Genomic DNA, 72,089 nt, shown 5'->3' on the forward strand with positions numbered 1-72,089 from the left:
TCCCATTTTTGCCCCTTTTGCACACGTTTTTGCCCATTTTTGCCAATCTTTGCCCCTTCTTTGAGACTTTTTCAGCCATTTTTTCTAGGGCTGCAGTAATCGATCCATCTTGTAATTGAGTACTCTATTGATTCTTCTGGCGATTAATGATGGGGGGGAATAGGAGCACCGCCGAAAGTCCACAGCCAGCTCCTTGGTCTTACCAGCGTTAATCTGTAGGTGGTTCTGCTGGCACCAGTCCACAAAGTCCTGGATGAGTCCTCTGTACGACTGGTCATCCCCATCAGTGATTAGGCCGACAATGGCAGAGTCGTCAGAGAACTTCTGCAGGTGGCAGGTGGGTGACAGGTGTGAAAAGTCAGCAGTGTAGAGGGTGAAGAGGAACAGCACCAGCACCATTCCTTGGGGGGCCCCAACACTGCAGAGGACGGTCTCTGACACACAGTCCCGGGTCCTCACATACTGTGGGCGGTTGGTGAGATAGTCCACAATCCAGCATGCGAGGTGTAGGTCCGATCCAGATAGCTCCAGCTTGTCCCTCAGGATGTCCGGCCTGATGGTGTTGAAAGCACTGCTGAGGTCCAGGAAAAGGACTTGGACAGAGCTCCCAGGCTACTCCAGGTGAGACAGAGCTCGATGGAGGAGGAAGATGATGGCGTCGTCCACTCCGATGCCAGGCTGGTATGTGAACTGCAGCGGGTCCATGGATGAGCTCACCAGGGGGCGCAGGTGGTCAAGGACCAGCCGCTCCAGGGCCTTCATGAGGTGGGATGTTAAGGCCACCGGCCTGTAGCAGCTAGGGTCCTTAGGGTGCTGGGTCTTTGGCATGGGTACCGCGTGGCACCCTTCCCAGTTTCAGGCTTAGGTTGAACAGATGCCCAATGATCCCACTCAGGTGGTCTGAGCAGGACCTGAGGAGCCTGGAACTGAGGCCGTCCGGTCCTGCAGCCTTCCTGGTATTTGTCCTCCTCAGCTGGTTCCTCACCTGGAGAGGTGTGAGGGACAAGTTGGAGCAGGGGGGCTGTGTGTCTTGGGGTGTAGATGGAGGTCTGGAAGGAACAGTGGGGGGTGGAGGTGGTGAGCTGAGTACTGTGGGGGGGGGGGGGGGGGTGAGCGGGGGACTTGGGCAGAGTGCTGGGAGATCAGAGGAGGGGGGCTGATGCAGGGCTGACACAGCTGGAGGATGACTTTTTAAGACCATCCACTGACATGGAGAACACATTTTAATGGATAAAGCTGCTTCTGTGAGCTGCTGAATCCTGACAATATGATGATGAACTTTAACTTATTTAGTCTCTGTCTCAGTCTGTGGCAATGGCGTGTTTCTATTTAATTGGTGTCAATTCATTGTCTTCTCAAATTTCTTGAGATGCTGAAACTTTAAAAAAAATATGCTCTAATCAAGATGTCAGTGCGTTTAATTTAAATCATTTATAAGTAAATGTATAACGTATGCGCACAAACTGAGCGCTGTGTCACACCAGTGAGTCATGCAGGCAGCGTGAAAACATGAAGATCTGCGTAGGTTCACTGGTGCAGGCGTAGAGCCATATCTGCCATGAAGCCACGGGTAGTGGCTGCGCAACACAGGACGCGTGCCTGTAAACATCACTGCATCAAGTCCTCTTCCCCTGTAATTTTCACGCCTCACATCATGCATGTTTGTTTGTAACAGCGAAAAACAAGTGCATTGTGCCACATAAACAGCCGTCCGTGTGAAACACAGCATACCATGCAACGCAATGTCCAGGCTTACAGCGTGGGCATATTTGGATACAGGACTGATTTAAGCGAAGCCTCGAGGCAGATAATTTACCTCAAGGAAATTTTTTAATCGAATCCCCCGAATAATTCGAGAAATCATTTCAGCCTGACTTTATCCCCATTTTTGCCAATTGATGCCACTTTTTGCCAATTTTTACATTGTTTGTTGCAACTTGTTGCCCATCTTTGCCTCCTTACCCCCTTTTAAACAATTTTTGCCCATTTTTGCAACTTCTTTTAACACTTTTTTTTTCCCATTTATGCTATTTGTTGTACTACTTTAGATCTATTCTTGCAACTTTTTATCCATTGTTGCCTCCTCAACAATTATTCTAGTCTCTTCCAGAAAGTTGCACATTATCACCTATCTATGAAGTTTGAACCTTTCTAATCATTTAGTTCAATGTGCCTGTCCACATTTTAAACATCGCTGATAAAAGATAATGTGTTTTATGAAAACAGGATTGGATTGAGAAAGGCTGTGTTGTGCTACAGCATAAAGTCATTTTTGTTGGTCCCCTGTGTAATGATTCAGTTTCAGTAGAAAGTTGTGATATCTCCTCCTTTAACGTCATTTAAAATTTCCAGTTTTCCAGTTATTCTTTTCATGTGACTTAGTCTCACTTTAATTGAAGAAAGGTATAGGCTTACGTTAGAGAGCTTCCACTGTCTCCTCTGTGTCCACGTGATTCAGATGAAGCTTTTTCTGCAGCTTTTATTTCTTCTGAGTATTTTCATGCCCCTCAGAAATAAATAAACAACACATGACGAAAATGGCCTTTGAATTGCTCATTTAATAGGCAACCACTGAACAGAGTGCACATAAACATAAACACATTCTGAAAATGACAGTTTACAGTGGATTACACATGAATCCTTGTCTTTATTATAATTTTTAAAAAATTAGTTTTAACTCCTCAGCTAAAGCCAACCCAAAGACAGCAGCGTCAAACAAAAACAACATAGGCAAGATGATTTTTAACCCGTTGTCTAAATCTGTGAGTCAGTCAACTGGTCAGAAATCAGGACTAAACTTGCAAAGCAGATGGATTGTCCAGATTCCACATCTATCATCAGACAAATCCATCTTGCAGAGCTCCAATCTGAAATGATTGGCAGACCTGACCAATCAGCATCATTTGAGGAGAACGAGGCGGGGTTTAGTTGTACTTGAAGCTGGTAGCAATTGCTGCCGCTGGCTGGTGTAGCGTGTAGCTCGGACGTAGCTCTATGTAGCCTGTGCACGTCTTCAAAAATTAACAGAGATGTAGGATGCAGCATGCACATGAGATAGAGGTAGTGTGGAGGCGGAGGAGGAATGACAGTCAACAATTACAACAAGGACTGAAAGTTTTGAAGATAAACTGACATCCAAGTCTACAATCATCCACATCTGTTGACACTGCTCAGAAACAAACATCAGTTGAAATAGATGATGTCAAATAGATTCTTTAGAGCAGTGTTAATTTTGTCAGTTAAAACTTCAAGGCTTCCAACTTCTGTTATCTGTTATATTTCCATGATTGATATCCATATAATAAACGGGCAGATCACGGTGTTTAGAGTGACGTAGAGAGAGAGGGGGGGTCGGGTGGGGGTGAGACAAGCGGCAACCTCCGGTCCTGCAAAAAATTGCTATACCGTGAATGTCCACTTGAGGCTGGCTGCAGGAACACGGGACACAAGTCCCGTCTGCACACATGTTAAACAGCCGGTTTTGACACACAAAATAAACTGATTTACAGCCTGGTTCAAAACATCAAACGTGTCTCATTAGCTAGTGTCTTATTGTGCTCCCACTGTACGGGGGGTGAATTTTTTTGTACCATGATCGTTTGGATTATATTTAGGATGAAAGCTGATTGGCGCATCTCATTTGATTTACAGATAGCTCGACAGGCAGAGGCTCTGTTTCTGTCAACCAGAATGCTAGCTAGCAGGCTGACAGGAAGTCGCGCTTAGTGGGCGAGCCATTAGGTTGATCCAAAGTTCTGTTGAGACTGCAATTTCAATATGGAAGCCTCCACGGATTGGCTTCAAGAACTGTTTGAATCTGCCTATTGTAAGCAGACGACTGACGTCACACGGGGTTTGTCCATTTCTTTCTACAGTCTATGGGGTGAGAGCGAGAAGGAAGCAGCAGGCACTTATTTGAAATATCAGTCATCCATTTAAATGACTTGAACTGATGCAAAATATGCATAAAATCAAACCTGTTAAGAAAAATAATGATGGATGACAGTTTTGGCATCAGTGTGCAAGCATGATTAGAACAACATGAGATTAATTTTCTTCTTAACATGCAAAAAATTCTGACTCAGTGTGCAAAGACCTTAAGACTGAGACTAAAATCAAAAATAGCTGTCAAACTGAACACTGCTTTAAGTCTATTAAACTGGTAAGAATAAGGGCAGTGTTACACTTCAACCAGTGACTGTGCAAACTGGTGACTTTCAGAAGTTTGTGTCTGTGTTTGTATATGTTTAGTTTTTCTTTAAATACATCTCTGATGAGAAAACTTCATTTTCAGCAGATGGTTTACATTTGAAAGTGGCCCCAGCTCAACTTTGCAAATCCATCTTTGCAAACTTCCAATCTGACCAATCATCACATTGAGGGAGAAAGAGGCTGTGGCTACAGGTGGGGTTTTGTTGTATTGGAGGTTGGCAGCAATGACTGTAGCAAATAACTAATATGTAGCTATGGTATAGCATTAGTTTGATCATAACTGGGCCTCATTACTTCATCAAAACAAGAGCAAAGAGACCCAATGGAAGGTTTTCTTTGCAGAAAAGTTTTTGCACTTCTCTTGACTGGCCTCAGCATGAGTTTTATCCATCAACAAGCTCCACTGATCATAAACTACGACTTTGTCTACCTGTGCAGCTCAGTTTACTACTGGAGCTACGCATGCCTACTATCTCATCTTGTCTTGTCACTCTGATTGACCCAAAATGAATGTGACAGACAGAACATTTCTCCAATCACCTTCTGAGAATTTTCAAGTCATGCTGTTCCCAAACCATTTATTTGGGAGGTTTCCCAGATGAATATGAAATATCTCCCATGCAATGAATATATGACACATTGAGACCGCACGACCCAAAGTAATAAAAAAAAGTAATAATAATTTTATTTTATGAAAAATATGAATTTGGACTTGGATAAAACGAAGCGTGATTCAAAAATCACTGGTTGGAATTTCTTAAACGCTCTGATTAGCAAATACCTTTGCAGAAAGTCTAACATGTTTATTTTTTTGTCCTGCCATGATGTAGACGAGAGCACAGAACACCCTGCATGTGTAGCAGCTACAGATGTAAAAAAACTAAAATGGCAAAGCGAAGGAAGAGTGATGACGCTGGTGCTGCGAGGTGGAACAAGTTCGTTGAGCTCTTGCAAAGGCATCTCATCTTTCATGATGTCGTAGCGCGAGGACAACAACAGGGAAAAAAGAGAGATAACGAGAAGATACGCTGATTTATCAGTTCTGATGATTGAGGCGAGTCTGATTCACTCTTCAGGCTGGACTCCTGCGTTTTATTTTGGATGTCTTCCTCCGTGTGAATACTCATTAATGATTAAGTTCATTTCTGAAGCTGCTTATCTTCACAGGAACACCAAACACTGCTGCTTTGTTGAGGTTTTAGCTAAAGAGAGGAGAGTTTCCTTTTACCAAACATTTCTTATGCATTTATCATAAGAGTGTTTTTAAATCAAAGAGTAATATTCAACTAATCATTAAGGGCTTCATGAGAAGATGCAGATCTGACCTTTAATACACACTGTAAGATACAAATACGAAAACGACAGCATCACAGAACAACGGCATGAACACTGAGCAAAGTTTTTTGATCACAAGCCACAGAGGTCTGGAAAGTCTGTTCCATTCTCCTGAGTTCAGTCATAAACTGCACTGACATGCTGAGTTCTTTCTGCTGAAACCACATATACATTGAATGAAATGCACCTTTAATGGCTAAATTACAGCACACCGAGGGACAAATATGCTTTCTCCATGTGAGCTCAGCAGGCATGCTTCAATGTTCTTATGTTATTTCAGGACACTTCAAAAGAGCACAAGAAAAAAATTAATTTCTTTTTACAGCAGCCATTAGAAAAAAACAAGCACATTCACCCACCAGGGTATAAAGACACCCAACAGATTAAAGGTGGCTGGCTGAAAGCAACAGGGACAACGCTGCAAACAGTGACAAGGCCACAAACAAGATTACATTCAAGTTATGTTACGTCAGTGACTGCAGGTAGCAATTAAAGTGACAGACAGTCAAACATAAACATAGAGATATGCACTTCACCAGAAACCTGGTACAAGACTGTTCTTCTTAAAAAGCTTTCACCATTGATCCACTCAGTCTTTGTCATTATGAACATTTAGATAATGCATTAACAGCCATTGTGGGCACTTAGATACCATAGGTGTTCCATTAAGCTGCATAGGTGTGGGTGCACCTTATTGAGTACAGAAAATGATATGATAGGGGATCTGATGGAGGTTGTGGTCTCTCAAGCAGACGGTTGAGAGCAGTGTGAATTTTGGCAGCTGTTTTAAATTGTAGTTTCTTTTAGTTTTAGTCACATTTTAATCATTTCTACCCTTTTTTAACCCTGCAAAGCAAATGGATACGCCTGTTTCCGTGTTTCTCACTGGCAAATCCATCTTGCAAAGCTCTCATCTGAACTGTTTGAGCCCGGTTAGAAAGTGACAGGACCAGTCAGCTGACCAGTCCCACATGCCTGGTATTGAAGGTTTTCCAGATGGATGTGTGAAACACATCCATCTGACGTGTCAGGTTAACCCTTTTTAGTTTTAGTCTAGATTTAGTTGACAAAAACTCAAAAACATTTTAGTGTAGTTTTATTCCATAAAGTCCTCACATTTTAGTCTTTACTTTTAGTCCAAGCATTTTCTTGCCTAAATCTGGTACCAAATCATGGTGTTCCATGCACCCTGCCAAACCTGGGGTCCCTGCTTTCTACAGCTGAGAGGCAGAATAGCCATAAATGTATTGTTTTATGACAGATTTACCCACAGTGGAGAAATATCATGGATTTTGAATGTCTGAGGAAACTACATTACATTTTAGTCTAGTTTGTCATCTTGATGAAAACTAAACTTAGTTTTTTTTCAGTTTTATTCATCACAGATCTTTTTTTGTTAGTCTTAGTCAAGTTTTTGTCATGGAAAAAAGACTGTCAACGAACATTTTAAGTCACAGTTTTAGTCGATGAAATTAACACTGGTTAAGAGTTTGATCTGGGTATGACACATAGGTTGATAGTCTGGGGGGCTTGGTTCGTTTTGGAACTCAAATTGGAACATCGTTGCACTTTCCTATGGCTTGGCTCGCATTCACATTGCGTTTGGTCAAAAGAGCCAAACCATAAGTCTGTGGCGCTGTTGTCCTTAAAAAGAGCAGTGAAGAAGAAAAGGACACATAGAAGAAGAACCAGAAATCCATCTCCTTCCACCTTTTTCTTTCCACATGAACAACACCAAATTTATGCTGTCTGGGGATTTTTGCTTTTGTTTGGGGGCGTTATGAGCAGACAGCGAAGCAGCGAGCTGTCAGGCATGTCATTCTGAACATGAGACGACTAATCGGTACTGAAGATAAAGGCAAGGCAACATGTGAGCAAGAGACTACAACATGTTGCTATGGCTGCACAGACGCCGAGCGAGGTACTGCCATGCATTTGAGTGTACTAAATCATACTGTAGATAAATCCGTAAATTATTGCGCTGGTCCATCGTGCTTTCACACCTCAAACGAACCGCACCAGGGTTCATGTGGAAGTGAACTGAGACCCCCATTTTTAAGTGTCTGCTTATTTCGTCCGCACCGGAGTTTGTATGAGCGTTCACACCACTCCAAATGAACCAGACTAAGGCTGATGGAACTAGTTTCGGGGTTCGAATATAAGTTGAATATTTAAAAAGTCATAAATATTGAAATGCTGTAGTTACTATACAAGCGTGTTTTTTGAAAATATTTTTGCTGTGTATAATCATTCTCAAGTCTCTCCCCTCTCTCCTTGGCCTCTACTTCATCCATATGCGGGTGTGGGAACCAAATGTTTCATCACGTGACATGATGAACAATAAAGTTTTCTTCCCAAAACACAGAGATGCAGTAATGCTGCCACTGGGGATGTTTATCACCAAGTTGGTTGCAAACACTGGTGATTTGGCAAGTGAGGTTTCGCTACATCAAGAGATGCTGACGTACGAGAGTAAAACTGCGCTGCCAACCGACAGTAACCCGTTGTCGTGATGGAAAATGTCCCGGTTCAGGTATCTTTCTCCTGTCCCAGCTGGTACACCACTACCTGTGCACCTCCATCAGGGTGGAGCCCTCATGTGAGCTAACTCGCCATTACACGCCTTGCCTCAGCCTGTATTTATGCCTTAAAGTTCTGCAAAGTAGTGCATATTGTTTTAAAAATTTGAAAATTTATCTTTCTAAGAAATAATAGATATCACAGTGGATTATGGGATATGCAGTTCAAATAAAAGCCTGAGAGCCAGGGGGATGATGCATGGGCTGCTTTTTGCTTAGGAAGCAGGGAGGTGTGTGCACATTGTCTCCAAAGACATATTAATGATAGTCTGCTTGATATCTGAATGCCCACAAAGAATGTTAATGCAAGGTCTAATTGAGCCTACATTCACAGTACAACACATATTATCCACAGTAGTGTGAGACAACTACAGCATAACAATATTACAGGCCGATCACTAGCATGCCGTTTAAGCTGTTGCACTCATTTGTGCTACAGAACATAAACACATTAAGAATGCTGAATCATATGATTGGTAAGTAGCAACTTCTTGCAGAGTTTAGCCTTTTCATGGAGCTTTTTTAGATCTCATCTTGGATCAGTAAGCAGCAGGAAAAGTGCCTTCCTTTAACACTAGAACTGCCATTGGGTGAAATTTACCAGAGGCTGTTTTTCAGCGTTAACCATCATGTTAATAAAACTTTAAGGTCTTTGACTTTTCCTAGAAGTTTGTTGTGTAGCACCTGGTGTTAATTGTTCACATAAATCCAGATTTTTAAACTATACATTTCAACCTAAAACCATCATGCGGGTAAAATGTACCCCTAAAGAAACCAGTGATATAACCTCTTTTATTTCCCCCCAGAAGAGAATCAAAAGATGTTGCCATGGAAACACCTTCCCTCTGTTGCTGCAGAAGTCAACGATCGACTTTCAACAAAGATGCCACAGGCAAAAAAGACATTGTTTACTGTGAAATGTTAACAGACATGCTCAATGCTGTGTATGTGTATGTGTGGTTCATTAGCTGTTCAATGGCTCTGGTTAATTACTTGATCTTGATCAGTGCTATTTGTGGAAATCATGGGTACATTTTACCTGCTGGCTGTTTCAGGTATAGAGATCCTTGGCAATTCTAGTGTTGAAGTATAAGTACTGAAACATCACTGACTAAAAGGGTGGTGATGGTGGTGGCTTGATACCTAGAGAAAGCCTGCACATGCACTAGAGAGAACATGCATACTCCACGTGGATCGGTCCTTATCAATGGCTGTGAGATGATCACCACTGCACCCCCATGCAGCCTTGACAGGGTGAGTACTGCAGAAATAGACCTGAGGCTGCACACCTTACATACTGTTAACGACCTTCTTGGAGAAAAAAAATAATTTTTGCATTCGATTTTAAGCGCCTGTGTCTGTATGTGAAGTTGCATGTTTTAAGTTACAGTAGCTGTCCTAAGAGATCGAGCCATGAAAACAGACTCTAAAGAGGTAGAGGATTGTGTAAATAAAGTTAAACATGTTCCCCACACTGACCAGTGAACTTCATGTCAGGTGTAAAATGCACCTTTTCAAATAAAATTCCCTTTGCTGACAGAAATGCCCGGGTCTATCAGGTTGAAACCAGAGGTTTACGTACACTGTATAAAAAGACACATAATCTTTTTTTTTTCTCACTGTAACATTAAATCAGACGAAATGTTTCCTGTTTTAGGTCAGTTAGGATTACCAACAGTATTTATTTATTTTTTTAAATAAATGCCAGAAAAATGAGAGAGATATTCATAAAGGTAATTTTTTGTGACTTTCTTTAAAGTCAGAGGTTTATGTACATTTCTGTCTCACATGAGTTTGCAGAATTTTGGCCCATTCCTCCTGACAGAACTGGTCTAACTGAGTTAGGTTTGTAGGCAGCCCTGCTCACACACGTCTCTTCAGCTCTGCCCACAAATTTTCTCTAGGATTGAGATCAGGGCTTTGTGATGTATGGAAGCCCATTTCTGCCACTTAAAAAAAGAAAAATGTGGAAGGCAATTTAAAAAAAATGTGGAAGTTAGGCAATTTAAAAAAAGGATCCTAAGTTAGATTATGAAAGAAGTAGAAATTATGAGACAAAAAGTAAAAAATATGAGATAAAAAGTCATAAATATGATACACAAATTAAAATTAATAGATGAAAAGACAAAATTATGAGATAAAAAGTCATAATTTAAAAAAGTCATAATTAAGAGGTAAAAATTAAAAATTATGAGTCATCATTATAAGATAAAAGTAATGATTACAAGATACAAAATGAAGATAATTGTATAAAAAGTCATAATTATGAGATTAAGAGTCATAACTACGAGATACAAAATAAAAAACTATTAGATCAAAAGTCATAACTATGGGATAAACAGTCATAACTACAAGATAAAAATAAAAATCATTAGATTAAAATTCAAAATTTTGAGACGAAAAGTCAAAATTATGAGATAATTCAATATTATGAGATAAAAGTCAAAATTCAGAGATAAAAATTATAATTATGAGTTAAAAGGTCAAACTAATGAGATAAAGAGTTGAACTCATGAGATAAAAGTCAAAAATGTGAGATACAAAGTAAAAACTACTAGATAAAAATTCACAATTATGATATAAAAATTCAAAATTATGAGGTAAATAGTTGAAATTATGAGATAAGAAATCAACATTCTAACACAAAAAGTTGAAAAAATGAGATAAGTCAAATTTATAAGATTAAAAGTTGAACTTATGAGATAAGTCAAACTTCTGAGATGAAAAAGTACGAAAAAAATGTCAAAAATTATACGATCAAAAGTCATAAGTATGATTTTTTTCATATTTATGTCTTTTCATCTCATAATTTTGACTTGGGATTTTTTTTTTTTTTAAGGATTGACTTACTTTCACATTTTTTCTTTCTTATTTGGCAGAAATGGGCTTCCATTGTGATGGCTATTTCAAAACATTGACCTTGTTGTCCTTAAGCCACTTTTTAACTAAGGCCCTGTTTACACGACAATGTTTTCAGGTGAAAACACAAACTTTTGTTCTGTTTTGGCTCTCCGTTTACACGAGAACAGAATTTTGGTGCCTGAAAACAGAACAATTTAGAAACGGGCTCCAGAGTTAAAGTTTTTCAAAATGCCCACATCTCTGTATAAACAGGAAAAACACTTTCTGAAAAGAGTGTGGCAGCAGTCTGAACCAGGCCGCTTGTGATTCAGGTAGTCACGGACAGCTGGATTTAGAAAAGGGGAAACATTTTTCTCGTCTGGAGGGCTATCAAAGCCAGTTCTTGTTTCGTCTGTCTCCTCCTCCATTGGCTGGATATCAGAAAGAGGGTTGTAATCACTTCCAAGAAGCAGATAACATCTGAAATTGCTATATTTTTCCTGCTGCGCTTTAAGCGGGAAGCGCTGCGCTCTCTGAGAAAATCCACGGGAAATTAAAGGCTGTAGGAGAAAAATGTATCCGTGGAAAATTAGAGTCTTAAAGGATACCTTTGTTATAACAAGACTGGTCTAGCAAAGCATTTTTGACTTTGGAGAAAATAATGAAATATGATCTAAAAAATTCTCTCTCATTATTCTGGCATTTAGCAAATAGAAATAATTTCGGTAATCTTATCTGACCTAAAACAGGAGGAGTTTAGACTCACAGACAGTGAGAAATAAAAGGTTATTTGTCTTTTAATACACTGTATGGAAACTTCTAGTTTCAACTTTATTTGAAGACACCAGAAAAACCTTCAACCTTACACTTAACAAAGTTTAGTTTTTCTACCCTGTAGGTTCAATAAAAAGTGTTTGCATGCTTGAAATTCACAGTTTATTCATGCTCTTCATTCCTTTGCAGAGCGTCAAGTCAAAGCACAGTGAAAATACTGCCCTCTGCTAACATTAGACACAGAATGGGTGCTTGCTGAACATTGTGATACACAACATGATTTCAACTGTAACCTTAGATGCAGGTTTATCAGGCTTGGGTGATAAGAGTGTTGGGGTTTGATGAAGAAAACATGTGAATGGTGCAAACATCTAGGAGAACAAGTCTAGTACTTTACATGCAGTAAGAAAGAGACAGAAATACTGTTCTACTCTGACTAAAAGTGGACTTTAAAGAAAAGATAGGTCAAATTTCTTGGATGGATTTATTCTTGCACGTATGCCCCTAAATCAAACCCAAACTTGACTAAGCATTGTGTGCCAATGCTGCACAGTTTCCACCCCAGACTTTGAGCCAGAAGTCGGTGAGCAGAGCAGCTCAACACAGAAGGTGTTTGCCTTTGGATATCACTGTTGGGTAAAGTGATGACATGCATTACATTTTTGGGGGCATATCACCATCCGTGGTAGTGGATTTGGGCATGCTCCCATAAAAAAAATAAGACACTTCTGCTGTGCATGTTTATGGAGAAAGTTAAATTACCTGATCAATTACCTGTGAAAAAGTATTTGCCCCTGCCTGATTTCTTACTTTTTTTGCACATTTGTCACACTTCAATTTTTCTGAAAATTAAACATATTCTATTATTAGACAGAAATTACCTGAGTAAATACAGAATGCAGTTTTTAAATGATGATTCAATCTACTTAGGGAAAAAGCCATCCAAACTTACCTGGCCTTATGTGAAAAAGCAGTTGACCCCTAAAACTAACAGCTGGTTGTTCTGGCCTTGGCAAAAACAACTCGAGTGTTTGTGATTACTGGCAATGAGTCTTAGGGATCATCGGGATGGTTTTGATTAAATGTGAGACGAGCCTTTGTGTTCTTTTTTTTTTTTTTGTCAGCAGTGGTTTTGGCCTTGGAACTCTCCCATGATGCCATGTTTGCCCAGTGTCTTTCTTTTAGTTGAATCATGAACTCTGACCTTAACTGAGTCAGTGAGGCCTGCAGGTCTTTGGATGTCGTTCTGGGTTCTTTTCTGACCTCCTGGATGAGTCATCAATGTGCTCAATGAGTCGTTTTGGGAGGCTTGCCTTTCCTGGGGAGGTTCACTACTGTTCCAAGTTTTCTCCATTTGTGGGTAATGTCTCTCATTGTGGCTTGCTGGAGTTCCAAAGCCTTAGAAATGTTTTTGTAACACTTTTCAGACCGATAGATGTCAGTGACTTTATCATCTGTTCTTGAATTTCTTTAGATAGAGCCGTGATGTGTGTGTGTGTGTGCATGCATGTGAAGCCTCATTCAAAAACTGTGTTTTGGTTTCTCTGGTTATCTTTGTCCAAAACTAAAATTTGATTAATGACCTGAAACATTTATGTGTGACCAAAATCCCCCCCAAAAAGAAAAAAAGGAAAAGAAATCAGGAAGGGGTAAATACTTCTTCTCTGCACTTTAACTGCAGCTTGGCTGTACTGTCCATGTAAACTCACTGACTACTTGGCCGGGGTGTGTCACGAAAATTGAGATTAAAAGGTAGCTCTTTATTATTCTTGTCAGCGCTAAATCAACCAAGCTTAAGGTTTTGTAAACAAATATTCCTATAAATGAAACTTAGTGTTTCACGTCTGTCTTTAATCTTTGGATATTGCCGTATTTGTGCTTCATCTTGTGCTTCTAGGTCAGAGATACACCTGCTGTTTCCTAAGTTTACACATTAGCATCATGGCTGCACCCTCTGTATGTCTGTCAAACTAGATAAATTCTTTAAACCTGTAAAACTGGTAGGAATAAGGCTGGTGTTACAGTTCAACCAGTGACAGTGTAAACTGGTGACTTTATGCAGTTTGTGACTGTGTTCATGTGCAGGGCCAAGCGTGATTCAACCTGGGGCTGTAAGGGTTTAGGAGCAGAGTCATCCTCTAAACACGTGTTTGTCTGGATCTTTCCACCCCTAAAACGCCCAGAGACCGCCAGCGTTTTTTCTGGCCTTTGGAACATCTACGGCACAACCAGATGCATACCCATTACCTAATACCCATTACAGAATGATGCTGGTTTTTAATGCAGTGCCACCTAAGGGGTCAGAGGTCACCAGCATTTAATTTTGGTTATCTGATTTCAAGGACTGTAGATGATCCACCTTTAAAGGTAGGTTGTGCATAAACTATTGGACTGTTAGCTAACGTGGCCTTTCAACAAGTGGCGAACCTCCCGCCATCAATGACTGCGTTTACATGGACTTGAGTATCCCGTTTTCTGTCAGGTTTTTTGAGTATCCCGTTTTCTGTCAGGTTTTTTGAGTATCCCGTTTTCTGTCAGGTTTTTTGAGTATCCCGTTTTCTGTCAGGTTTTTTGAGTATCCCATTTTCTGTCGGGTTTTTTGAGTATCCCGTTTTCTCTTTGTTCATGTATACACCTGCAGAAACCGGGATATTACAGTATCCCGTTTTTGCTACCTGGAGAACTCCAAAAGAAAACGGGATACTGTGCCATGTATACGCAGTATCCCATTTTCTGGCTGCTGTAGACTTACGTGCGCAGGCGCAACTTTGATAGAACTTAATTTAACTTCAGATACTGTAAATACTGCGTCTGCCTGGGCTCAGGATCAGCTGATCTCTGCCCGGAGAGAGTGACAGTTGAGCGGCTGTGTCTGCAGAAGATCAGTCTGTGATCTGACGGCAGTCAAAATGCTCTCATATTTAGATAAAACGTGAACTGAACAGTTTAAATTTTCAGCCATGAATGAAACGTGAGCATAATTTACTGAGAATGACCACTTACGCCATGAGTTAGAGCTCTGTGAGCTGAAGATGGAAGGAGGGCACTTGGTAAGCGACCTGCACAGCCCGTCACCTCCCAGTCCTGACATTTAGAAACGATGACTTTTCCGGTGTGTTTTTCAAAATAAAAGCGTAGCCTCTTTAAGACCCACTTTGAGCTGCCCCCGTTTTCACAGACTTTTATTCTGAAGTTGTTTCTGGGAAAGTTATTTACTGAAGTCAGTCGACTGCAAGATGCTTCGCTGTTTCTTGGCGTCTCTGCCAAACTTTCGTCATGTTTAATAATAATAATAATAACAATATTAATCGCCTAATAAGTGATAAAAATTTTAAATATGAAGTTATAATAAGCTTATTCATTTGAGATCTCCCTTTCGCTCCTTACCATCCTCTGTCTCTTTTTTTTTTCTGCAGATGCTTTATAAGCAAGTGTTCTATAAACGAGATTAGTTTTGTTTTCTCCCGTTGTTGGAACGAGGTGGGTACCATTTTTGCTGCGTAATGCTGGCATTTAACTGTTTTAAACCCAAAATAACAGTGATCTCATTTTTCTCAAATTTCTAACTTTCTGGTGTTGTAAAATAACATCAACTACCTGCGCAGCTATTATTCAGTGGTCAGAAACCAGGATACTACTTTCTCTCATGTATACAGGGATAAGAATAACCGGGTTTCTCTGTGCACTTGTAAACAGTATCCCGAATATGATAAAAACCGGGATATGACTCATAACCGGGATACTCAGGTCCATGTAGACGCAGTCATTGATTGTGAACAACTGAGCCATTCAGAAGTGCTCCTTCTATTTAACCTAATTTCCTGAACATTCCAAAACTTTCCCAGTCTTCTCTTGCTCCTGTCCTAACATTTTTGGTATCACATTCAGAATATGTGTACATTTGAAATGGAAAAGTAAAGGTGATCAGTTAGAACTTTAATTATCGTGCATTTGTGCTGTATTTAAAGAATCAGGGTTAAACAAAGTTTACAAATAAGAGTTTCTTTTCTATTTATATTTTACACAATGTCTGAACTTTTTTGAACTGGGCTTTTATAGCTTCATCCTTACCCAGCTGAAGTTTTATATAATTAAAGTCATTCAGTCAACTTTCAACTCCTGACCCTCAAGCTCCTTAAAAATATTTATCTTCTTTTATATTAAATCATGTTCTTTCATGTGAGAAATGTACACTTGTTGATGTTACATATTTCTGTCACACTCACTTAGGGTGTGTTCACACCAGAGCTGTTTGGTCCGCCTTAAACGAACTCTGGTCTGTTTTCCTGGATAGTCCGGTTCGTTGGCAGTGGTGTGAAAGCTCACACGAACTCTGGTGCAGACGTCCGTGCTTGTGTATTTGTCTCGTGTAAAGACCAACATGTTGGACAGCTCACCATCTTGCTGGCCGCTCCTTATGCCCCAATATGCAAGAGCAGAAACCCCAAGACAGCGTAAATTCTGTGGTTTTTTTCATTGTTTATGTGGAAAAAAGACCAGTGGAAGGAGTTGGATTTTCCCGCTTTGTCTTCTTCTACACCAGCTTTTCTTCATGGTTGCCATTTCTTTATGATGACAGCGCCCTAGCAGGCAGATGTTGTAGGTGCTTAGACGGTTTGGTCCGTTTAACAAAGAGCAGTATGAATGCAAACCAAACCAAAGGAAAGTCCAACATTGTTGCAATTTCTGTTCCAAAACGGACCCTGGACTATCAGGTGTGAAAACGACCTTAGTCCCACTGGGCTTGGTGATGTTTTTGCACTTCTCCCTGCTGACCTCAGGATGAGTTTCACCCAAAAACAAGCTCCACCATTTGAACGCTACGACTGCCCCCTTCTGTTGAGCTAACGTTACTTTCTGGAGCTCCACTTGCCTACTACCAGCTCTGATTGGCTGTAATTAATGTGATGGACAGAGCGTTTGTCCAATCTGAGAATTTTAGAAAAGTGATGCCCTTCCTGAATGTTTTGAGGTTTCAAAGATGGATGTGAACTACACCCATGCCGTGGATATAATAAAGCTTCTGTCTGGCAGCCCCAGCTGCTCCTGAGAAGTAGTTAGAGTTGTCAATGACTGTTGCAGAGTCTTGACAGAACAATGATATGTCATCATTGTGTTGTAGTCATCAGGTGTTTTTCTGGCCTAAGGTTATAATTCGTGGTTTATTTTGTGTCTTTTCAGGGGTTTTTGACAAAAAGATTGTGCATGAATTACATCTTCAATGCTGTAGAGGTAGTTTTTTTCTTTATTTTTTCTAAAGGCACGGATTGCACTGACTGTTGGTTGTCTGGTCTGAAAAAAGATCTTTCTTTTTTTTTTTTTTTTAGGATTATGTGTTCAGGCTTTTTGCCATTATTGGGACAGGACAGCTGAAGAGAGATGGGAAATACAGTGAGAAAGAGAGGGGTAAGACAAGCGCCAAACTGTACCAAGAATGGGAATCAATCCCACGACCAGTGCGTTAAGGACTACAGCCTTTATGGTAGCCTGCTCCACCAACTTTACTCCTATCACACGATCTTTAGTGACAGGAGTAGTTCATTTTCTTGTTAATACATTCCCTTTCTTGTGCATTATAAAGCGAACAGTCTGACCTGTCTGATATGTTGAATTCAAAATCAAACTCTGTATAGGACTCCATATTTGCTTAATTTGCAAAGATGACCATGTGGTTAAACCGCATGGAGAACTACAGATGGTGAGCAACAAGTGATTTCTGCATAGAGAAACACCACCAGAAGTCCACATTTGTGCAGTTTTCAACTACGTCAAGCGTTTAGATTTCGAGCATTCATAATAAAAATATCCTAAGCTGCTTTTGTGTCTTGAAAGTAGTGAAATATTCAGAGAAAAGTTTAAAAAGCTCACAGAGAAAGGGCGGGAATTGAAAAAGCCTTCGTCTAAAGTCTGGACGAGCAGTGTCACACAACACTCATTTTTGCTCCGTTTCGAAAAACTGCCCCGTTTTGGTTCGGTACGGTTGAGTCATGGTTTAGCTCATTAAACTCTTATCCATGTTTCCTCTGCTGATGTCTGGCCAGTCTCGCTCTTTTAAGAGATCCTGTTCATTTGACTTAGCTCAATAGAGCTGCTTGTTTGGCTCCCAAAATGTCTTTCCACTTTTTAACAGTCTGACTTTTTAAATGTGGATTTAAAAAACAACAACAAAAAAAAAAAAAAAACGGAGGAAAGAAAACTGGCACTCAAAGGGGAGCTAGCTACCGTGGCTCAGGCTAAAGAGCTTGTTTGTGAACGGTGCATCTTTACTTTGGCCCTTCCCCCACAAGGTTTATTAGGTTGATAGTATATCAAAGTTTCAATTTAAAGCATGTTTGTGAAAAAATGAGAATTTTTATATGTTGAAGGGGCTCAGCTAGCCTCTTAGCTCAGAGCAAGATTCCTCAAGGATCTTGTCATGCTTCTTCTGGCTAGATGGCACTAGGAGGTCTGCAGGACTGAATAGTTTGTGAATTTGATGGTCTTCATGCCAGGTAAATCGCCTAAACTGTGGAAAAAATCTCTTTTTTAAAAAGTGTAGGAATCATACTCAATTTATAACGATTTTTTGATGATAATTGCAGCATACAGGTCCATTTAGAGCTTTAAAGGACCTGTAAAGTGAAAATGAATCCGTATTTAGATTTGTTAGATGACAGGTCACTGTGTTATGAACCCCTAAATCAAAATTCAGTCAAATAAAACATCTCTAAGTTTATGAAATTAAGCTTCACAGTTATAAAAATGAGGCATTTAAATCTGCTCCAGAATGGTGTGGGCGTATCTGTTGAATAAGCTGAAGCCACGCCCACTCTGGTTTAAAAAAAAAATGTTACAGTCTGAATGTTGACCTTATGATCAGAGTGCAGCTGCCTGGCTCTGTGCCTGAGAAGAGACAAAATCTGTTTTCTGGCTCAGATCTCTGTTCTGATGCTTTAAATGACTCATAGACCACTGTGGCTGATAGATTTGGCAGCTGAGAGGAGGTTAAGGAGAGGAGGGCAGACTTTTTTTCCAAGTGGGGAGGGCCAACTGAACCTGGGGGCGGGGTTAACTCCCCACATGATGTCGTGAGGGGAAATCTGAGAACAGCTTGTTTTAGCACACATTTTATGAGGGCGGGGTGTTAATGGATTTTTCTGGTACATGAGCGGATTGTGGACAGGCCAGAGGTACATATTTTTGTTAGGAAAACCTGAAAAGTGATTTTTGCATAATGTCCCCTTTAATTTAAGGTCTAAACTGCAATATTATTCATTAAAATAACTTTAAATGGTTGGACATTTTCAAAAATTTGGATTGCAATTTCTCTGAATGAGTTGGAGCCAGGTCCTGATGCCCAACCATGTAAGCATTACCTACGCTGAGAGCTAGCGCTGCTAATGCTAACGGTGCAGCCAACGAGCCACACACACCCTGGCTCACCCTGTGCACAAGGAGACGGTAAATAGAGAACATCCCAGCAGCAGGTTTCCTACGCTCACAAAGTCTGCTGTTGAAAAGATAGTATAAAAATATTTATTTTTGGACATTATGAATCGGGTCAGAATCCTAAAAATACAAACGACTCTGGTGCAAATTGTTTTTTTTTTGTTTTTTTTTCTCCATCCTGCACCTCTAGTAATATTTGGCCATTTTTTAAATACCATTTAAATGTTGTACTAGTTTTGGGCTTTCTTTGTGGCCCATGTGGAGTTCCTAAATATACTGATCTCTTCAGTAGTAGGGGTGTGTGCAATGTTATGTTGATATAGAGCAAGGGGGTATTGTGCAAAATACAATGTTCTAAGATTACTAGCTGCACCTCCAGTGCTTTCCTTGTGTTAGTAACATAAGTGCCTACTTTAAGGTTGAGGTTTTGCATGGATCTAGGTAAAAACATCTCATTAAAAATACCCACACTATTTTCAAATTAGATCATCAATTAGTGTCCTCTCCTTTGACCTTATTATGGCTTATTTGGCTCATTTCTGGGTCACACTGTGATCCCTCAGTTTTCCCATGCCTGATAAACCCCTCTTGAACCCACCCTGTCCGACTCTTCTCCATTACTGATTCTTTTATGGATTTCTATCATTTCAAAACCTTGATCTGAAACACTTCTTTCTGAATGAACCACCACACACCCCACCCTGCCACTCTTATTCCCTCCTCCACTGTCACTCAAATTGTGGTCATTGTGGACTCGATTTCTCCCCCCTAGGGCAAGATGGTTGTGATTGCCACCGCCGTCTCTAAAGTCATTGGCTCTGCAAGGTGCTTGCCCAGACTGGGTACTCTTGCCCCACCCAGCCATTCTTCTCCACAGCCGGCTCTGCAGGAAGGTACAGAAAGGTCGAGACTTGCATACAGCCTGGAAGCCTCTCTTAAAGTTCTCGTTGTAGTAGCCGTAGATGATAGGGTTGACGCTGGAGTTGGCGAAAGCCAGCCAGTGAGCAAAAGGAAAAATGTAGCCGGTCACAAGGTCCAGCTGGTCCCTGGTCAAACGGGCGTAGTCTGCCATCATCATGAGGGTCCAGAGTGGTAACCAAGAGAGCATGAAGAGCAAAGTCACCAAAACGAGCATCTTTATCACCCTGATCTTCTTCTTGGATATCAACTGCTGCCCTCCTCTTCTACCTCCTACCTGGTCAGGTGCGTTGGCCAGCTGTGGCTCTCTGTTTGCAACCACAGAGGAGTACAGTTTGACCCCGATGCTTCCGTACATCAGAGTGATGGCGGTGAGGGGCACCATGTAGATGACAGCAAACAGAACCGCAGTGTAGGCTTTTCTCATCTGAGGTTTGGAGAAGTCTTCGTAGCAGGTGTACAGAGGGAGCGTGTTGTTCAAGTCATCATTGTAAATCATGTAATGGGAAGGAACTTTCTCCACAGTTAGCGCCACAGCAGCAGGACACATGACCACCATCGCCAGCACCCAGATCAACGTGATGGTGGCCTTGGCGACGAGTACAGTCGGCTTAGGTTGTAGCGGGAACACGATGCAGCGAAACCTGGAACAGATTACATGAAGAAGAGCATTGAAGCAACAAGAACAGGGATTTTATTTGACATCTCATACAACCCATATAGATGGGTTGTAAGATGTAAGATCAGCTACAGGTGAAGAAATGTGAAATAATCCTGATGTAAGATCAGCTACAGGTGAAGAAATGTGAAATTATCCTGATGTAAGTTCAGCTACAGGTGAAGAAATGTGAAATAATCCTGATGTAAGATCAGCTACAGGTGAAGAAATGTGAAATAATCCTGATGTAAGATCAGCTACAGGTGAAGAAATGTGAAATAATCCTGATGTAAGATCAGCTACAGGTGAAGAAATGTGAAATAATCCTGATGTAAGATCAGCTACAGGTGAAGAAATGTGAAATAATCCTGATGTAAGTTCAGCTACAGGTAAAGAGGCTCTCGAAAGCAGAACTGGGTTTATCAAGAGAGCATAGGAGCATTTGGACCTTGGAGTTAAAAGGAAATAATTTAAGCTAATTAAATCTATTTTTACATACTGGCTAGAGGAAAAGCACAATGAAAAGTCCATAAACTTTGTTCACCATGTTCTACAAAGCCTTGGTTATTTTTGTACCTTGAAAAGAACCAGAAAAAGTTGCATCCAAAAGTCTTGAACTAAGATTGCTGTTTAATATAAAACTAAAAAATGCCGATGATCTGTATTCTCATTTCCCCCTTCCGTTCCCACCATAGCTCCCGTTTTTTTCCGGGTTTCTCCATTGTTTTTGGGCCATCTCCCGTCCACTTCCTGTTTTGTCTTTTCTCCCCAGAAACTTTTCATGGCTCTACTATAAAAAGGCTAATTCATAAACACAGAATAATACTTTTTGTGTGTTTCTGAGGACACCAAAGTCACCACTCAACTGAAGAGTGCTTGAGCCCACACCTTGCGACTGCAGTCTATATGATCTATTTACTGTCACTGCACCTCGGCCCCTGCAGACCTAAAACCATCGCGGCCCACCAGGAATTCTTCCAGATCTTCAGATATGCCTGTAAAGGTGTGATATTTACTTGTCAAACCACCAAGTAACTCACCTTTCTGCAGCGATTGCCACCAGGGTGAAGACTGATGCAGAAACCGAAACTCCCTGCACAAAGCCGCTCATCTTGCACATGGTGTTGGAAAAAGGCCAACCTGTTTGGGAAAAAGACAGAAGGGTAGTGCTCAAACTCACGGCTCTGCCTCTGACTTTATTCAATCAATAGTTCACATTTGATTCCTACGTCCCCTGTAACAGTGACTTAAATGTAGTTTCATTCCAAAGGTATTCTTAAATCCAGGTTTGATCAGCTAAGGCTACTTTACAATGCATTAAAAAAGTATTTGCCCCTGCCTGATTTCTTTGTTTTTGCATTTTTGTCACACTTAAATGTTTTAGGATCATCAAAAAAGTTTTGATATCAGACAAAGATAACCTGAGTAAATACACACTGCTCATTAGCGTTAGGCCATTAGCTGCTGGTCGGACATTCTCCTTCAGGATTTTCTGGTTAAGAGCAGAATTCATGGTTCCATCAATCACAGAAAGTGGCCCAGGTCCTGAAGCAGCAAAGCAGCCCCAGATCATCACACTACCACCATCATGTTTAATGTTCTTCTGATGAAACGCCGTGTTAGTTTTACTCTAGATGGAATGGACGCACACCTTTCAAAAATTTCAACTTTTGTTTCCTCAGTCCACAGAATATTTCTCCAAAAGTCTTGGGATCAGGATGTTTTTAGTCAAATGTGAGATGAGCCTTTGTGTTCTTTTTGGTCAGCAGTGGTTTTGGCATGGAAACTCTCCCATAATGCCATTTTTTTCTCAGTGTCTTTTTTATTGTTGAGTCATGAACATTGATCTTAAATTAATTAAATGAGGCCTGCAGGTCTTTTAGATGCTGTTCTGGGTTCTTCTGGGACGTCCTGGATGAGTCATCGGTGTGCTCTTGGAGATATTTTGGTAGGCTAGCCTCTCCTGGAAAGGTTCACCACTGTTCCAAGTTTTCTCCATTTGTGGATAATGGCTCTCACTGTGATTCGCTGGAGTCCCAAAGCCTCAGAAATGTCTTCGTAACCCTTTCCAGACTGATGGAAGTCAGTATCTTTGTTTCTTATCTGTTCTTGGATTTCTTAAGATGGCACCATGATGTGCTGGTTTTGAGATCTTTTGGTGAACTTCACTTTGTCGGACAGGTTCTGTTTAAAGGATTCTGGATTTAACAGGTCTGGCAGTAATCAGGCCTGGGTGTGGCTAGTGAAACTGAACTCAGCTTCCCCCAAAAATGTGGTTAATCATAGTAAATTCATGATTTACACAGGGCCAGGTAGGTTTGGATGGCTTTTCCCCCTTAATTAGTGAAATCCTCATTAAAAACTGCATTTTTTTTACTCGTGTTATCTAATATTTAAATTTGATGCTAAAAAGGAACAGAAAGAAGGTGGGATGTTTAATATCTCCAGGCATATATTACTTTTCACATGTGCTGAGCTGTCTTTGGGATAATAACTGGGACGCTCATGCCCATACAATGACTGGGAGAGTGATCACATGACTGAATAAATGAAGAAGAAATCAAGCTTGTTCCCAGTTCCAGTCTGCCTGTTGTGCAGTGTTGTCTCTTATCAGGATCTGATCAGGTTAATACATTTATTGATCATATTATAGAAAGCTGGCCTCTGATTGGTTCATTTCTGTCTCATCTGACATTCAGAATCATAGTTGGGTCCATATTTTCCATCACTGTTGAAGCATGAAGATGCTACACTGAGCAGGACTTAGCTGCTGACCTTAAAAGAGGACATACCACGTAATTAGTGTGGATGCTCACACTATTGATATTTAAGTCGGCCATTTTGTTGATTATTCTTCTTCTGCGCCGGCTATCTCCTCCTTCATGTCGTATCGACACCGTTCAGTTTCTTCGTCATTCAACTGCTATGACTTTTCTCATTTCTAACTTTTATAATTTTTGAAATATAGCTATTTTCATGCAATTTTCAGCTATTTCTATGCTTTTTCAGCCATTGAATGCCATTTTCAGCTACTCTTATGCCATTTGACACTATTTTATTCTATTTTTATGCTATTTTCTGCTATTTTTGTGCCTTGACTATTTCAGCAGTTCTTTCACAATTCAGCTCTCCCCATGCAATTTCAGCTGAAATTGCAATTTTGATCTAGTTACAGTGCTTAACAAATTTATTAGACCAGCTGTCTCAGAGACCATCCAGCATCATGAAGTGCTTTAATGCGTACTCTTTATTTTCAGTGAGCTCTCCACGTTTTACCATTTTGAACAGGAATGAGGAATTTCAAACTGAATTCACCTTTTTAGACACAAATCTGAGAAGTCAGAAATTTTTTGTAAATCAGTAAATTTGAAAATTCATGGATAACAATAATAATTATATTTTAGCATTAAAAATATTTCGGTTAAAGAGCTTCTACGTATTAACCATTGCAGAAACATAAAAAATGATTTTGGTTTCACTAATTTTACCACTGCTGTTAATTTAGGGCAGATGTGGCATAAACCTTACTTTGGGTGGTGGTCTAATAAATTTGTTAAACACTGTATGTATTTAAAAAAAAAAATCAGTACATTATTTCAGACCTTAATCTCATCCAATTGCTTTTAAACCGCCACCCTTGAAAATACAGTACTTTGCAGAACTTTTGGGCATGTTTGGCCAAAAATTGAGGCTGAAGTAAGGCAAAAATTTGGCATGTAAGCCTCCTCAGGGCACCATCGGGAGGGAAGGAGGATTGACACAACCCCAGTCATGCTCTGGGTGTCCTTTCATATTACAAGGAGCAAGGAAAAAAAACCTGCTGAAAAAATGAAGTCCACACCTTAGGGATGGTGTAAGGGGTGGATGCGGTGAGTTAGCATGGCCTAGGGTACCATCTTGGCGGGTTGTACACAGCAAATTCAGGTCATTGAAATAAACTCTGTGATTTAAATCAACTCAATCTGAGTGTACATATGAGACCATCGAATAAACTCCAGAGCCAAGTTAAAATAACTCTTTTCTGGGAGTTGATTTTTAACTGTTATCAGGAGTTAAAATAAACTCTTACAAGAGTTAAAATACTACTCTCACTAAGAGTAAAATTAACTCCCATCTTGAGTTACATGAACTCTACCTCAGTGTTCATTGTTAATACTTCACAGTGTTATATATTTTCACGCACAGAGGTTGTATTGTAGATCACTTCAAACACCAGAAGAAGCACTACCATGCCAATAACACCTGCTGATTTCCCTTGACCATTGTGGCTAAGCTGGTGTGCACTGGTCAGGATGGGGCAAAGAGACAGAGAGCCTCTCCTCCTTAACTAAATGCCAGTCCTTGCCACGTGGTGTCACTAATGGTGCAGATGTGTCTAACATCAAATCAACAATAATTCACCAGAAACATGAGCAAAAGTATTCCAGTGGTGATAACTGTACAACAGGCAGAATCTAAACACATCTAACATGCATCTAAACACACAATGCATGATGGGAAAACTCCGCTCCCCAGATTTGAAGTGGCAGTGTAGGCGTGGCAACAAAGCTGTAGGGAATGAACTCAGGAACAGTGTTGTTCTCAACATTGTTTGAATGAACTACTTTTTTTTCATCACTGAACACTAGCTGGAGTCTAAGTGTGTGAATGTACTCTGAAAATCTAACTCTTTCACTCTTTTTTGTTTAACTCCCAATTTTTTCACTCTGGGAACTTGCTGTGTATGGTTGCAATGAGCCCTTAATCCTGCTGTGGATGCTTCGAGGGCCTAAAAGCTACAGACTCTGGGTATATTACCAGGGGTGAAAAGGCTCAGACAAAAGAGATGCCATCGAGCTTGACCTTGACTGCATGAAATAACAATTGATATTTCAGTGCTCAGTGCTGGTGATGGCTGAGGCTGGAGGCATTATGTTTTTACCTTAACTTTGTCAAACGTTTACCTTAACTCAAGGATAAACGGAATTTATTCTTGAGTTCATAGGCCAAAGGTCAGGTCATTGGGCCTCATGGCCATCCCTTGCTGGTGAATGTGATATCTCATGAATGCTTCAAGGAATTTTTTTTCAGACTTTGTGCTCACATCCACGATGAATCTAACCTGACATTACAAATGGATGTGTTTCACACATTTCACATGTCAGTACACGACTTCTGTTGTTTTTGACAAGAAAACAACTCACTGCAGTTCTTTCTTTTAACCAGAAATGCTGTCAAGTTCTGATAGAACTGGTGCTTTAGCAGCATCCACGCTAATGTCTTCCACCATATCTGCACCAGCCTCTTGTTGCAGCTTGCTTACATCACGACTGTTTCTAACTGGGCCCAATCTGTTCAGACGGGAGCTTTGCAAGACGGATTTACCAGTGAGAAACACAGAAAAGGGCGTATTGATCTGCTTTGTGAGGTTACAATGACTCAAGGTTGGACTGATGTGATTCTGGAATTTATGGTTCAATGGCCCTCATGTTCAGCCCTTGCCTACTAATTTATATATACACTTGCATATGGATCACACTACTGCAGGAAAAAACCCCACAACCCTTCTTCTTGTTAACGCACATCTGTTCTTTCACTTTATGATAATTAGATATCTCAGTATATAACCACCAGGGACCTGAAGACATGGAACATTTTAATTTATCCTCACTGAATTTCCTCTCTTTCCACATTACATTACATTCCTGCTACAGCAGCAGCTTTAAATACACATATACAATTAGTTTGGCAGAAAACTGTATTGAACTAACAACTATAGTGAGAAGGATTGAAATCAATGAACTAGGTCCTCAAGGAGCTGCAAACTGCAGAATGTAGATTCTTTTTAATTCTCTTTACATTCTGTTGCTGTCTTGGTCCACTACAGACTTTCATTTAAAGGGATGTCATTGTCATTTAGCACCAATATTAACCAATTTTTGACACTTTAACCCTTTTTTGATACTTTTTGCCCTCTTTTGCCTCTTTAACCCAATTTTTGAAAGATTTTAACCCCATTTAAAACACTTCTCATGCATGTTTTATCCCCTTTGTGACACTCATCAATTTTTGCCCCTTTTTAACCCTTTTATTACTTTTTTCAACATTTTTTGCAACTTTTAAACCAATTTTTGTCACTTTTAACCCATTGTTGATACTTTTGCCCCTTGTTGCCTCTTTTTAACAATTTTTGATAACTCGCCATGCTGCCCTGTTTACTTTCCTCTCTCCTGCTTCTCTCTCCTCCGCTCTTCTCCGACAATGGGAGAAGTGAAAGTCCAGCGAGAAATGCACGCTGATGGCTCAGAATGTCCTCATAATTTATACTTGATGATCATGATATAGTAATTTTATACATCCTGCAAGCAAAAATACATCAACTATACTCGATACACCGCGTTCCACATTATTATGCAAACGTTTTTCTCTGATTTTCTAAGTATCAATGCAAATGACAGTCAGAATATTTTTCAAGTCATCAGCAGTTAGAGTATAATTCAAATGTTTTTGAACAAACTTCATAATGATAACTATTATTTTTTTTTTTAAATAAAAACCTCAAAATGCACTTTTCCACATGTTCCACATTATTAAGCAGGCCACAGGTTTCAGCAATATGGGAAAGAAAAAGGATCTCTGCTGCTGAAAAGTGTCAAATAGTGTAATGCCTTGGGCAAGGAATGAAAACATTCGACATTTCAGGAAAAATTAAGCATGATCATCATACCGTGAAGAAATTTGTGGCTGATTCAGAGCACAGACGGGTTCGTGCAGATAAAGGCATAATGAGGAAGATTTCTGATGGACAAATACATCAGATTAAGAGAGCAGCTGCTAAAATGCCATTACAAAGCAGCAAACAGGTATTTGAAGCTGCTGGTGCCTCTGGAGTCCCACCAACCTCAAGGTGTAGGATCCTCCAGACATGCATAAACCTACTATTCAGCCACCCCTAACCAATGCTCACAAGCAGACATGGTTGCAGTGGGCCCAGAAATACATGAAGACTCATTTTCAAACAGTCTTATTGACTGATGAGTGCATGCAACCCTGGATGGTCCAGATGGAGGAGTAGTGGATGGTTGGTGGATGGCCACCATGTCCCAACGAGGCCGGGACGTCAACAAGGAGGGGGCGGAGTCATGTTTGGGCCGGAATCATGAGGAGAGAGCTGATAGGCCACTTTAGGGTCCCTGAAGGTGTGAAAATGACCTCGACAAAGTATATAGAGTTTCTGACGGACCACTTTCTTCCATGGTACAAAAGAGAACAGTGCCTTCTGTAGCAAAATTTTCTTCAAGCATGACAATGCACCATCTCATGCTGCAAAGAATCCCTCTGTGTCATTGGCTGCTATGGGCATAAAAGGAGAGAAACTCATGGTGTGGCCCCCATCCTCCCCTGACCTCAACCCTACTGAGAACCTTTGGAGCATCCTCAAGCTAAAGATCTATGAGGGTGGGAGGCAGTTCACATCAAAACAGCAGCTCTGGGAGGATATTCTGACATCCTGCAAAGAAATTCCAGCAGAAACTCTCCAAAAACTCACAAGTTCAATGGATGCAAGAATAGTGACGGTGATATCAAAGAAGGGCTCCTATGTTAACATGGAACTTGTCCTGTTAAGATGTTTTTGATTGAAATAGCTTTGATTTCAGTAAATATGACCTCCTAATGCTGCAATTTCTACAAATGACCATTTTCAGTTCTTTACAACCTATAAAATGTTTTAAAAAGCTGTTGTGCTTAATAATATGGAACAGTGCATTTTGAGGTTTTTATTTTTTTTTAAAATAATTTTTGTCATTATGAAGTTTGTTTGAAAACATTTGAATTATGCTTTAACGGCTGATGACTTGAAAAATATTCTGACTGTCATTTGCATTAATATTTAGGAAAATCAGAGAAAAATATCATTTGCATAATAATGTGGAACGCGGTGTATATCTCTGACTCTAGTCTGCAGCCTCCTCCTGTCTTGCAGCCCTTAGGCCAGCCACACACTACCAGATTTTAAGCCCAATTTGGGGCAAGATTTGCCTCCCCCAATGATCGTGGGGGCGTATTCTGAGAGAAGCCTAGTCGCAAACGACTGTTTGTCTGAATAATCCTCGTGTGTGGTGTCAACACGATCGTTTTACTGCTTCAAATTGCGTCGAAGCTTTCAAAATCCCAAATCGTAACTATCAAACATGTTTCATATTTACGATTCCAGGTTGTAGTGCCTCTGAAGAAGTACCCACAACAACCAATGAGAGTGAGCACACGGGGTAGCGTCACAGCCGGATCATATGTACTTTTACCGCTAACAACCATAAACACAACTTTAACTGAATTCGAGCCAGGATTTCATCCTGAGTCTTTCCCATGTTTATGATTTTTGCTTCACCTGTAACGCATGCTAGGGCAGCCTGTTGTGGTGGGACAGCAAGACGGTATCGACAGACATCCGTGTTTCTTTGTCTTTTTTCTGTCTCCAGTAATCTGACAATCTGGCTGAGTTGTCTAGTGTGTGCGTTCAGAGGATTAGAGATGAAAAATCTTTTGAAATTGTCCTCATATCTGTGGTCTCCTACGGTTTTAAAACGCTTCAGTTTTAAAAATCGTGTAGTGTGTGGCCGGCCTAAATTGCTCCACAGAATGAGTGGATGCATATTCCCACAGAAACATTCCAAGATCTTGTGGAAAGCCTTCCAAGTGTCTTTGCTATCCCATTTAAACTGTCTTTTGTTAAAAAAGTAAGTGAAAAGTTAAATTTACTAGTAGCGGTAGAACCAAACAGAATGTGGAAGACGTCATTGTGAACAATGTAGTGCTATTGACTAAGATCACAAACAAACCAAGTTTTTCTTAAAATGAACTAGATAACATACTACATGAAGATATATCATTGTTTCACATTTAGGTAGCTCGTGGAAAGTATATCTTGAATGGCTATAGCAGTATGGTTAATAAAAAAATCCAAAAGGCAGCATGGACTGAATGATGTGGCTGATAAGGGACAGCAGGAAAGGCAGAATGTCATCCCCCCTACCTCCAAGCATTTTCCATGCCATTCTAGAGAGGAGCTGATAACGACTCTTTAACATCCAAAGCTTGTATTTGAAGCTTCAAAAAAACTGCCCCCTCATGTTCATTAGGATTCATTCAGAGTATGTTCTGAGAAGAAATGAAACATGGATATAAGGAAATGAAATGCAATGTTCATATAGGAAGAGAGGTGACCGGTACCTTTACACAATGGTACTCATGTTCAGCACTTTTGTAACCTTGCAAAGCAGATGGATACGCTCATTTCCATGTTTTTCACTGGCAAATCCATCTTTCAAAGCTCCCGTCTGAACAGTTTTTAGAAAGTGACAGGACCAATCAGCGTCGAGGGGCAGTACTTTCGGGCACGGCAGAGTCGTGGCGGGAGACATTAGCGTAGATGCTGCTAAAGTGCCAGATTTATCAGAACTTGACGACATTTCTTCGTTAAAAGAAGAACAAAGAACAGCAGTGAGTTGTTTTCTTTTCAAGAATGACAAAAGTCGTGTACCGACATGTCTGGAGTTGCAATGGTTCACGTTATGCAGCTCTCTGTGTTATGCAGCTCCCTCTGTTCTCCTCTGTAGTGGCGAACCTTGGTAGCGGCTATGTCTTGTTTTTTGTTGCTCTGATTGGCCCGTGGAGATGTGACAGACAGAACGTTCATCCAATCACCCTCCAAGTTTTTTCCAAACGCTCTGCCCTTTCCCAATCACTGTCTATGAGTGGTTTTGTTTCACACATCCATCTGGCGTGCCAGGTTAGGTATGGCTATTGTTAAGGTTACGGTTTTCCGAAGTGTCGTGGGGCTGCTGCCAGGGTAGCTTTTAGCTCTGATGTAGCAGTAGGAAAGCAGCAGTTTGGAGCTGGACCACATTTCTTCTTAAAACAAGCACAAAGAGTCACACTGAAAGCTTGTCTTGGCACGGAAGATGTTTTTGCACTTCTCCCGAGAGGGCTTGGAATCAATTTTACATGAAGCTCCACAAATTCCCGATCTAGGGCAGCAGTAGTCTGCGTAAGAGTAGCACATGTGCACTACGTCATTTGTTGCTCTGACAGCCTGTCATGAATGTGATGGACAGAACGTTCCTCCAATCACCTTCTGAAGATTTTCTGAAAAGTCCTGCCCTTCCCAAACACTTTCTATGGGAGCATTCCCAGATGAGTGGGAAATACATTCAGTCGATCTGGTGTGCCAGATTGGCTGTTTCCTGCCGACAGACATTAGGGACAGCACAATTACACACCCCAAAAACCAATCACTCCGCCAGAACACACAATTTAGTCTAGCATTTCAACAGACAGTCTTGTTCCTTGTTCTGCTGTATCACCCATCATCGTCTCTACAGTGGAGCCCCTAAGAATCACACCTGTAAGGCAGGTAAGAAGCATGAAACAAATCATAATGTTCTCTAGATGTCCTTCGCACTTCTTCTTATATTAAATTATGTAGAGAAATATAGATTTTCTCTCATTGATGTCACAACATGATCCTCTTTTTATGTGAAGATTTACGAGTGGTGATTTGATCCTACATAACATGTTGTGTCCCGGTGAGAATAATGAAAGCACACTGTCACAGCTTGAAGTGCATTAGTGGCCTTTCTGCGAACATACTGCTGCTTTGGTGTTTATAAAAATGCTTCATTTATAAGTAGACATATATTCTCTGCAGAAATAGAGCTACCAAAGCTTCTCTATAATGACATGGTACAGTACTGAAAACTCTAGATATATATATATATATAGCACACACTCAAGGCAGCACTGACGTAGGTTTGAGTTAACCCTGTAATAAATACAATGAGCCACTGAAAGCACTCTCTATATATTTCTGCACAAAGCAATCCCTTCCTCTGTAAAAAAGAAAAAAAAAAAAAAAAAAAAAAAAAAAAAAAAAAGCTTATTATTCATCCTATGCTTCTTAAATGCATCATGACCACATCCCCGTTGTAGGGTGGGGCAATATAGCCTAAAGGTATGGTATACCTAAGTCATGTCTGAGCATGAGATGAACACAGAATAATGGTTTTGTAAGACTGCAGTTTTAAGTAGGGGCAGCTGAGTCGGCCTGAGCTATCAGCCAAGTAAGTGGCTGCTTCTGGTCCCATCACAACCAGAGCCCTGAGGAAATGAACATTTCATTAACAAATTTTTATGGAGGTGTTTTTATTTTTCCTATTTTGGGTGCATGCTGATGAGGGGGGTCTTCAAAAGATTGCGCAGCAGGTGAATTTCATCTCCTTCACAAATGTCCACTCCTATACAGCCCTCTACAGAGAGACGGTTCAAAAAAGAGATGGGAGACAGCCTTTCTTCCATCTGTGAGCAAAAAGGTAAAACCTACAACAGGGGTCATCAAGTACATTTGCACAAGGGCCAGATTTAGTTTTGACAGAGACTCTGGGGGCTGGACTTTCAAATAAACAAAAATTAAATAAATATTTTGGTCTGATTAACATACACATGTGGACAAAATTGTTGGTACCCCTCTGTTAATGAAAGAAAAACCCACAGTAGTCACAGAAATAACTTGAATCTGACAAAAGTGATAATAAATAAAAATTCAGTGAAAATTAACCAATGAAAATCAGACATTGTTTTTGAACTGTGGTTCAACAGAATTATTTTAAAAAACAAACTCATGAAATGATGGTACCCCTAGAAAAGACTAAAAATAATGTGACCATAGGGACATGTTCAACCAAGGTGTGTCCTCTAATTAGCATCACAGGTGTCTACAAACTTGTAATCAGTCAGTCGGCCTATTTAAAGGGTGACAAGTAGTCACTGTGCTGTTTGGTGACATGGTGTGTACCACACTAAACATGGACCAGAGGAAGCGAAGGAGAGAGTTGTCTCAGGAGATTAGAAAGAAAATTATAGACAAGCATTTTAAAGGTAAAGGCTATAAGACCATCTCCAAGCAGCTTGATGTTCCTGTGACTACAGTTGCACATATTATTCAGAAATTTAAGATCCACGGGACTGTAGCCAACCTCCCTGGACGTGGCCGCAGGAGGAAAATTGATGACAAATCAAAGAGACGGATAATATGAATGGTAACAAAAGAGCCCAGAACAACCTCCAAAGACATTAAAGATGAACTCCAAGGTCAAGGTACATCAGTGTCAGATTGCACCATCCGTCGTTGTTTGAGCCAAAGTGGACTTTATGGGAGACGACCAAGGAGGACACCACTGTTGAAATCAAATCATAAAAAAGCCAGACTGGAATTTGCCAAATTGCATGTTGACAAGCCACAAAGCTTCTGGGAGAATTTCCCATGGACAGACGAGACAAAACTGGAACTTTTTGGCAAGGCACATCAGCTCTATGTTCACAGATGCAAAAATGAAGCATACCAAGAAAAGAACACTGTCCCTACTGTGAAACATGGAGGAGGCTCTGTTATGTTCTGGGGCTGCTTTGCTGCGTCTGGCACAGGGTGTCTTGAATCTGTGCAGGGTACAATGAAATCTCAAGACTATCAAGGTATTCTAGAGAGAAATGTGCTGCCCAGTGTCAGAAAGCTTGGTCTCAGTCACAGGTCATGGGTCTTGCAACAGGATAATGACCCAAAACAAAGCTAAAAACACCCAAGAATGGCTAAGAGCAAAACACTGGACTATTCTGAAGTGGCCTTCTATGAGCCCTGATCTAAATCCTATTGAACATCTGTGGAAGGAGCTGAAACATGCCGTCTGGGAAAGGCACCCTTCAAACCTGAGACAACTGGAGCAGTTTGCTCATGAGGAGTGGGCCAAAATACCTGCTGAGAGGTGCAGAAGTCTCACTGAAAGTTACAGGAATCATTTGATTGCAGTGATTGCCTCAAAAGGTTGTGCAAGAAAATATTAAGTTAAGGGTACCATCATTTTTTTCCAGGCCTGTTTCATGAGTTTGGTTTTTAAAATAATTCTGTTGAACCACAGTTCAAAAGCAATGTCTGATTTTCATTGGTTAATTTCCACTGAATTTTTATTTATTGTCACTTTTGTCAGTTTCAAGTTATTTCTGTGACCATTGTGGGTTTTTCTTTCAACAGAGGGGTACCAACAATTTTGTACATATGTGTGTGTGTGTGTGTGTGTATATATATATATATATATATATATATATATATATATATATATATATATATATATATATAAGCATGTATGCCTGTATGTGCGGTATACAGATTTAATCTATTATTATTAGCTAATGTGTTTCAATATAATAGAAAAAAAATCCTAAAATAAAGTATTGGGAAAAAAACATATGCACTATTGAAAACCTGGAAAGCTTTTGTGTTTTTGTCACCATTTTGCAGCGCAGGCTTTGGCTACTAGTTACTTGCTCTTGCACTACAAAATAGTGACAATAGTGAGGCTTTCTGGGAATAAAATAATTCAACTTATTACATGGTAAGCAATGATCAACTAACATCTACCCACAGCTTTGAGAGTTGCTCTGCTTCCTACCTGTGATCAGGTTGTCCACCAATGTTGTAGGGATGCAGAAGATGCCCACCAGAAGGTCACTGATGGCCAGGTTAAGGATGAAGAGGTTGGTGACTGAACGCATACGATGGCTTTCCAGTACGATTACACACACCAGGATGTTGCCCGCCATGCACAGCAGGAAGATGAAGGAGTAGACCAGAATGTAGGTGGCAGCCACAAACACAGAGTGCTGATAGTAGGGCGAGAAGGTGATGTTGGTGACATTTGTGACACCAACTAAGGTGCTGTTTTCATAAATCGCTGTGGTGGCCGATCCCTCTGGCTCCATCCCCTCCTCACCCATGATGTCTAGAGACTCCATCCTTGACAAATGCTACAGGGAAAATGAGACAAGACAAGATAGTTGAGAAGATAAGAGCCTACGAAATCATTGTGATTAGTTGGCATTTGACATTTTCTTTGACTAGGAAAATGTTTTGTGATGTAACTATTCCTTCATCCCCCTCTCAGTGTAGCACTTATCCACTTACTGCAGAGCAATTTTACAGCATTACAAGCCTGAAAACCCCTGGATTTCTCCACATTTCTCCACATACAAGTGATTTTTCATAATATTTAAAGCTTTTAGATCCTTATTTTGTCTTTTTCAGAGGATCCCAAAGCCTCCTAATGCAAACGCGTCTGGAATAAATGAAATTAAAAAAGCTTATTAAAGTTGTCTAAGCTGTCTTATGCTTGTGCTGGGTTCAATGGAAAACAAGTAGAAAAGGATTGATAAACCACTGTCTTTTGTTTTTTCAAATTTTAAACACACTTTTAGGAACTTGGGTATGTGCACAAAGGTGTGCTGCAAGGCTTGGTACCGAGCCTATTTTTACCATCTGTAATATACAGTCATAGACAAAAATATTGGCACCCCTGGAATTGTTCCAAAAAATACACCATTTCTACCAGAAATTGTTGCAGTTACAAATGTTTTTGGTAAACACATGTTTATTTCCTTTATGTGCATTGGAACAACACAAAAAAGCAGAAGAAAAAAGCCAAAATTGACATAATTTTACACACAAAAAAACCAAACAAACAAACAAAAAAAAAAAGGCCAGACAAAATTGTTGGCACCCTCAACTTAATATTTGGTTGCACACCCTTGGGGAAAAAAAAACTGAAACCAGTGGTTTCCTATAACCATCAACAAGCTTCTTACACCGCTCAACTGGAATTTTGGACCACTCTTCTTTTGCAAACTGCTCCAGGTCTCTCAGATTTGAAGGGTGGTTCTTGCAACAGTAATTTTAAGATCTCTTCATAGGTGTTCAATGGGATTTAGAGCCGGACTCATTGCTGGCCACTTCAGAACTCTCCAGCTCTTTGTCTCCAACCATTTCTTAGTGTTTTTTAAGGTGTGTTTGGGGTCATTGTCCTGCTGGAACACCCATGACCTCTGACCCAGACCCAGCTTTCTGACACTAGGCCCTACATTGCAGCCGATAATTTTTTGATTGTCTCTAGATTTCATGATTCCTTGCACACAGTCAAGGCACCCAGTGCCAGAGGCAGCAAAACAACCCAAAACATCCTTGAACCTCCACCATGTTTGACTGTAGGTACTGTGTTCTTTTCTATGTGGGCCTCATTCTGTTTTCAGTAAACATGATCTCTGGAGATGGTCTTGTAACCTTGAGATTGTTCATATTTTTCCACAGTTTTGCTTCTTAAGTCCTCAGACAATTCTCGACTCTTTTTCCTCCTCTCCATGCTTGGTGTGACACACACAGGCACACAACACAAAGGTTGAGTCAACTTTTAGAAACTCTAACTGGCTTCAGGTGTGATTTCTGGATTGCCAGCACCTGTTACTGCCACAGGTGAGTTTAAATGAGCATCACATGCTTGAAATAAAATGATTTACCCACAGTTTTAAAAAGGTGACACTATTTTTTTCCAGCACATTTTTGAGTTTTGTGTAAAATAATGTCAGTTTTTTTTTTTTTTTAAATTGTTCTTTGTGTTGTTCCAATGCACATAAAGGCAATAAACATGTGTATACCAAAACATTTGTAATCACAACAATCTCTTGGAGAAATGGTGTATTTTCTGGAAAATTCCAGGGGTGCCAATACTTTTGTCCATGACTGTAGAAGAATTTCTGACATAAACACTCACACAGCGAGAAAAGAGACAAGAGCAGATTCCCAAACACTTTTCCTGTGTAAACTTTTCTCAGCTGAGCAGCAGATCATGAGGGACAGAGAGAGAGAGAGATCTATGGAGGAAGGAGAATGATGCAAGTCTCAGCAGGTAAAAGTCAGAACAATTCCCAAGGTTTTATCACCAACTTTCCCTCATCAATCTCATACACAGTCACTAATGTATTTATCTTTACTTGTGACTTTGGTGCAGATTAAGGCTGTTGGAACGAATTGCGTAGTCCAACTATAATTTGAATATTTAAATCTCATTAATATTCGAATGCCGTAGTTACTATTTGAACGTGTTTTTAAAAAAATTTTGCTGCCCCATTTTTGCTGTTTATTATCATTCTCGAGTCTCTCCCCTGTCTCCTTGGCCTCTTCTTCACCCATATACAGGTGTAAAAACCAAATGTTTCATCACATGATACGTGACATGATGAAGAAGAACGTTTTCACTCCAAAACACAGAGGCACAGCAATGGCCGCCATTGGGGATGTTTATCGCCAGGATGGTACACACACTGGCGGCGATTTGGAAAGTGAGGCTTTGCTACATCTAGAGATGCTGATGTACGAGAGTAAAACCGCACTGCCCACCGACAGTAACCTGCTGTCGTGGTGGAAAGCATTCCAGTCCAGGTATCCTCTCCTGTCCATACGGACTTTACCTCTGAACTATCATCTGTTGCCTCCATCTTTTTTTTCAAAATTATCGAGGCAACCGCCGTAGATGGAACCAAAACCGTACCAACACGCAATAGGTTTTTGAGCATCTAGCCTCCCTGCAGCGGATTTACGTGAGATGAGACTTTACGAGAATTGCAAAGCTCTTTACCAAAACTCCCTTTAATGGAAACGCTTTCAAAGCGCAATTGTACTTAGTTGAAATTTAAGAAATATCACTTTTATTTTGAGAAAAACTGTAATGGAAACCAGCTATTAACTACTTTTGCTTTTAGCTCATTGTTTCTTCATTGCAATCTGTAATGTAATATTTGAGCGTCCTCCAGTGGACAAATGTGTAACTACATTTGTGATTAAAGCAAGTGAACGTTTTACATACATAGTAATAAAAATGTGCATAAATATTCCAATTTAATTTGAAATCTGTAAAAAATAATAAACGAAATTCAAATAGGACTGTAGATAAATATTGACAGCTCTAGTGCAGATCAGATCACATTTGATGACCAATTAATGCAGAAAAATAGTTTCAAAGGGTTCTCATTCTTCTTCTTGCCACTGTATTTTGATCTAGAAAATGTCCAGAGGTTGTGTCAGGTTATACACACCTAAGTGAAGTATTGTGTGACGATGTTCAGCACAGGAATGTGGATGCTAACCTGCAAAGAGGATTGAAGGCCGGCGGTGGTACCGTAAACCAATTTAGCACTGTTACGGTGTGATGTTTTTACCACTGCAGAGTGAAGTTGGTATACAGGAATGCTTTTGTTTGATTTTAGACTCGGCAGCTAAATGCAGTCAAATTTAACATTTTGTCGGGTGTGAAATTATACACGTAGGGCATGCATGTCAGAGAAAAATCAACCCCTCTGTTGTTTGAGTGTGAGGCGAGAGTGTGTTTCCTCTGCAAGGGCCAGATTGGTGTAAGCGATCCACTCATTTCTCTGGGTCCTCAGTCCGATCAACATCTTCACTTGAATGTATATCTGAAAGTGTGGGAGATGAAGCTGCTGTTCAACCTTCAAGAAGCAGAAAAACCTAATGTCTTGGCTTCAGGCTGAATGATCCCACATCAATGTAAGACCAGCACACCCGTAGGCGCACCAATAAAAAGTGGTCACATCAACTGAGATGCTACAAAGCTGTACTCTAATTATGTGAAACAGGCCCTAGCTACACTTCAAAGCAGAAAGCTTTTCCCCATATCTTCTACAGTATAAAGAGTAATGGCCTCTTTTTCAATAGCCCAATGTTTGTCCTTCAGGCATTCAAGCATGTTGCACGGTTAGTCAATACATGCTTTTACTGCTTTCAGAGTTGGCTTTAAACTTTTCTTTCTGGTCCTTGATTGTTGATCTTTTCATCTGTTTAGCTCTCGTTCTTCATCCTGCACATCTGCTCACTCTAAATAAGCGCTTTTTTCTTGCCACTGTTACTTTGCTTTATGTTGCTTAGTGCTGTGGTTATAATGGATCCATGTTGAAAATAGTACATCAAACATCTCCGTCTTAAATAACATCTGCTTGAAATGGTGCAACATGAATGTAGATTAGTTGATTGTCAACACCTGGAGCCGATTCATTATGCTGGGGTGGGAACCAAATCACATAAATTACTTGATGTACAATTTAACCGAATATTTACCATGAAATGAGGCGTGTCAAAAAACACTTTGCAAAAGTTCGAAAAAATAACATTATTAAAATAATAACATAAACAATCTATGCAACAGTTTACTGTTGGTTTCATATTTCAAATAACCTGGAATGCTGAATCTGGAAAACCACTGATAGACAGTGTTTGGAAAGGGCAGAGCCTTCGAAAATAAAACTCAGAGGATAATTGGATGAACATTCTGTCACATCTTTGTGGGCCAATCAGAGCAACAACACATGTGACGTCATATACCAAGGTGCACCACTACTGAGAAATAAACTCCAGAGAGAACTGCATTACATGAACCATGGCGACTGTAGACATGTCAGTACACAACTTTTTTCATTTTTGAAAAGAAAACAAGTCACTGCTGTTCTCTATTCTTCTTTAAAAAAAAAAAAAAAGTCAAGTTCTGATAAAACTGGCGCTTTAGCAGCATCCATGCTAATGTCTTCCACCATAATTGCACCAGTATCTTGTTGCTGCTTGCTTACGTCACGACCGAAAGTACTGCCCCTTGCCTCTGATTGGTCCTGTCCTGCTGGATTCACCAGTGAGAAACACGTAAACAGTCATATCCATCTTCTTTGCAAGGTTATGTTTCAAAGTGGTCAATTGTTAAATCAATATAGATATTTTAGTGCAGAAATTACACAAAAAAGGACCTAGGGGGGCCGCAGGGCCTCCAACTGAATAGCCTGGGTGTAGCGATTAGCTTGGATGTAGAAATATCATAGTGGGCGTTTTATCAGAACTGGACCACAATTCTTCATTAAACTCAAAGCAAAGAAATAATGCACTTCTCCTCACTGGCCTTGGCATGAGCTTCATCCACCAACAAGCTCCACTGGTCATAAACTATAGCAGCACCTGTCTGTCGAGCTCAGGTTACAATTGGGGTTGCACACGCCTACAACCTCATTCTATCTGGGCGCTATGATTGGCCCATAATGAATGTGACTGACAGAAAGTTCCTCCAATCACCATCTGAGAATTTTTTTTAAGTCTGCCAATCCCAAACGCTTTGTAGATGAATTTGAAATATATTCATGCAGAGGATATACAGACATGGATGAAAATATTGGCATCCCTGGAATTGTTCCAGAAAATACACCATTTCTCCCAGAAATTGTTGCAATTACAAACGTTTATGGTATACATATGTTTATTTCCTTTATTTGCATTGGAGCAACACAAAAAAAGCAGAAGGAAAAAGCCAAAACTGACATAATTTTACACAAAACTCAAAAATGGGCCGGACAAAATGATTGGCACCCTTTTAAAACTGTGAGTAAATCATTTTATTTCAAGCATGTGATGCACATTTAAACTCACCTGTGGCAGTCACAGGTGCTGGCAATCTAGAAATCACACCTGAAGCCAGTTAGAGTGTCTAAAAGTTGACTCAACCTTTGTGTTGTGTGCCTGTGTGTGTCACACCAAGCATGGAGAAGAGAAAGAAGAGCCCAGAATCATCTGAGGACTTAAGAAGCAAAATTGTGGAAAAATATGAACAATCTCAAGGTTTCAAGACCATCTCCAGAGATCTTGAAATTCCTTTGTCCACTGTGCGTAATATAATCAAGAAGTTTATAACCCATGGGACTGTGGCTAATCTACCTGGACGTGGACGGAAGAGAAAAATGGACAAAAGAATGCAACGCAGGATAGTTGGAATGGTGGATAAACATCCTCAGTCAACTTCCACACAAATTCAGGCTGTCCTGCAGACTCAGGGTGCAAAAATGTCAGCTCAGACCATACGTGGTCATCTGAATGAGATGAAGCGCTATGGCAGGAGACCGAGGAGAACACCACTGCTGACAAAAAGATATAAAAAAGCCAGACTGGAGTTTGCAAAAATGTACCTGAGTAAGCCTCAATCCTTCTGGGAGAACATTTTGTGGACAGATGAGACTAAGGTAGAGCTTTTTGGAAAAGCACGTCATTCTACTGTTTACAGAAAACAGAATGAGGCCTACATAGAAAAGAACACAGTACCTACAGTCAAACATGGTGGAGTTTCAAAGATGTTTTGGGGTTGTTTTGCTGCCTCTGGCACTGGGTGCCTTGACTGTGTGCAAGGAATCATGAAATCTGGAGACAATCAAAAAATTATCAGCTGCAATGTAGGGCCTAGTGTCAGAAAGCTGGGTCTGCGTCAGAGGTCATGGGTGTTCCAGCAGGTCAATGACCCCAAACATACCTCAAAAAGCACCAAGAAATGGTTGGAGACAAAGCGCTGGAGAGTTCTGAAGTGGCCAGCAATGAGTCCAGATCTAAATCCCATTGAACACCTATGAAGAGATCTCAAAAATGCTGTTGCAAGATGCACCCTTCAAATCTGAGAGACCTGGAGCAGTTTGCAAAAGAAGAGTGGTCCAAAATTCCAGTTGAGAGGTGTAAGAAGCTTGTTGATGGTTATAGGAAGTGATTGGTTTCGGTTATTTTTTCCCAAGGGTGTGCGACCAAATATTAAGGGCCAGATCAACTAAAGGTTTGTGTGTATTATAAACGTGTGCAAACTCATTGCACACGCAAAAAAAAGTACAAACTGATTTACAGTGCGCGCTAAGGGTTGCATCTTTCAAAGGTGCAAAATAGCGCAACTGCATCCAGTTAGTATGTCCGCTGCAATGAATATGCAATATGGGGCGTTTACATGCAATTATGCGTGTTCTGGGATGAGAAAATGTAAATATATTATTTTAGCACACGCAAAGCGATTTATCAAACCTGAAAGCAATTTTGCTTATAGAAACTGCGTCTATATTTAACACGTCTCGAAGGGAGGTGCAAACTGTTTGTGCAACTGTCGTATGCGTAATTGTGCACACATGGCTGTGGTTATTGTGGCAAGAAGGAGACATGAAACGATGAAAGAAGATGCAGAGAACACATTTTTCACCCTCGTGTGAACATTTTTGGAATGAATGAGGAAACAGTCATTAAAAGATATCGCCTATCCAGCCTTGCTATTTTGGAGCTGTAAGAGGAACTCAGAGCGGATTTGGAGCCAGCCACGAGGAGGAGTCACACGGTACCTGCAATGACAAAACTCCTTGCAAGTTTACTTTTTCTTTTTTGCATCTGGGTCATTCCAGCGTAGCTATCACAGCTGGGATCTCCCAATCCCGTTTTTCTGATGTTCTGTGTGAAGTTCTAACACTAACTTTTCTCAAGCTGGTGTTAAACACACAGAAGTGGTGATTTTTAAGGAAAATAGAAGACGTTTTAAAGTAAAGGATATATCAAAATGCAAAAAACAACAATTCTGAACAAATATAATCAATAAATCTCTCAAGAGAACCTAAAGAGTTTAAAGCGCTTCCCGTTTAATTCCCACCTCCCCAGAACATAAGCGCATGTCATGCGTAAACTTAAATGAACAGTAGGTCACAACAAAATTAAAGGTTTTATCTCAGTCTTTTTAATTTCATAATAAACTAAAAGTCCAAATGTAACGAAAACAGCAACCTCGTCCTTATCCAAGCTCTTTTAAGTGTCTTTCAAGTCTTTTTAAAATGTCTATGACTTACGGAAGTGCAAAGGCAAAAGTTTATAATCCACCAGTCTCCTCAGAAAAACCCCCCCACAATAAATCCACAGAGCAAAAACACCCAAAACACCCAAATCCAGGAAGCATAATCTAACAGGGAAAACTCTTTTTTCTTCTCCCCGACTCCCCGAGGGCTTCTTTGCTGCAGCTCATTTAAGTGTTTGGCTTCATCCATCAACTCCTCTAATTCTGTAAAGTTGAATTTCATTTTGCGCGTTCGGCTCTCATGCTGCAAACTGAAACACGCAAAATCCTCATTTAAATAGGCGTGTCTCCAACACGTTTGCGCCTCTTGTCTTTTGCACATTCACTCTTAGTAAATCACCACACGCATTGCACACACAAATCAGTACACACAAGGCGTGCCGGTAGTCGAGTGGTTAAGGCGCATGCCATATACGCAGGCGACCTGGGTTTGAATCTGGCCCGTGGCACTATTTCCTGCATGTCTCTCCCTGCTCTCTTCCCCATTTCCAACTCTATCCACTGTCCTATCCAATAAAGGCAAAAAGGCCAAAAATAAATCTTTAAAAAAAAAAATCAGTACACACAAATTGGGATCTTAGTAGATCTGGCCCTAAGTTTTTCCTGTTTTTTGTGTTGTTCCAATACACATAATAGAAATAAACATGTGTATACCTAAAACATTTGTAATTACACTAATTTCTGGGAGAAATGGTGTATTTTCTGGAAAAATTCCAGGGATGCCAACACTCTCGTCCAGGATACCTGGAGGGTCAGGTTAGGCTTTTCCACAGCCACTAAACCGCTGCATAGTGCTGAGCTTATAGTAGATTGATGTTGGATCTTATAACAGAGTAAATTCTAGGCGTGCCCTTTTCATAAAATGTCTTGTGGATAAGATAAGGTTATGAACAGGTAATTGGTATTTTAGTGCAGAGAGAGAGTGAGCTGGAGCTCACATAAACATGCAGGCAGTGTGGATCATGACAGGTAGATGCCTTAAGACAGGAGGAGCAAGTGCAGGATTCCAGACCTTGATTCCTCCACTGTGTCAGTGCTTTTTCATCCTTTTCTGATGGACACCTCATGTTCACACCGTCAGCACATTAGCTTATGGATGTGTGGCTGTCTGATAATGTTTGTGTTGTTGTGCACATAGCATTAAATAGCTCATGTGTTACTCTGCCTTTGGCACAAAAAAGGAAAGACGTTTGATGATTGGCTATTCATTGTTCATGGCTGAGCAGACTGAAATTCCCTCGGTTCCAATCCTCCTCCAACCTACCAGTGCATATCTACTCGACAGCAGAAGTAATTATATGGATTTTATGAAGCAACTATTGGCAAGGAAACACAATAACAAAGGAAGGAATTCAAATGAAAGGTTGGAACAATACAAGACCTCATGATTGACATGGCTGCTATGGGAGGAACAGGGCACATGCTGACAACACTAATTGGTCATGCAGGAAATGTCAATAAATGCCAATCCATACATAGCAAATGCTGCCAGCAACACAGAGAGGCTCATGTGTACTCCTGACAAAATTTGCCCTACAGAGCTCTCCCGCTGTCACAGGATCATTCTGGAGCCACAAAGCCAACACATCGTCTGCAGCTTTATCGCTATTTGGGATCTGAGTGCTTCCTGTCTGGCGGATTATTATTGTTGACAGAATCTGGTTCAAATTCAGTCAGAAACTCAAGGGTTTATTGTGCCTCTGCCCAAAGACATCTGTTTTTTCTGACTAACAGGGAAACAGAAATTTGAGGAGCTGCAGCAGAGCTATTCTATTCATCCATTTAGACCACTGATTACCTGCAGCACTTGAGATGTACTTAGCTCTTTTGTGGCCAGGTAGAGCTCTTTTAGGGCTTACTCTGAAAAGGTAAAACAGAACAAAAGGGAAATGTTGTCTTCAGAGAATAGTCTGCTGCTGGAGCATCACAGCAGTGCGTCCTTGCTGATGCTCCCCAACATTATATTTTTCTGATGAGCATCATGGGACGCATCATCATCATTAGCGTAACCTGACACTCCGGACTGTTTCATATATGCACTGCATGGATCACATCCATCTGGGAGAGCTCAGGTGTTTCATCACCTGAAACACTTGCTGCACCACCTGACGTTTGCAACTGATTTTATAGTAAACAGGCAAATACTTTGGCTTGTTCTTACTTTTGCTTTTGTTAGAAAGAGGACACATATACACTATATTGCCTAAAGTATTCACTCACCCATCCAAATAAGTGAAATCAAGTGTTCCAATCATTTCCATGGCCACAGGTGTATAAAATCAAGCATCTAGGCATGCGGACCGTTTCTGCAAACATTTGTGAAAGAATGGAGCTCAGTGAATTCCAGCGTGGTACTGTGATAGGATGCTAGCTGGGCAACAAGTCCAGTGCTGAAATTTCCTGGCTCCTAAATATTCCACAGTCAACTGTCAGTGGTATTATAACAAAGTGAAAGCGATTGGGAACCACAGCAACTCAGCCACCTTGTGGTAGAACATGTAAAATGAGGGAGGGGGGTCAGCAGATGCTGACGTACATAGCGCGGCGAGGTCGCCGTCTTTCTGCAGAGTCAATCACTACAGACCGAAGTACTGAGTTAAACAACACGCTTCAGCTAAACTAATTTCCAGAGAGCCGAATGCTAAAGACACTGCTAACCCAGATACAGCTCACGTTAGCTGGGCAGCGCAAGCAGGGAGGAACTGCCCCATCTAAACAACCCAAGACTGGATTTAATTCGCCGCCAGCTGCAGAGTGTGTCACTAAGGAAGCACTAAACAGACTGATAGCAAGGTATGCTGTTAAAGACACGCTTCTGATATAAGCTGTGTAGTCCGCTGTCTTCAGAAAAATAAGAGGAAAAGATAAGACGAGGGATAGGCCCGCCATGTAAAAAGATATTCAGAGAGCAGCCGGGATTTAATCTTTACTCTGTCAGTAGAGTAGCCTAGATCTATTTTAGACTTCTTAAACAGCGTTAAAATGCTTAAACACTGTCAAAAATTGAGAAACATTTCTGCTGAGTTTTATTGTTTCACCACTTTCCAACATAATGATAATGGCTACAATGTTATATAAAATTTGAGTTATTTCCTCTCACACTGTCATAACAACACAAATTAATGTGATGTGTACAATAATGAGGATTCAAGTGAAAAAAGTAACACCTGAGTTACTTTTCAAAGTAACTAATTACTTTTACAAAGCAGTAACTCAGTTAGTAACTCAGTTACTTTTTGCAAGCAGTAACTAGTAACTGTAACTAGTTACTATTTTTCAGTAACTTGCCCAACACTGCTTGCAGCCCACAAGGTCACTAAAAAACAAAGCTACTGGCTTATATGTTACTCAGCAGCACAACCAAAAGACTGACATGTAGATCGAGAGACAACCACTGATAAGTAGAGGGGACACTCATAAAGACAAAAAAACGAGTGACACAAACAAGTGAGACCGAATGACAGAAAGAAAAGCTTCTCAGGTAACAATATCATCGTAGAAATGTTTAAATTGTTCTTGCTTGTGTAAAAATGTTTAATGAATGTTAACTTATTTATTGCTAGTCATTTTACACACACACAAGGCTCTTTTGTCTTGTTGTGTGGGTTTTAGCTGATCCAAGTTCAGATATCAGTTAAACAAAAAAAAAAAAAAAGATGTACATGTAAGTTATTTATGCTACAAGCCCCTTTGTGTAATTTTGCTAAAACATAGAAATTAGGAGACCGACACAGTCAGACCTGAAGACAGGACAACAGAAAGGTGTGTAAAAAAAGAGTGAAACGACTGGGAACTTCAGTCACTGAGTTATGCGGAGTGACAACACAAAAAGACTGAAATGCATGATGAGACAAGGCAGGAGAGAGACAGATGTAGACTGAATGACAAAGAGGCTGACAGATGAAAGATTTTCAGCAAATAATGTGTAATTATTAATGTTTAAGTTCTTGTGTAGGCATGTTAAAATGTTTTTGATATTGTCATTCATATTTTTGTCAGATTTTGTCATTTTAAACTTGTAAGCCCATTTATCTTGAAATGTGTGGCTGGAACTATCTAAATTTATGTCAGTGAAATAATGTACATGCAGGATTTTCAAGCTACATGTCCATTTCAGTAACTCTAAACTGGGAAACTTGGAGATATTTAAAATGCACTTGTTTTTAATTAAGTTTGAGTGACTGCTACAGAGATTTTGTGATTTTCATGAGCAATAAAGCAAGGTTTCTGGTAAGTAAAAGCAACGTTTTGTATGACTTAATACATTTTTGTTGAAGACAGAAGGAGATGCCATGGATTGCATGGCAGTGAAGCACGATTTTTATGGTTGGCCTCACAAGAATTTCCAATAGAACAGACACACTTTATTTGTTTATTCAACAAGAATACATTTATTTATTTAAGTCAAACTATGTGTAAATAAAGGAAGATTATCACCGTTGGCCTAAAACGAATTTAAAGTAATACAGATACACAGTTTTATGTTTATTTAACAAGAATGTATTCATTTAGTCAAGGCAGAAACATATATAATTAATGCAAGACTTTACTTGTTGGCCCAACAAGAAAATCATAAATAGGAAAACAAACAAATCCATGTTGAAGGAACTTGTGTCCCAATTTGAAAATTCTAGTTTTGTCAACAACCCATAAAAAAGTTGAGAAAACTCAAAAATCTATCGCATCGAGTTGCCTTGATATTTTGAGTTTTCTGAGCTTTAATTTTTTTTTACATTGTGCACAGAGTCCTGACCTCAACCTGATAGAACACCTTTGGGATGAATTAGAGCGGAGACTGAGAGCCAGGCCTTCTCCTCCAACATCAGTGTGTGACCTCACTAATGCACTTCTGGAAGAATGGTCAAAAATTCCCATAAACACACTCCCAAACCTTGTGGAAAGCCTTCCAAGAAGCTGCAAAGGGTGGACCGACGTCATATTAAACCCAATGGATTAAGAATGGGATATCACTGAAGTTCATATGCGAGGCAAGGCAGGTGAGCAAATACTTTTGGCAATATAGTGTGTGTGTGTGGGTGTGTGTGTGTGTGTATATATATATATATATATATATATGTTAAAAAGTTGTAATATAATTAATTATTAGGGGGCCTTATTGGGGCCTTATAATCTATGATAGGCCACCCCCCTCCGCATGGGCTTTTAAATAATTCCAGTTTGTTCCACCCAACACACCAAGGCCCACACACCCACCCTTACACGGACAGACATTGAGTACACTCAGCTTCCAATGCTACAATATGCTTATTGTTCCTGTTCTTTTTCTCCCTTCCATTTGTGGTCTGAAGTGTCATCACATTTTCTTTGTTGTGTCTGTACATTCAGTCCTGTCTGAAGCGCCTCTCTCTCGTCTTGTACTTTTCTTCTTCACTTAATAAAGGGAAGAACTCCTCCAGCTTACAGGCTGCTCACACTTTGACAAAAACACTGAAATGTGTCTCCTGTATGAGATGACACATGGCACATGGTCTGAGTCACAAATAAATTAAATTAATGAAATGAAATAAAATGAACTTTGTGCCAGAAAGATTTATATTAGACTTATTTGGCATCAAACAAAAATGAGCATTTGAGAACAAAAAATGTGATCCAAGCAAAAACAAGTTCTCCTCAAGAACACAAATTCGAAATTACAAACAAAGTATTAGTCTTTAGATTTTGAACATCTGTCTTTGTGTTTAAAATTCCCGCTTTTTCCCTCTCAGTGATCAGACTTTTGCATTTGCGCTGTCTGATCCTTTTGCTAACGTTTCTTGAGTTTTTGCTAGCAGATCTGACACATATGTCACATGTGGGCGGGCTTTTCTGGGGGGTATCCCTATTGGTCGACAAGTTATTGAGTGAAAGCTCAGTCACTCCAGATGCTCTGAAGTTGGGAGTGTAGGAAGGCACAGCATCTGCAGCATTACTGAGCACACTCACAGCTGACAGGAGCAGGTCACTGCTTTTTAAAAATGTTCATACATTTTTTTATGAAAGTAGTGCTGTCTGTAACCTGCAGGACACATTCATTTTCTCAGCTATGTGTCTGTGTTTTTAGCTTTTTTTATATCAGAGTGGAGACACAGGCAAATGTGGGCTCACAGTAAATTGACGTGCTAAATCTTGCGTACGGAACTTTATCGGCAACCTCTTCTTTCTTTACTGAACATTTTTCCCTTCAACTTCAGTTTAGCTTCCTCGGCATCTACCAAAGATTCCATGAGCATTTAATTAATCCTAAATTCACACAAAGGGTACTGATTACCCAGGCCTACAGTAGGAAGGGGCCTTGAGAAGCATGCAATGAAATGTTATCTATTTTTTCTTAATAATTAGTGTCATTATTGAATCAAAAGCCACTAAATAAATCAGTCTACAGCCTGCAATTTGCATCAAATAGAGTAAAAAACAACACCTGCACTGAAAAATAATGTAAACAAGTTTAATGTAATCATAGTAAAACATTAATTATTGATGGGGAAATAAAGTTTCAAAAATACATTAAAATGCATAGAACATTTGTTGCTTGGCAAGCTGGTTAAGGGGGCCCTTTGTTATATTTTTCTGGGGGCCCAAAATCCCTAGCTACGCCCCTGGGCAGCCCTACACATGGGTCTGTATGTGACTGACTGACTGACTATACTTTCAGAGCAGTACAGAGTTGCGACAACAGAGAAGTAGCATCATCTAAGGATGTTTCTAAATAACAAGTATACCCAAAAAAGAATATGCAAGTTTAGAGTGTGCCCACTTCTGCAGGCACCAATCCACCACTATGCATGCAGCCATTTTTGGTCACAAACACCCTCAGTTTAAGAATTTCTTTTACACCAGCCGAGGGTTATAGACATACAAAGCTTCAAGCTGGAAGACAGTTTCATTTCCATTCGGGGCCGGCTATACGCAGGGGCAAGAGGGGGCAACGCCCCCTCAAACAAATGCCTTGCCCCCTCAAATCAAATCCGCCAAAAAGGGCACAAGCTTCCTCATCGCTCTCTCTCCCCTCCGCTCCGTGCTGTGGCACACAGCCGCCCGGCACAGGTGGCTGTATGGGATCTACTGTCTGCAGTCAGCATAGACCCTCCCCCCAGGAAACACCCAGCGCTTCTGTAACCTGTCAGTCACTCTGAGTATCCTGTCGAGATCAATGGAGGGAGCCGTGATGTGATTGGGAGAGAGCACGCGAGCAAGAGATGGTTGTGCATGCCGTGCCATGCGTGTTTTTATGTGCGTGCGTGTCTGCAAGAGAGCTAAACTCTCGGAGACCAATAAAGACGGCAAATTTTGTTATTTTTGGCGTTGGCTACGGCCCACAGTAGCCTGCACTGAGTTAGCGAAAGCTTTTACAAAGCTGGAAAACGTCCTGTTGTATAGGAAGAGTGGGGGTCCTGATAAAGTAAACAAAAGTGGAACGCTTCAGTATTATACATTATAGCTAGCAAAACATTCTGGTGAGAGGAGTTATGAATTAGCCTCATGTTATTGTACTGCACAGCTGCCACAACTGATGTAGACAGCTGTTATGATCAGATGTTTCTGTGCTCTTCATCAGTGTGTTAAAGGAGCAACCCCCAGCATCTAAAGGTGAGCTAATACAATCATGTCTGTCTCCTGTGAATTATAATATTTGTGATAAGTGTATTTATCTCTCTGAAAGTGGAGTGTGTGTTTAACCCTAACCAGTTGCTGTATCAATGATATGAAATACACAGATGAATTCTGTTATGTTGTTGAGCTTCATAAGATCTGCCGTTTTTTGAGGAATAGAGATGCAGGAGGTGGTCATGCACCTGAAATCAGTATGTTGTGATGGTTGGCTGTTGTTGTTTGTCATTAGAGGAGTTATTTTTGGTGTAATTAAGCTGTCAGTGGACTTTTATGGAGTTTTGTTCGTTCGTCAAAAGAAAAAGCACTAAATATTGATTATTGGGCTGTTTTTGTGCATTCTGGTGTTTTTTGACAAGTTTTGGGCTGGAAACTATCAGCTGTATCTGGCAACACTGATTGCGCAGTGAGCTGTATGGAGAGGCTTGGCTGGTTAGCATATACGGCTTGTCATACATAAGTGTGGTCTGAGGTTTGTCATTGTTAGGGTCTGTACTTGATGATAATACTGAAGGCCATTTGCACATCTGAGCGACTACATTAAAGTTGTGCTGTTGTGCATTTCATGAGAGAAGTTGTCAGTCTCATTTCTTATATAGCAGTGATTCCCAACCTGTGGGCCGCGGCCCCCTGGTGGGCCGCAGAGGTATTGCAAGTGGGCCGCCAAATCATTTCCAAAACAGTATGTTTTTTTTGGGGGGGGGGGGGGTGTAATTATATAAAAATAAAAATATACAGAATAGTGTTTATTGTTGAAACTCAGTTACATTTAAAAGGATATTAGAAATGTTCAAATATTCTTTTCATTATTTTGTTTTTCCTTCTAGTATTAGACATGTGACAAGCTAATGAGAGACAGGAACTTTTGTTGTTATCTAGAGGTTATTGTGTTGACAGCTTCTTGAAAACTGTAATACTGAAGGTGTTGCAACATGTTACAGATGATGTGTTAGCAACTGTGGAGCTTCCAACATGTTTCTCCTGTATTCAGTTCAGTCCTTTATGTTCAATCTTCAATTTAAAAAAGTGCTCTGAGAACGCATTATATGGCAGTGTTTCCCATACATTCATTTATTTGTGGCGGACCACTCTCTCTCCTGCACCTGCACCCATTCAGAAAAATCCTTTGCACATGCGCATCAGCGGCGAGAAGCAAGGGAGAGGAAGGTAAACACAGCAGCTGCGTGGCTAGTTAGCAGGGAGTTAGCTGACTTTAGAGACAGAAACAGCGCTGGATCTGCAGCGTTGAGCAGTCGTTCAACTTTGAAAAGGAAGAGGTCGAACTCAAGTAGTATTCGTTCAAATACGGCGCAAGATGACTCAGAGATAACGGCGAGAGTAACACAACACGTCACTAAAGACATGAGCCCAGTGTTGTTGAAAAGCCAGGATTTTAAAAATCTCATAAAGACACTTAACCCAGAATACGAGATTTGCCTGGGTGCAAACATTTTGCTGAAAACTCCCTGCCAGAGTCGTACATGTCAGAGAGAAGACGTCCAGCAGCGGAAAAATGTGATCCACATCTCCATAACAACGGAAACTTATCTCAGCCTTACAGTTCAAAACACTGACAAGGAGAAGTTAAAATGTTCCTGCCTCCAGACAAGCTTTTCCCCCATGATCACACAGGAGAGCTTCATGAATAAGGTCTAAAGATGCTCTCATCTCATGAACTTGTCAGAAACTGCTCCAGCATTCATCAGCACAGATAGCGGACTAATATAATCACAGCTGGGCCTGAATGGAGGACTAGACTTCAGGGTTTTGGTCTTCATGCATAATTGGTGAGTTTTGCTTCACCCTTAATGAGGAAAATAATTATTTTATAATCATCAGTAGTAAACATAACACAGAAAACATTTCAGGACTTTCCATACACTGTAAAAGACAGAGTATTTCATGATTTATGTATTTTTGATTTATTAGTGAAAGACTGAATGAAGTCCTTTTCAAAATAAAACAGCTAAATTTGACTTTATATTGATTTTTACTTTCTGCATATAATTTTATTAAAAATCCAATAGAACAGTCTATTTTTATCACCAAACTAGTGCCATTTGGGGCTGAATTTAATACAGCTGCTGAGAGGCCATTTCAAAATATATATTGTGTATCAGGATATGGGGTCAGAGGTGGGCCGTGAACATTTTTGAAACTTAAAAGTGGGCCCTGAGTTGGAAAAGGTTGGGAACCACTGTTATATAGCATAATGTGAGCATGTATAGATAGATACTTTATTATACATTCATACTGTCTTGTAATCCTGCCTGATTTTTCTCTCAAAATGCATCAGATTGATACTTTTAAATATGAAATATTCAAAATTTTCTTAGAGGGGTCGTATCCTTTTTCACCCCAACCCATTTGCATGCCTGCTACAGAAAACCCCACCCAGTCTCTAGTTCTGCATGCTGGTTTGATGATAATAATAATAATAATAATAATAATAATAGTAATAATAATAATAATCACAGTAATTTTTACAAAACTTTTACTCTCTTTTCATTCCCACTGCTTTCAGCAGCTCATAAAGAGCTTCGTGTGTGTTTCTGCATCCATTTTCTACAAACTCAAACTGATCACGACAGCGAAGCATAAAACACAATTTTGCCATTGGACTTAAAGTTTCCTTCAGTTCTGCACGATGCATCCATTTTTCAGAGCTTTTAAAAAAGGCAGTGCTGCTCCTGCCTGTACCAGTAGCAGTGATGCTGCTGGTACCTCACAGACAACAACAACAAAAAATATGCTGGAGCATGATGTGTACACATGCTGCCCCCTTCACATTTCTGCCTGCCCCCTCATGTATGCATGCCTAGAACCGGCCCTGTTTCTATTCATCCTTTCACTCATTAATAATCACTCAGTCATGGTCTCCCTTTTCCCTGCTCTGGTAATCAGCTGGTATTGGGGTCTATTCACTTAAATTCTGAGCCAGTCTCTTTCTTCCACAACCTTTCTCAACCCAATCATCCTGCAGCAGCCATATTTCTTAATCTGTTCTCCTCTCTTCTCCAGTCAGTAGTTTCACCCTCCTCCACCCCAGCCACCTCCATTACATCTCCCCAGTGTTCAGGTTCAGGTCCTCATTTTCCTACTCCTACAATCACCACCACCAGTGTCTAGACCGGATCGGGGCTATCCTATCCTGCTGTTGGCCTCACAGGGTTTCCCATCAATTTCTTGAAAAGAAAATTATTTTAAGATAACAAAGTTTCCATGTATTTTGCAGCTTCATTTTGCTCTAAAAACGCACAAGGTTGGTGCATTTCAATTCAACTTTCAATTCAACTTTATTTGTGTAGCACATTTCATACAGGTGTAAACTCAATGTGCTTTACAGAAGGTTAAAAACAAACAGAAAAAGCAATCAGCAATTCAAGCACCCCCCCCCCCCCCACACACACACACACACACATATATATATGCACATACAGTGATTAACAAATTTATTAGACCACCTGTCATAAAAACGAGAAAACATAAATAGGGAAGGAATCTTTCAAAAAACTTGTTTAAAACTGCAAAAGTGCTTTAATGCGGACTCTTTCATTTTCAGTGAGCTCTCCACGTTTTACCATTTTGAACGGAATGAGGAATTTCAAACTGAATTCACCTTTTCATACCCAAATTTGAGCTGGCTCACTGGGCCTCTTTGAGAAGTCAGAAATGAATCAAGCATAACATTCAACCACTAAAACTCATTTTTCTCTTCAGGAATGCAAGTAAATAACTATAATTTGACATATTAATCAAGAAATATTAATGTGATTTACTATTTTTAAAAGTTTTTTTGTACATCAGTAAATTTGAAAATTCATGGATAACAATAACAATGATATTTTAGCATTAAAAATATCATTTGGGTTAAAGAGCTTCGACATATTGGTGTATTAACCATTACAGAAACATAAAAAATGATTTTGGTAATTACCAGTGCTGTTAATTTAGGGCAGCTGTGGCATAAACCTTACTTTGGGTGGTGGTCTAATAAATTTGTTAAGCACTATACATGTACATGCATGGGTCTATTTTGTAAGGCAAAGTCACAGCTATTCTAAAATTGACTTCTGTCAGTCAGAGTTTTGATCTGAGTCTTTAAAAGTAGGAAAAATATTGATCTATATTGCAATGAGGACATTCTGTCAATTACAAAACAAATGGGATCTTTTTTAAATCTCATGCATCAAAATCAGTTTTGCTGTTCAGCTGTGGCACGTCTAATACTGTGTCCACTGATAAAGAAAATCTCATCTGGCATAAAGTATCTGGAAATTAAACTATATATGTTTTTTACCAAATAAAATCTGTCCCATTTGTCATGTAGATTGGCATTTGAAGGGTTAAATCAATTTAAATGATATTTATAAGCTAGTGAAAAGATCTGTCTTTTAAAGTAGAAAGAAAATATTGCTTTAAATGTCTTTTATTGCAGTTGTTACAGTTCAAGAGGAACTTTTTGTTCCTGGTGGTTAAATAGAGGACTAAACTGAATGGATGTTTTTCAGTCACTAATGATGCATGTCAGGTGTGAAATTAGCACAGTTAGAGCTGTGTGCCTGTAGGAGAGGGAAGGTGTGACGCCATAAGTGCCACATTAATGCGGTTATATTTAAACGAGCAGTGACAACACCGCTGTGTAACAGGTGGAATCCAGCTGTTATAACACCCACATGTACACCGTGTTCCAGTTATTATGCAAATTGTATTTTAGTGTCATAAACATTCAATGTTTTGTCTTTCAGTTAAACTCATGGATGGTGCTGTGTCTTAGGGCTCTTTTGATCTCTGAAATCAATCTCAGACACCTGTGATGACGATGATAATGTTGAAAAGAAGACAGAATAAGGCCCTGCCACACGGAGACAAGTGGACGGGGCAAAAGTTTCTTGTTGTATCAGCGTTTTATCTAACCTGACACGCAAGACGGAGTCTTTTCACACATCCATCTGGAAAACCTTCGATAGACAGCGTATGGGAAAGGGCAGAGCCTTTGAAAAAAACTCATAAGGTGATTGGATGAATGTTCTGTCTGTCACATCTTTAGGGTCCAATCAGAGCAACAAAACATGATGTTGTCGCCGCTGCCAAAGAGTAAACTCCATAGAGCACAGCATAACGCGAACCATGGCGACTGTAGACATGTCAGTACATGACTTCTGTCGTTTTTGAATAGAAAACAACTCACTGCTGTTCTTTGTTCTTCTTTTAATAAAGAAATTTCGTCAAGTTCTGATAAAACTGGTGCTTTAGCAGCATCCACGCTAATGTCTTCCACCATAACTGCACAAGCCTCTTAATGCTGCTTGCTTATCTCACGACTCCACTGCGTCTAAAAGTACTGCCCCTCATTGCTGATTGGTCCTGTCACTTTCTAACCGGGCCCAAACAGTTCAGATGGGAGTTTTGCAAGATGGATTCGCCAGTGAGAAACACAGAAATGGGCGTATCCATCTGCTTTGCAAGGTTATGTTTCATCCATATGGAAAAAGTGTTTTGGGAGGCTGTAAACACTACTTTTTGAAACCGGGTCTCAGAGTGAACAAATCTGTAAAACACCGTTACGTCTCTGTGTGGACAGCCTTTCTTGAAAGACATATATCACCCATAGCATAGCACACTTATCCCGCATGCGTGGGTCAAGCCAAAACAACTATCGCGGACTACAGGGTTGTGTTCATGCTGCAGAAGTTACTGAGCTTATTATGGCTTTTACAGCAAAATCTGATTCTCCTTTACCACCACCAAGAACAGCAGACACCAGATGTTCTTAAATCCACCGCGGAGAACAATCAGAGGCAACCAGGAGAAAGTTTTGGGCAGTTTCCTGTAATCTTCTTCTCTCTTTTGGTGCATTTCTGTGGCAGCGGTACAGCACCATTTACAGGCTTGGCATATGCACTACATCGTCTTCAGTCATTTTCATTGGTTGCATGCTTACGCAGACATTTCCTGAAACAAAATATCTCGTTTTCGTCTCCATTTGGACAGGGCCTTAGACATAGCCTGTTTGACGTCAGTTTGATTACAATACGTGGACTCAGACGTCTTTTGAGGCCAATCCTTGGCGGCTTCTATATTGAAATCGCTGTCTGAACCGAACTTTGGATCAACCTAATGGCAGACAAGAGCCGCCCACTGAGCTTGACTATCTACTGTCACTATCTGGTTGACAGATAGGTAGCGTCTGCTAGTCAAGCTATCTGACAATCAAATGGGATGCGCCAATCGCCAATGGCATCATTAGGTAAGGGGAGTCTGCAAGACTTCTCTAGAATAATTTGAGCACTAAACATTTATTTCCCTGTATTCTGATCTTTTTTATGTTGACCATTTTTTGCATTTTCTACACCATTTTAAAAGTATGATTATGCCTTCAATCTATTTTGGTGCTCAGTTATATGAAACATGTAGACTACAAGTAGAAGTCCTACAGCTGCAGCTGTATACAAATAGCTGACTTGAGTCTTGAGTTTCTCCTCATGTAGCTCTCTCTGTCCCTCATGGATCGTCTGATGATCAGCTGGGAAAAGTTTATACAGGTAAAAAGCCCTGACGTTTTGGAATCTGCTCATGGCTCTGCCAGTGTTTAAGTCAAAAATTCATCCACCTCATGAGTAGCTAATTAAGCCAAAGCCCGCCATTGTGTCTTCACAAACTAGGCACAGCAAACTCAAAAATAATCAGGTGAAAAAAGATGTGAAGGCTCACAGTGTATGCCTGGCTATAGATTAAATGCCAGTAGCAAAAGTTTTTTAAAATGCCCCAGTTTTACAACAATTCACACCGTGTGTGGATGGATGAATGGATGGATGATGGATGGATGATGGATGGATGGATGGATAGGTGGATGGATGGATGGATGGATACATTGATGGATAGATGGGTGGATGGATGAATGGATGGATGGGTGGATAGATGATGGGTGGATGGATGAATGGATGGGTGGATGGATGGATGATGGGTGGATGGGTGGATGGATGGATGGGTGGGTGGATGGATGGGTGAATGGATGGATGATGGATGGGTGGATGGATGGATAGGTGGATGGACAGATGGATGGGTGGGTGGATGGATGGACAGATGGATGGGTGGGTGGATGGATGGACAGATGGATGGGTGGGTGGATGGATGGATGGATAGGTGGATGGACAGATGGATGGATGGAGGGATGGATGGATGGATGGATGGATGGGTGGATGGATGGGTGGGTGGATGGATGGGTGAATGGATGGATGATGGATGGGTGGATGGATGGATGGATAGGTGGATGGATGGATGGATGGATGGGTGGATGGATGGATGCATGGATGCGTTGGAGGGATGGATGGGTGGGTGGATGGATGATGGATGGATGGATGGATGGGTGGATGGATGGATACATTGATGGATGGATGGGTGGGTGGATGGATGGATGGATAGGTGGATGGACAGATGGATGGGTGGTGGATGGATGGGTGGATGGATGGATGGATGATGGATGGGTGGATGGATGGATGGACAGATGGATGGGTGGGTGGATGGATGGATGGATGGGTGGATGGATGGATGGATGGATAGATAGGTGGATGTATAGGTGGGTGGATGGATGGATAGATAGGTGGATGGATGGGTGGATGGATGGATACATTGGTGGATGGATGGATGGGTGGATGGATGGGTGGGTGGATGGATGGGTAGATGGATGGATGGATGGATGGATGGATAGATCGGTGGATGTATAGTTGGGTGGATGGATGGATAGATAGGTGGATGGATGGGTGGATGGATGGATACATTGGTGGATGGATGGATGGGTGGATGGATGGGTGGGTGGATGGATGGACAGATGGATGGGTGGGTGGATGGATGGATGGATGGATGGATGGGTGGATGGATGCATTGATGGATGGATGGATGGATGGGTGGATCGGCAGATGCACAACAGCTACTGTATGTTGATCAACCGCAGACGTGGCATCTATGTCTCCGTATCTGTGTAAACTCACAATACAATGGATGACATTACAACCAGCAGTGCACTTCAACTCTTTGACTGGAGAGGAACACACCGCTGTGCCAGCGACATGCCAGGGAGTCAGGCATTGGGCTAGTGATGTACGGATCGATACTGAAGTATTGATCCCTCCGATACCAGAGACTTAGGTTTTAGAATCGATTCTCATACAAAAATATCAATATTTTAATAAATGTGTAGACAAATGTGTAGTTTGTCATTAACAGGAATACAGTGGAGAGTAAAAACACTATCGCAAACTTGTTGTAATGATTCCCAGTTAGTAGGAACTACTTCTTCTTCCGCCTGTCAGTCACATGCGTAATACGGCTCTATAAGAGCGTCACTGGTCACAACATGCTGCTGCTCACTAAAACGCAGTCATGTGGGGACATATTTCAACTTCATAAACAGCAATGACGTGGCACGTGATGTCTGTTAAGTAAGTGTTAAGAAGACAGTTAAGTATTAAGATAGTTAAACATCTGAGAATCAACCATAAACAGAATATGATGAGGCGATCCAGAGAGCAGGAGAGGAGAGAGACAGGTGCTGCTAGGGCGAGACAGACGTCACTCTCGGAGTCCTGGTGCTGCAGGCAGAAACTATCCAGGTTCAGAAAGAACAGAAAGAATAAGGAGCTGTTGGAGATGTGTAGTGATATACGTCTGTCTACTAGACTTAGGTTTTATTTTAATGATCAAACAACGGGAGTTCCCTGCATTCTTAAAGCTATGGAATCCTATTCTATACAAATGTTCATTAATATAAATATGGTTATTAAATTAGTAATGAAATGAATAAATGCCACAATAAACAACTGCATGAGCTCAGCTTTGAGTAAAAATCTACGTCCCTGAGATCAGCTCACATCTATTCAGTAGGCCTAGATTTAGTCAGGTTAGGCTACCTGTAAAGTAAAACATTCGAAGTGGATTACATAGGCTAGGTGTTACTAAAATATACATTATACTTGCAATAAAACAGCCATTGAGGGCTAAAAAAAAGCTAAGATAAAACTGAAAAACCTTTTATAAATAAGACAGATAATAACATTGTTTCTATAAAAAATTTTTCTTGTATTATTTTCAGTCTCATTTGTTTTGACTGATGGTTAATTGAATATTTTGAAATGTAGTAGTGACGAACTTATGCAATTATTGTGACATTTATTTTATTGTCATTAAATTATGTATTTTAATAGCAATTTCAATGAGTAACATAGCTTTTTATATAAAATGGCAAGTGTATGAAAACTGTTAATTCTTTAGTTTTAGTGTAGGCTGTTTTGAGAGTCTACACACATAGCTGAACCTAAATAAGATTAAGAATTCACGGCAAGTATCGGTATCAGATCAGTATCGGCGATACCAGCCTGAATTTTACTTGGTATCGGATCGGAAAGGAAATCAGTGGTATCGCACATCACTACAGTGCGCGCTGTACACGAGTTTACATACGCCGGTATAGCTCTGAGTGCCTTCATCATTTGCCAAATTGGAATGAAATCACAAGCAGGATTTCATTTATCATGTTAAAGCATCTTCACACACTGGCAGTGGTGCTGCTGCTGGAGAGGGACACGTGTTTTCAAGGCATTTATTTAAAAACCTGCACTCATCACATGGCACTGTCTTAATAACGGTAGTTGAAGCAATACCATGGCTATTTTTAATACCCCAGTGTACGGTATTACGTATTACCGCCTGTTCTTAGTACAGAGTAAAGAGGTGGGCCTGGCTGTAAACTTTCTCTATAAGATTTAAAAGTGTCTGGTATTAATGTGAACGGCTCTGATGTTTAATCACATACTATAGAATAAATGACATTTCAAACTCACCACTGCTTCTCTAGTACTTAAGCTCATTTTCTGTTTGAATATTTGTTTTTCCAAACAAAATGATGTCTTTCTTTCTGATAGGAGATGAGAGGCACACGTGGCCGCAGAGTCAGAAATTTGGCTTCTTCATATGTTTTATTCTGAAGTGGCTCATGCTGAGTTTCTATTGACCCCACAGTGTATTGATGACTGACGGAGGAGAAAGGAGAGGGAGAGAGGGGAATAGTACAGATTTTAACACCAGCTTTGATTTGATGTTAATTGCACCACTTTCAGTGCCTGTTGCAGTCAGCGTTGGCCTTTGATGATTAGGTGCTATTTGTAATGACGCTGATTTGCATCTAAGTGGAGCAATTTTGCTCAATTTTCCACCCCTACTCCTCAGTTACATCCATGCAAATGGGACTGCTTGCTGTTCGCACATTTGAACAATTTGCAAGCAGACATTGTGGATTTCCCCTTTGCTTTTCCTATCTGGCTCTGGTGTAGTCTTGCCATTTTTTTAGAGCTAAATAATGTGAAAAAGGCGTGCTATTATTTAGTGGATCTGACCCTGTTTTAAAGTTATGTTTTTTAATAACTTAGACTGACTGTGATTGTGTGTCGCTCCATATTGAAAAAAACAGCATAATAGTTTAATATTTTCATGACTGACTGATGATTGAATTAAACCGTAGGCTGATAAAAATGTCTTATTTCTCATTCTTTTGTTGTTACACCTCTTGATTTCTAAAGCATATTCAGCCCTGGCTTGTGTCAAGAATCCATCACTTTACCTGGCATGAAACTGAAAATGTTGACCTTCCTCTATTTCTGAAACTAGAAATTATTATAGCTATTACAGCTATAGACGATGTTCATTTATACCAGTGGTTCTCAACCTTTTTTCAGTCGTGTACCCCCTGTGAAGTATTTTTTCAACCAAGTTCCCCCTAAACAGCCCAAAGCTTTTTGGCCAAAAAGAAAGACATTAAAGAGTGCTGTGACAGCCGTCTGATTTATCAAACTTTCTAAATGATAAACAATTTTATATTACAAACATTTTTTTCAAACATTTTAAATGTTAAAAATGCATGACTTAATTCATGGCACATCTTCTCATCATTTAATGTGGGAATTCAAATTAATGTAGTGAAAACAGTGAGTGGAAAGGCTTTAAACCATTTAAACTCAGAAGTGTGCAAAACTCTGCTCGGCTGCAGCGGTCTCTCTGGAACAATTTTGAAATAAAAACATAAAGCTGGAAAGAACTAAAAACCTGTAAAAAATTAACTAATTATAAAAAAGACAGCTTAGTGCCCCTTTTTAAGATCTTAATAAAGATCTCCTCTCAAACTGAAATCATGAACTTAGTTATAGATCAGCATTTCTTCACAAAAATATAAATCATAAACCTTTTTATGAATGGAGTGATTGTGAATACAGTGATTGACAGGCATGTGCCAGCGTGGGTCAAACCATTCTGCCAACGGGGGAGACTCAGAAGGTTTAAGCGTGATTAAATTTAATTAATTTACAAAATATAAACTCCAATTCATAAACTTAAGTCCTTACACTCCAGACTTTTTTTTTTTTGTGCAAATTATTCACACAAAATATTTTTTCAAACCTGTAGTGAATCAATGCAAGCTTCCACACTGGCAACATCATTTCACAGCGCGACATTGCTGCAGTTTTTTCAGCTGTGCGCTACTCACACAGCTGGAGCTGTTTCCAGACTAACAGGACTTTATTCTCGTGAAATATTTACCAACACAGTCTCCTCTGACCTCAGAAATACGGCTTATAAATGCTACGGATCAACCAGCTCACTGACATTACTCCTCTGACCAGTCTGGAACACAAACAGGCGAGCCAATCTGTGCGCTATGGGGGAGTCAACTCCTCTCACCGCGAGCCTCAGCTGTGCCCTTATAACTCTTATTGACCATATTTGACATAGAATAAATGAAAAGTCAGTCCCTCCTCTTACAAACTTGGCTGGCACAGTGAATGAAACAGTGAAACAAGACGCCACTGACCTCCTGGCTGTGCGTAAAAGTGCTGCGTTACGCATGGAGTGAAGGACGGAGAGGGAGAAACCTTTTATCTTCTGCTCCAATAAATATCGCTGTTTTTTAGAGGACAGAGAAAACACACCGCAGACGTTCGCAGCACGAATGTGATTTTAGAATGTACGTAATATACTCGCAACATCGTGTCACTTCAGACATGCATAGAAAGGCGCTACTTTTCTGAAATAGCCGGAATATATTTTAAAATCTCACGTACCCCCAGGGGTACGCATACCCCCATTTGAGAACCACTGATATATACTATGACCTGCACACTTTCACATTTGAAGCACTACCACTTCAAGATGTTCTTTGGCCATGTAATTTCACTGATATCTTTCATGTATGTGTAGCCGGTGAAAAAATAAGGGGTTAAACATTTAATTTTTATGTATTTGTAATGTTTTCCTGATTCTAATGTCTTAATAACAGAAAAGAAAAGTATAAAAGTCATTAAAAGGAGGCAAAAAGAGAAATAATAATAAAGAGAGTGGACATGTGATTTTGCTCTGCTTTAGGATTGGTCAGTGTAGGTGGCCTGTTTTCAAGGCTAGCTATGACAAACGGGAGAGACGAAGAAAAAAACAATGGTGGACGGCTGCGTTAGTGGGCCTATGTTCTTTTTGCTAGCCTGTTAGCATGTTATGTACGTTTATTTTGTGTTGAAAAAACTGAAAGAACCTTCTGGAGTCCAATGCTGACGCACATTCCTCAGGTAACTGGACATTAGGGAGGCTATAATTCGTGTGGTGCTTGAGGGCTTTCAGCTAGAAGAGAGTAGGAGTTCTGCCGCTGGAGCTGCCAACCAGGAAGGACTGACTTATCCATGGAGCTGGACTCTGCTGCTCAGGAGCTGCAGCGGTGAGGGACCTGTGGTGTTTCTGCCGGGGGGGGAGACTGCCTGGAGTAGGAGCTGGAGCGAAGGGTCTGTGACTGTCAGCTTCTGTGGGAACAGAGGAGTAAAAACGGCCGCAACGCATCAGAACTTCACAGGCCTGCAACGTTTTTTCTTCGAGTGTGTGTGTGGGCCCACATAGACTAAGAGGTCAAAGTGTTGTTATATTTGTTTGAAGGAACTGAAGAGAGGTATTTGGTTTTATCTGCTTTTATCCTGATTTAGAAACAACTTAAAAGAGAGTTTAAAATTTAAGAGACACTTAAAAAAGGAGTTAGGTTACCGACCTTTAGTGACAGTGTTTTTTCAGCCGTTTTGCAAGTCTCAAAAGTGTCATATTTTGTACTGTGAAAAATCCTGCAGTAAACTTTAATATTCTTTTCTACTATAACCACGTTGTCTGGGTTTGGTTTATTTTTAGCTATATAATTGACTGAAGAACATAGAGTGTGGCTCAAGGTCATTTCATGTGTCTTGAGTGTTTTAAACTGCAACAGGTAAACCTTTGTGTAGCTACCTTAAAACCTAGACGAACCCCCTACCCACCATTCTAGTAAGGTAAGCTTCAACATCTTAGATAGAGCGGTGGGAAGGCTACATATGGAAGGATCTTTATTGCCATAATGAAAGCAGCCTTTAGCTCATCTGGACCGTTGAGTCTGGCGTCTCTCATCTTTCTCTTGACATTTCCCCAGAGATTCTCTACAGGGTTCAGGTCAGACCAGCAGTGTTAATTTCATCGACTAAATCTGTGACTAAAAATGTTCATTGACTCTTTAACATTAGATCTTGGATGACTAAAACTAGACAAAAAACATTTTTTTTTTGTCAAGATGACTAAAAAAAGACAAAAACCTTTTCTTTTTGGCAAGATAACTAAAAAGAGACAAAAAGTAAATTAGTTTTCCTTGAAACAGTCTATTCAATCTGTCAGAATACAGTGCATCCATGTCTCTTCTGCAGGGACCCCAGGTTTGGCAGGGTGTGATTTGGTACCAGATTAAGGTAAGAGAATAAATGCAAAAAAGGGGAGAGATATACCGTGTGCTCTCGTTGTGTAGTAAACTCCAGATTGAAGCCAGGTGCTCTTGAAGAGTGACGCGTATAGTTGAAAAAAGGGAGAAGCCACCAGGGCAATCTTCAGGCACACTCGCTGGAGTCAAGGATTAAAGTAAAAAGCCTTTATTGTTTCAGGGCATATCTAACGACCGGTTTCGACCGCATCTAAAAGAAGGCGTCTAAAAGATAGGGTAGCTGAGCATAAATACACTATAAGAACTAACAATGTGGACTACCCTATGGCCGGCCATGTCATCAAAGCAACGACAGCCTTCTGAAGGTAGAAGGTGTAGAACTAGTGGAGCAGTTAGAGGTGGGGATCGTCTTAAAAATCTGCTTCAAAGAGAGACCTTCTGGATCTTTAGGTTTGGTGCTATGACGTATCCAGGCCTTAATGAGGAGGTTGATTTCAAACCTTTTCTATAGAAGATGGTTTCTAAAATTTAGATCAGAGTTGTTAGATTAACATATTTTATAGTAAATCTACCTCTTTAGTATATAGATCAGCCCATATTTTGCTTTTTTTTTTTTAAAAGATTTATTTTTGGGCTTTTTTGTGCCTTTATTAGAGAGAGGACAGTGGATAGAGTCACGGAAACAGGGTTCGTCTGCATATGGTAGCACCTTAACCACTCGACTACCGGCGTGTATTTATTCTTAGCCACCACCAGACTTGGAGTAAATTCTGCTGGAGTAAAACTTTAACCACACCCACGTAAGTTTCAGCTCAGCTGGCGTCACTCATGGCTGGTCACGGCTGCAGCTCGTTAGCTGTCCCAGCTGCAGCTAATCCTTTGGCAATCAAGACCTCCTCACCTGGTGATGAACCTTCAGACACCTGTGTACTACAACTTCTAATCAGGTAACCTGGCTCTTCTTTAACCTTTGATAATCTAGTGATTTTTCAGTGACTTTTTTGCATTGTCTAACTCCATTTTGTCCTTTTTTTGCAGTGTCTCCATCTCACTGCCAGTGATTCTGCCAACCAGCAGCCAGCTCACCATCATTTGCACTGTTGTTGTCATATAAACTTCTTTAACCTTACTGCCTCATCTCATGCTCTGCTCCTGGGTCCTTGTCATATGTTCATCACAATTGTTTCTGTAATATTAGAACACTATGGCTAATATGTATAAGCAAAACAAAGCCTCCGTTGTTGTCAGTGTGTGAAATACCTGGCCACAATCGGGGGGTCCGCCCTAACTAGTGCTCCAGTATCAGGCTGAAGTCTTACACAGCATGCAGTATACAGGACCACAAGTAATGCATACACGCACATGAAACACACATCACCCAGTCTTATTCTTTATTCTTATATGTGAATACATTCTTTACAATGAACTTAATTAAAACAAACATAATGTGCTTTCAAAGTGCATTTGTAGTGACAATAGCAAGCGAAAAAATGACGTTATAAATACTTCCCAAGAGAACCCCCAAAATTTTGCAGTTGAGGGTTTCAAGGGGTCTCTTGTGTCAATTAAGGGGTCTCAGACCCCCCTAGACCCCCCGTATTTCGCACAGTGGTTGTTGTCATGTTCTTCATAGGTGGAAAGGCAGAATTATCTATTAAGAGGAAATGTAGCTCTTTATAAAGAGGAAGATTAATCTAATTAGAGTAAGATACAGCTCTACATAAGTGTTACTCAATAGTAAATGGAGTAGAAATTGTTCCGTAATGAGTAGAAACATCCATAAAAAGAATGAAAAACAGCTCTGAAAGGACTAAATATCACTTAGTATTAAGAAAAAACAGCTCTTTAATGAGTAAACTAAGGTCTGTATTACTCTGTAGTGAGTACAACTGCTGCAGAATTGTTTTTATTTGGTTCATTATGGAGTACATAATCAAAATTTAGAGTTAAATAAAAACACTTTTTAGAGTAAAACAACTCTAAAAACATTACTGGCAAGAGTAAATAAAGAGTCTAGCATGTGCCTGCCTCTTGAGGCTGCTTGCTTACGTCACGACTTCGCCACGCCTGAAAGTACTGCCCCTCGATGCTGATTAGTCCTGTTACTTTCTAGCCGGGCCCAAACTGTTCAGACGGGAGCTTTGCAAGATGGATTCGTCGGTGAGAAAAATGGAAACGGGAGAATCCATCTGCTTTGCAAGGTTGACAGTAATAGTGAGCAGCTAGAATCCTACATAAGACAAGAATGGGACAACATTCCTCTCCATGACGTCAGCAACTGGTCTCATCACTTCCCAGAATATTAACAGACTGACCTTAAAAGAAGAGAGGATACTTCTCAAATGTACATTGCCCTATGGTAAGGGAAGGTTTATGTTACCACTGTAGTGGGGCTAAATACTGCTGTGCTCATGAGTATAGCCTTTATTATAAAATAATGATTAAAACTGGTCTATTATAATCACAGTATGGTTATTTAATGTGGCACATTATATAACACTACGATAATTGGTGGTGTGTCTGTCTTGTCCTCGATACCTCTCAGAAGACTTTTTGGGTGAAGAGGGAAAGGAGGCAAAAGGATCACCAATCATGGGCAGCTTGGGCCAAAAGAACAGGTATTCTGACATATTATTGTTATTCTCAGCTGTGCTATGACCCCACCCTAACCCTAACCCTAAAAAAAATTAAAAATGATGTCAGGATGTTTAATAAAATCCTAAAATGTCATCATTCATAGACTTCGTCTGTGTTATTGCATCTATGTGCCAACAGAGGGCACCACTGTAATATGTGTGGGTGATTATTTGGCAGAACTTAGAAAGCTGGCACAGGACTGTAACTTTGGTGATTCGTTGACAATGATGTAAAGAGATTGTGTGATCCATGGCATCAGCATACAGCAGAGGCTGATGTCAGAGGACGGACTGACTTTTGAAAAAGCACTCATGTTTGAATAGCAATTGAGTCAGCAAACAGAGACACATGGGTTAACCTGGCATGAAAAAACCTGGTAAATGGAACAGAGCGATGGGATCAGCGAACAAGGTTGGAGATTCATGGCCAAAGCCCCAGACGGAGAACAGAAAATTGTAACACTTAACCTTTCTCAAGTTAGCGTTAAACACACAAGAGGGAACTTTAAAGGAAAATAGAAAACCTTTTTATGTGAAGAATATATCACAGTGAAATAAACAATAATCCTGAATAAATACAATCAATAAAGCTCTCCAGAGAACGTCATAAATTCAAAAAGTTTCACATTTAATTAATCACCACCACCAGAACAAATGCGCACCTCGCGCTTAAGTTAAATCAAAAGTTGCTTACAACAAAACCCAAGATTTGATATCAGTCTTTATAAATTCAAAATAAACTAAAAGCCCCAATTAAACAAAAAACGAAACCTTGAGTCCTTTTAAAAAGGTCTGTGACGCATGCAAATACAAACACAATAGTCTATAATCCACCAGTCTCCTCTGAAAAAACAAAATAAATACACAGAAAAAACAGTGCAAAAACAAAAATCTGCGATCGATTGCTGCACTGATATACCAGGAAAAAACTTCTCAAAAAAGATGCGATCTCACCCAGGTCCACAGCGTTATCCACCAGAGAAGTAATCCTTTTCCTGCTCCAGCCTCCGCACAGAGAAGTCCATCCGGGACACTGTTTAATGCCTTCTGTCCTAACTGCCGCTTACTTTTACTTTTCGGTCTTTTAACACTTAGTCAACATGTTTGGCTTATTACCTCCACCAAGGAGGTCATGTGATTGGCAGGGTTTGTTAGTTTGTTAGCAACATAACTCAAAAAGTTATGGATGGATTAGGGATGTAACGATAACCGGTATCACTATAAACCGTGGTAAAATTCGAGACGGTTAGTATTACCGTTTCAAATTTTAATTACCGTTAAAACCGTGTTTGATTACCGCACTTTGAAAACTCACGGTGACACTGCTCAATTCCTGGAGAAGCCGCAGCGCTCTGTGGCAGTAATGCAACTTCATGGATGCCAGCTGCCGTTAAACACCGTAGAAGAAGAAGGAGCAGCGCTCTTTCAGACTCTGGTGTGCGTGCGCAGTTTGAAAACATGGCGAGAGATAGCGAAAGAGCGAGAGAGAGCGAAAGAGAGAGCGAGCGAGCGAGCGAAAGAGCATGAGAGAGATTGTAAACAAAGGTACATGAAACAGTGAAAGTGTTCTTTCTGTACCAGTTTTTCTTAGATCTGTAAGACTAGATCTAGTCTTGAGCACTGAATGTAAAGAGAAGTATTCTTGGCTCTTATCTACACTTTGCACAAAGTGCAGCTACCTCTTATGGCCATAAGGTGCCATCTTTAATGCACATTTGTATGTTTGATGTTAATATTTTAATGTTCTGCCAACTAAGTACATTGTGTGTGTTATTTTATTTTATTAAAAAAAACTTGGTTAAATGATTTCAGTGTGTGTATAAGTCCTTTTTGAACATTTTGAGCACATTTCAACAATACCATGATAATGATAATCTTGATAATTTTGGTCACAATAACCATTATATGAAATTTTCATATTGTTACATCCCTAGGATGGATTTTGATGAAATTTTCACAAATATCACAAATGGCATAAGGAAGAGCTGATTAGATTTTGGGAGTGATCCAGATCACCGTCTGGATCCAGGGATTTTTTAAAGGATTCTGTACTATTGGGAGATAGGGCTAATGGCGGAGGTTCTGCTCTCTCCAAGTGCTTTTCTAGTTACTTTTATTCTACTTTCAGGCCCTAATTTCTTAGGTCCGCCTGCTCCATTGTCTCTTATTCTGGTCGTCTCCTTCTCCACCTCTTCCTCTACGACACATCCTCCTTATATTATCTCGTCTTTGTTTTGTTTATCATTTTAAACACATATCAATATACACTGCCTGGCCAAAAAAGAAGTCGCCACCTTGATTTAACTAAGCAAATAGGTGCGAGCCTCCTCCTCCTGGATAATTACTGCATGGGCGATTATCTTTCAACTGGCAACAAGTTATTTAAACCAGGCAGTGTATCAGCATGACAGCAAGCACCCACATACACTCAAATAAATATACAGGGAATATTTTTTTTTAATTCACAAAGAAAACCTGTTGTTTTCCATGATACTCTTTCATTCATGGTAATGATGTTCAAAATGTTAAAAATGTTCAAACTCATTTTAATTTACTTATTTGGAAACAATGTCACAAAATGCTACAAATGCGGTGGAGAAAACCACCTGGCCAAAGACTGCAGGTTTGCCAATGAAACATGTCAAGAATGTGGCAAAGTGGGACACATAAAATGAGCCTGCAGAAACAAAATGGTGTAAATACTACTACACAGTTTAGTGGGAGAAAAAAAGTATCCCATTAGAGTCTTCATATGCTGGGCTGTTGTTTTGGGGTACATTTTTTCAGATCCTTAAAATGAAAAATGTCACATACCCAAACGTTTCACACCAAATCTGTTGTATTTTATTTGTATTTAAATAATAATAAAAAAAAATCCAACATTTATAAAATGTGGCAATTTGTTTTGTTTCTTCATACAGCACATGCTCATGGGTTATAGTGCTGTGCCAAAATGGAGATGGAGAGCAACTTTTTAATTCAGTCACTGTTATGTGGCTTTGTGTACAAACATCTGCCTTTATCTGTCATATACTATGGTTGATATTAGGGGTGGGAGAAAAAAATTGATACAGCATAGTATTGCGATATTTTGTCTGGTGATATATCGCATCATCTTGTCCACCAAGGATAGATTTTTTTCAAATTAATTGCTTATATGAACTATGATAATGGAAAAATAAAATCAATTTTTTGGACAATTGTTTGTCCATTGAGGTCATAGAGCAGGAGAAGGTTAGTACATCAAACATGGCAGCACCAGGGGAAGGACATTAGGGATGCGAACGGCACGAATGAGATGGACATGACACATGAGATTAGCAAGACGTGCTACATGAGAATAAAATCTGCAGAAATATGACAAACATGAGGGCGAGACTAATGCTAAATCAGCTAAACAGTTGAAAAAATGATACAGATCACAATAAATTGCAATATATCATATCACAATACTCACTGTACCCTTTAAGGCCTGAATACACAAATTATAGCCAGAAAATTGCCGTTTTTTGGAACTGAAATGTTTATCTCATTTTCAACTGAAATCCTAAAAGCTAAAAAATTCCATAAAATTTAACATATATATTTTTTGTACCTCATTTGATACATCAGCTGTTTTTGGTAACTGAAAATCCATTTATCATTTATCATATTGTATTCAGAATTTTTTTTTAGTAATTTACTGATCATATTGATTAGATAGAGGTATCATAAAAGTATGTATCAAATATGATACAACAGGCTTTAAGGGGTGAAAATCAGAGGTGTCAAGTAACGAAGTACAAATACTTGGTTACCTTTCTTAAGTTGAAATTTTGGGTATCTATACTTCACTGGAGTAATTATTTTTCAGCTGACTTTTTACTTCTACTCCTTACATTTTCACACAATTATCTGTACTTTCTACTCCCTACATTTTAAAAACAGCCTCGTTACCTCTATTTCATTTCAGCGTTGTTTTCATTCCGGCTTATGTAGACAACTAGTCATATCTTCCGCTCCATGAAACACGTTAATGCTCAGTAGTACACTGTAGCGTTCCTGTATCCATGTTCTTCATCACACAGCCCCCACCACCCTGTGAACAGTCTATCATGTGTTCAGTCCCCCACACCCACGATCCATCCACCACCAATCACCACTCACCCAGTTTTCCCCGCGCTGTCCAAACTCTTCCTCCAGGAAGTATTTCAGCATGTCTGCCTGAGGCTGCTCTGGTTGGGCTGAGAGTGAGGAAGACGCCAGCTAACTAGCTATAGTTGTGTTAAGTGAAGTCTGCGTCTCCACTGTTTCATGCCGTGTCACATTTATTATTGTGTGTGTAACTTTCAGTCCTGGGTCCACGTCGGACGAAGAAAGATTACAGTGCATCAATAAAATAAAACACTGGATGACACAGAATTTTCTTCACCTTAACACAGAAAAAACTGAAATCCTGCTAGTTGGTCCACAAAAACTGATCCAAGACTTCACTTCTGTTTCATCTTCATTTCCTTTTAAGTAGAGTGAGCACATCAGAAACCTTGGAGTTATCATTGATGCAGACTTAAACTTTCAACAACATATAACTGCCATCACCAAAACAGCCTTCTACCATTTAAAAAACATTTCCAAACTTCGGTCATTCATGTCTCAGTCCGATTCAGAAAAACTGGTCCATGCATTCATATCCAACAGATTAGATTACTGTAACGCTCTCTATGCTGCACTTCCAAAAAAGACAATAAATCGCCTCCAACTCATCCAAAATGCGTCTTAATAATTAATTAGAAGACTGACAAGTATAATAATAAAAAAAAGTGAATTAGAGTGCCTACTAAGTCTGTAGGCACATGCATTGTTGTTAAAAGCTTCTGGTTTCTAAATGTTTGGGATAAATGGGTGTAAATGTGGTGCTGAAGTCTGACACTGACAGCTGTAAGAGTGAGGCAGAGACTGGATCACTGTAAACAGCTGATTCTGTGCTTCTTTCCTGTACATTTTGAGTGATTGTTGTGATGTGTCGGCAACATATTTATATGGACAGTTTTTGAAAGGTGTTTGATGGATAATTTATGATCAGAAAATAAGAAAAATTTGAGCATTTTTGTTCTTCTATTACTGCTTTCCCACTAAAATTAGTGTGTAAAAGCGGGTTTTTTTAAACACGGGTAAACCCGCTAACAATCGGCAAGTGACTCCTTTCCCATTGCCAGTAGACCCGGGTCTGATCGCCAGCAGACGAGCTGCGTGGCTGTTTTTTTTTTTTTTCTCTGGCGCGTCCAGCTGATGTCATCACGTTGCCTTTATAGCTCAGTCTTTCTATAACAAAGATATCCGCTGAGAATAATGAATGTTCTACTGATATATTTAACTCCTACAGCCTTGAATTTCTCATGGATTATCCTGTAAAGCACTTCCTACTTATGAGGGCAGCCAAATAAAGTTAAAGAGAACCTTTTCTAAACAATGTTTCTATTTCAAATTTTTACACCTATCTGTTTCTTGGAAATATTAGGCAAACATTGATCTTTTTAATGATTTAAAACAGAAACTTCAGCCCACCAAATGTCTCATCCATCAGCTGTCATCCGGCTTAACAGCTGATGGAGGAGACGGCACTTTTCAGACTGAGATTTAAGGGTGAAAACTAAAAAAAAAAAGAATATATAGTCATTTCCAAGGAGCAGACATATGATAAAGGGAAATAGAAACAACCTTTTAGAAAAGTCTCCCATTCTCCAGCCGCGTTTTATTTTTCCATTATCATAGTTCATATTAGCAATTGATTTGAAAAAATCGATACTTGGTGGACGAGAC

At 40.1% G+C, this 72,089-nt stretch overlaps 1 protein-coding gene across 1 annotated transcript; it reads right to left on the bottom strand.

Annotated features, from left to right (window-relative positions):
- Window positions 1-19,728: 19,728 nt before the first annotated feature.
- Window positions 19,729-34,566, bottom strand: npffr1l2 (neuropeptide FF receptor 1 like 2). Its single transcript, XM_041788196.1, has 3 exons — window positions 34,224-34,566; window positions 21,786-21,885; window positions 19,729-20,731 (listed from the first exon to the last, which is right to left on the bottom strand). The coding sequence occupies exons 1-3, from the start codon at window positions 34,564-34,566 to the stop codon at window positions 19,729-19,731; spliced, it is 1,446 nt and encodes a 481-aa protein (XP_041644130.1).
- Window positions 34,567-72,089: the final 37,523 nt, after the last annotated feature.

The sequence above is a fragment of the Cheilinus undulatus genome, linkage group 5 (genome assembly GCF_018320785.1).
Source record: "Cheilinus undulatus linkage group 5, ASM1832078v1, whole genome shotgun sequence".
NCBI classification, from domain to species: Eukaryota; Metazoa; Chordata; class Actinopteri; order Labriformes; family Labridae; genus Cheilinus; species Cheilinus undulatus.

Excerpts from the sequence above, each read along its gene's own strand:
- npffr1l2 (XM_041788196.1), bottom strand. The coding sequence starts at position 34,566 with ATGGAGTCTCTAGACATCATGGGTGAGGAGGGGATGGAGCCAGAGGGA. Across the intron at positions 21,886-34,223 it reads GGTGGACAACCTGATCACAG|GTTGGCCTTTTTCCAACACC; the intron begins GTAGGAAGCAGA and ends TTTCCCAAACAG. Across the intron at positions 20,732-21,785 it reads GTGGCAATCGCTGCAGAAAG|GTTTCGCTGCATCGTGTTCC; the intron begins GTGAGTTACTTG and ends AATCTGTTCCAG.